The following is a 72,089-nucleotide window of genomic DNA, read 5'->3' as shown; positions in this document are numbered from 1 at the left end:
TATCAATCCGCTTAACGTTGTTAGACTTTTATTGATGTCAATAAATTCAATATATCTAACAGAAACGCCAGTAACTGAAGCAGAAGTGGAATTAAAGGAAAACATAAAAAAGATATTGCTAGCGTTTTTCATTATAATGGTGTGGAAGTAACGGAAGAAATATATCTCGATTATGAAAAACCTTATAAATTACATAGTTTTGAAATAATTGAAGATGATGAAGAAGCATGGAATGAAGATAATTTAAATTCTCATCCTCATTGTTCAAATGATGATACAAATTTTGATAGTTCTTATAAAAGACGAGCTGTTGAGTATTGGCGACATCGAGACACTGATGAAAACAGACAAAATGACAAAAAAAGGAATCGTCCTCTAAAAGTAGTACAAAGTAAATTTAGAAGAGTTTCATCTGAACGTCAGTTAAGGTGATGGGGAGAACAAATACAATCAGGTGGAAGTCGTATAGAAAAATTATCTTACATCTCCAAATTTACACATGATAAATTTACTGCAGCTGTTGAATCAGGATTCATGGTTCATGATATTGATCTAAAAAGATGGGCTTTACAAGCTCAAGAAGAAATAGGAAATTTAAATCCTATATTTAAAGTATCTCATAGTTGGATAGCTAAATCAAAAAGTCTCACCGAATTGTTTCAAGAAAAGTTACGAAGTTTGTCACTAGAAGAACATTAGAAGATTCTGTTGATTTGCAAAAATCAGCTGATGATTTTCTGGAAATAGTAAAACCTCTTAATGAACAGTTTGGGTCTGAAAATATTTACAATTCAGATCAAAGTGGTTTCCAATTGGAAATTCATTCTGGAAGATCATTGTCTAGCCAGGGAGAAAAAAAAGTAGAACGTGTCGTGCAATCCATATCATCAACAACCCATTCATATACGATACAACCAATAATATCCTGAAATGGCAATTTGTTGTCACCTTTATTTATTGTATTAAAAGAAGCTAATGGTAAATTTGGACCAAGAGTAGAAGAAAATTTATTTAAACCAGAAAATGTTATTGTAAAAGTATCGAAATCTGGTAAAATGATATCAGGTATTTTCCTTATATAATTACTTTCTTTAACAAACTTATTTCATTTAACAATTTAATAAGAGTCATAAAAAACTATTAAATTAACATTTATATTTTATACAGATCATTTTAAAATGTGGTTAGAAGAAGCTTATTTTGCAAACATTGGTCCTAATAGCGTTCTTCTTATTGATTCATGGATTGGACATTGCCCCAATACTATTTCGGATTTAACACCTCCAGGAACACATATTACTACTATGATAATACCGAAAGGAACTACAGGGAAAATACAACCATTAGATGTTTATGGATTCAGAATTTGGAAAAATTTTTCTAAAAATTTTCAGATACGGTTTTACTGTTGGAAAGTAATATAAATTTACATGAACGAAATAATATAATAAAATTGCAATCTTTGATACATAATCAATTGTCATCCCCACGATATCAAAACTTATTTAAATATTCGTGGTTTAAAAGTGGTTATATGAATGAAAGGCCAGACGAATTTGAAAATCCAGTACACTTTAGTTTAGACGAAACGTCAACAAAATGTGAAATCGAAGGTTGCAATAATATAGCTGTAGTAAAATGTTCTTGGTGCAAGAAGTCATTATGCTTGAAACATTTTTTTTGTCGAATATCATTATTATAATGTATATAATGAGTGAATAATATAAAATGCAAATATATATTTTTTTAAATATAAATATACATAATACACAATTATAAATACATAGAAAACATAAATAAAAATTATACATAAACATTTTTTATATATCTTATTGTTCGACGGTAATTACTTACGCACATAGCACGGATGTGTATATACGGGAGCGTTTATAATTAATTTTCGAAAATGATATTTCGTAACATAACTTTATTACACATGGTTGAATTTGGAAAAAAATAAGCTTTAAATTAGGTAAAAAAATTTCTTAAATTTTGAAAAAAAAAATTAAGTGGTGGGGGTATTTAAAAAAAAATAAAAATAAAAAAATTTTGTTCATATAACTTTAAAGTACTCTTCAAGCCATTAAAATTTGTTGTACGTCTTTTTTTTCTACCTCTTATAGTTTACCAGATATTCGATCCTAAAGAAAAATACCGTTTTTCTTTAAAGGGGTGTTTCACCCCTTAAAACTCAATATCCGCACATATAAAAAAATACGTGTCTTTTAGATTTGTGTATTTAACAACATATTTGAAGAATCAAATCGGTTCCGGACAGTTGTGACATGTCCCTTGTTAGAGCAATTTTTGTCTTGCGAATGGTGTATACTTCGTGCAATTTCGATCTTATACAAGACTGACTACGTGTCATTTCAATATCATCATCCAAACACCGCGTATAATCGTCAAACGTTATCGTTCTTGCGACAACGTTACTCTTGACACCATTTACTTTTTTGGTATCTTTCTTGCCATCCACTCGCAAGGCATACATTTTTGCTCTAAGCCCTACAAATTCGGTCATTATCGCGCCGTTGTTTTCATCTTTCATTAGACCGGGTACCTTTTTATTCACGAGCGGTATACCGTACGCATTGTCCACAGCGTAATCGCTCGTATCAAATTTGCTCACGTCGCGCTTCATATTCTCATATACATCTTCGCATTCAATGTGATATATTAGGCTGTCTGTGTCGGTGTACATTACCCGGCATCTGTCATGATACAGCGGTGACATGTACTCGTGATGAAATTCGTATAAACACATTTTGGAGATGTCGAGTATGCACATGCCGACATAGATTGGTTTATAAAATTTTATCTCGAGTTTGCGTAATTCGACAGCGATTAGATTTTCAGAAAAGATGCTTCTACTGTGAAAATTTAGTTTCGCAATCATTGCCTCTGCACCGTATCGTTCATGCCAATGTGTGATGAGTTTTACATCGACACGATTACGCACATTTTCTATCGTCTTGCCAAATACCGCATTATTCATTAATTTGTATAAATTTTTTTCAAAATCATTTTTCGCGTGTGTTCGAAATTTTGTATTAAGTTCGATATAATTTCGGAGCCATGGAGATTGAGTGAATTTTAATACGCGATGTATTTTTGTAACTTGAAGGCCTGTCGCATACATTGCTGCAGGTTGCGGTAGTGTATGACATAACGCTTCTTATCATATAGCGTTGCGAGAACCTTATCTTCCCGCTTCCCGGGCGGTTTGTCACGTGTCGGGCAAAACGGTAGGTCAGTGTGTGTGTCGTGAAGATGTTGTGGATACTCTAAATCTACTTCGAGGATATAGCCTGTATGCGAATCGAGCGCTATTGACAAGATGTTGAAATTAGATATGTCGTCGACCCATCGAAAATCGGCATATGGCAATGGTTGGCACATTACCCATCCGTATAAATTATTTACATCAAAATACATGAGATATGATGATGGTTTCGATGGATCGTACGACTGCATGTACTTGTTATTAGCATGAGCGTATCTGTTGGAACATTGACTTAGACCGCCGCGTATACCACGTTCGATAAACATAACCATGTCGATATCGGTAAGCAATTCGAACGTAATATTTGTATGTTTTAACATGGCGTCCCATGTATACCCGGGAAGAGTATAATAATACGCGGGGTCGAGTCCATAGCTTTTGATACAACTATCGAAAATTTTCAAAAATATCTGCTAATAACAAGACATCAATTTTTAAATACAGATCGCTATATTCGCCTAGCGTTCGAAGGGAGAATCGGTTCCAGACGTTCTCGGCGTGCGCGTAATCGCTCTCTGATACTGTGTCACCGGTCAAGGAACTGTAGAATGATTCGCGCGGCGGTAAACATGTATCTTGCAACTTGTCGACACAGTCTATATATTCGTACGGAAAGACACCCTTCCGTGTTAATAGATTGAAATTTTCGGTCGGTAAAAATTTTAATTTCCGAATGTAAAATTTTGAGTTTTTCTTTATTCAAAAAAGATGCCAATTTATCGAGACTTGTCGTGAGAAATTTATACGAGTCGATGAAACGTAATTTAATATGATTTTTCGAATTGTCTTGTTCGAGTTTTACAGTTTTTGTAAATGATATATATTTTTCCTTTGTTATCGGAAGTAATTCGATGCTCCCTTCAAACGCTGTAGCTATATCCTCGATAATGAAATGTACGTCATAACCTGATAAATTGTGAAAAACTATCGGAATGCAGAATGATTATTTATAATTTAGATTGCAATTTGAGTGCGCGGGACCTCTGTACCGCCCGGTCAGATGGCAATGATCGCGTACGCGTGTATCATCTTCTGCAAACGGTTTTTCGCATATATGACAATGCGTCGCGCTGTGAAATTTTTCACACTCATCCGATGTTAAATTTACCATGGGAACATTTGTGATTAAAATGGTCTTTACGCGTTGTGCTAAATTTTTTAGTTGTTCGGCGAACCATGAAACGCAATCTACACTACGACGTGAATAATACTCGGATAATGAATTATCGTACGAGCATTGTACATAATATGCTATACTAAATACTTGGTGATGTTGAAAGTTTTTTTCTTCTTCCGTCTTTGCTAGCACACATTCGAGGTCGGCGTATACGATAAAAGGAAGCCGTTCTTTTCTGTTGTAGTTGGTGAATGTGAGCCACTTGTCCTTATCACTCGGTAACCGGATAGCGCAGTCATTCATCTCTCCGCAGTCTACCATATGTGTCTGCAACTTGTCCTCAGATCCAAAGTAATGCAAACATCTGTAAATTATAATTTTATAATTATTTTATGATTATTTAATATCTAATTTTATTGCAATAAATATACGTACCGATCGCAGATATGTTTCTTGTGACCATCTTTGCTTAATTGTGTGTTCACGAGGCGGGAGAGATTCTTGATGCATGTGAAATGTCCAACGCTGTTGCCATCTTCCACGTACAACAAGTTGAGTGACGTGTCTGTCTTTCTTTTGCTCCGAGAGACGCATCGGGATGATGCCGTTCTCGATACAGTAAACGTTGATGGTGATGTTGTTAGCAAGTTCAAACTTTTTAATTTGATTGACAGTCACTGGAAACTCAATGTCCTGGAGATTGAGTGCTGTCGTATAATGAGGATATGAAGATTCCCGTTCCACTTTTCTTTCGGCGGGGTACAGAGCAGCGACCACCGCCCACGCAAAACATGCATTGTCTTTTGGTTGCACGTTCACCACCGCTCTTTTCATCATTATTTCTCGCGGTAATTTAATGTGGTATCCCGCACGCATTGCGTTGTATTTGTTTACATTTATAGTCAAATTGTTTATTCGCGACAATGCCCACCCACTATCGCGTTCTTGAAATTCTTCGAGAGATGCCAATGTGGGCTCAATAATGTGACGCTCGTACCATTCGCGCAAATCAGACGTGCGAAAGAGTTCACAGTTTTTCGTATTGATACTTTTGTTGGCGCGCTTATCACCCGACACAAACTCACCATTGAACACAGTGTTCACTTTTACATTAAAATATTTTTGCATAACTTGTCGCACATGTTCGATCACAATGTCTTTGGCATCCTCGAAAAATTGATGAGGTTCGATGTAATTACAGTTTATTACCGCACCAGTCAAGATGCGGCTCTCGAACGCTGTATCAATCTCTCGCCAAAATAATCTGTTTTTTTTTGCGTACTGCATCCGGCACCTGCGTGTACGAAACATCTGCGTACCGAATTTTTCAACCATTCTAGGCGAGCAATTTGGGCGACAAGTGATTGTCGAACTCCGATCGGTAATCGTGGGCGTTTGATTCGGCTGTGTTCTTGCAATGATTCGATGTATTCGTCACATCGCTGCTCCCACACAATGAATTCTTCCACCGATTTCACCCTTGCGGATTGCTCCAACAAACTTGCTTCCAATTGTGCCATATTTCTTTACTCGAGATGCACTTCTTGAACCTCTGACAAAGCTACTGACAGAGTATGCCTCCTTACCAGCACTTTTATTTGATCACTGACACTTGAAAACCTCGAATATGTTGCGATTTTGTCACATGCGATTCATTGGCTTTGAAATTGATACATTTTTGCGTCTAATATTTCATTGAGAATGATATCATAGCAGGCGTACGTTGGCGCTCGAAAATTGTGATTTTGCAAATCGGTGTGATTTTGTCACGTACATTTTGAAAACTTGGGGGTGACAGCAGCCGTGCATCGGTGCTTGAAATTTTGGATATGTTGTATTTTTTCGATGATTTCATTGAGGAGAGAGATGATGTCATAGCAGCCGTACATCGGCGCTTGAAATTGTGAATATGTTGCATTTTTTACATCTAATAGTTCATCTGAGGAGATGATGTCATAGCAGCCATACAGCGGAGCTTGAAATTTTAGATATGTTGCATTTTTACGATGATTTCATTGAGGATGATATCATAGCAGCTGTACATTGGCGCTTTGATACATTTTGCTAATCAGCTGATTTTGTCACGTAGGTTTTGAACACCTGGGGATGACAGCAGCCGTGCATCGGCGCTTTGATTGGTTGAAAATATTATCGCGTCAGCAATAATTGCAGTTGCAATGCAAAATTGTAATAATAATTATTTAGTATTGCGTTGATTACTTGAGTGAAAGGTTCTTTTAAGCAGCATGAATTATTACGTTCCAAGAATTCAGGAGAGCGATGTTTTGTGCAAGAAGAAATGTGACATGTAAGTTTTAATACTTTTTTTTGTTATATAATGATTTTTAAATAACCTCAAATTTATAGCGCTCATCGTGCGGTTCATATTCTTGGAAGAAGATATGCCCTAACATCAACATCGTACAAATATTTGGAAATTGGTATCAGCGTTGGAAATATATCTTCTGTGGAATTAGCTCTCGGAGATAATCGAAGCAATCAAATAGTATTGTCTATTGAAACGTGGAAATTGCTAATGCAGAAACGAGCAGACATTGAGCGGTTAACTGAAACTCCACTATGGATTCGAGATCTGACACTCGAAGTGGTTAATATGCATACTTCAAAAATTATAAAGATTATATTATCAGATAATACTTTGTACATGAAATCATCAACTTTATTACATTTATGCGATTTTGAAAAATGTGTTGATCATATGTATTTCTGGCTGTGTGAAAATACGCATATTGTTACTGAAAAGTTTAAACAATTTGTAAATGTTTTACAACGTGATAATATCTGCGATGCGAGCAATGCCGCAAAAGCGATACGTGAAAGTCGTATGTTTGACAACGAATCACTTATAGATTGTGAATTGATAACTTGTGCTGTAAATGTTATTCTTCACGATGCTTCTAACGAATAAATTATTTCATTGTTAATCTGCGTTTAATTATTTTTTCCCTGCCTGATAAGTGCATAGTTGACAAAACTTTTTCGCTCTCTAGAAAAGTGATGAGCTAGCTGAGACGTGATACTCCAGTTAGAACAAGAGAGATGTAGAATTAAAAATCAAGAGGGGAGCAACAGTATAATATGTGTCCCCATCGTCACGTTTCTGACAGTCTTGAATGTAAAATGGATAGAGAAGTAATTGTAATTGATGATAGTGATGAATACATGGATATAGATGTCGAAGAAGTAAATGATGAAGAAATTATAGAAGAAGAATCTGAAATTGAAATATCATCGACAGCAGATTCTGATTACGATAGTGAGTGTAGCGATGACTTTAATGACAAATGTGTACGAGTTTTAAAACAGGCCGATATAAATGATTTTAATGAACTGACAAAAATGTGCAATATTTTCTTTTATTATAAAATTAATGAACATGAAAAATTTTGTTCTACATGCTTCCTGCGAGTAGCAGACTTATACTCATATGTTCGTGCTGTGCGGTTGCATGAAACTGTAAGATATACTCTAATTGAAGGGAAAACGTGTTGCAACTGTAGATGCTCCCTAAATCAAATTTTATCGTGCAGTGTGTGTCCTATTTGCACACATTAAACTATTTAAAAATTAAAACACTTAAAGTGCTGTGAAAATGGCGAGTGATGTGAAGATGCTAACTCAGGACGAATACATTGCATCGCTGGAAAAAGATGTGTTGAAGAAAGCCGATTTCTTCGAAAAAGAAAATTTTGTAGTGCATCCAAATGAACGTAAAATGAGTTATAGTAAATGGGAGTTGGAGTGCGATGGATGTATCGATTTGCTGAAAGGACAATACCCACAACCATGGAGATTTTTTTGGAAATTTTATGAAATAAAAATAAATCCAAAATTATTGATCGGAGATTTGCACTCACGGACCGCTCGAATCGCGCGACTTGAAGAAATAAGAAGATCGCTACGCAGAAGTTACTTAAGCGTAGATACCAATGTTCCAGCACTATCGACAAACACTCCAGTAAATTCAATCGTGCAGGCAATACGCAGGCGCGAAATAGGTTTCAAAAAACGTCACACGAAAAACCTGTATGATTGCATTTTTACGCATAATTTGTATCATTCTCCACTCGACTTTTTTGAATAGCGAGTTCATAATTTCTATGTAACAGAATTCAATCCTGGTTGTATTGCAAACGAGTTTTCTTGGTAATCTGGGTAAGTTTTTTATTTTAGAATAAATTAAAAAATTAGGAAAATATTAATAAATTTTGTGTTATGCAGAAACCGCATCCACCTCGCCATGCCGCCGCCGTCGCACCATCACTCAACACCGCCCCACATCCCCTATTTATATTTCATATTTTATATTTATATTATATTATTATACTGTATATTTTATATATTGTATATTTTATATTTTAAATTTACACACACACATTTGTACAGTACACACATATGTGTATACATATATATATTAATTAAAAAATTATTATTATTAAATAAATATATTTATTTAAAATTCCTCTCCTTTCCACCTATTAAAATCTTATTATTATTAAGAAAGAAAAAATCTCTCTTGCGTACGCCTCTCTCATTCGCTCTCCTTCGCCGCGTTACCTCACCTCGCGTCATCTTGTCGCTGTCTCTTTCTCTCTTGCGCTCGCATGCGCCTCGCGTTACCTCTCTCTCCTTCGCGAACGCCTCGCGTCATCTTGTCGCTGCGTTATCTCTCTCTTCGCGCTACTTCTCTTTTGCTATATCTCTCTCGCGTGCGCCTCGCATTCCCCTCCCCCGCGGACCCCTCGCCAACAAACCTCCACGCGGTCCACCACCTACCCGTGGCCCTCTCGCGGATCCAAACCTCGCGGACCATCTCGCAGACACCTCCCCCTCCCGCGGCCACTTCGCGGACGCTTCCCCCCCAATCCCGCGGACCCCTCGCGGTACATCGCGGACGCTTCCCCCTACCCGCGGACCCCTCGCGGACCCGTCACCAAAATCGCGGACGCTCCCCCCCCCCCCGCGGACCCCTCGCGGTACATCGCGGACGTTTCCCCCTCCCCGCGGCACCCCTCGCGAACGCTTCCCCCGCCCCGCGTGTCGTCATTCCCCCTCCCCGCATGACGTCATTCCCCAACGCCGTGGGTTCCCCTCGCCCTTCTCCTCCCCCTCATTGCCATGTAGTTAGAATCGGCATTATACCCCTACTTCCTTGGCAGAACGGACAAAAATGCAAAACATAGGGGAATTTTCTCTTTTCATCACAAGAATTTATACTTTCAGGTGAGGTGAGGTTAGATTTATTGTCAATTGCCGGCCATTGCTGTCACAATACGTGTGCAAGAAAAGGACAAAGATTCACCGATGTTTTGCCTCTCTCTATTCTGCCAAACCCAACTTATATAACCTAAGGAATGCTAGGTCTATTTTATATGTCTATGGTTGGAGCTAGTACAACGCCTAGCCTCTCCGAATCCTGACACGGAAACAAGATAGAGCGTACTTTATCTCTGCTTTACCTTCTCGGCATCTCGCTAGATCACTCACACAAATCTCTCTGCGATATAAACGGGGTAAAGCATGCTTTTTCTCCGCCGAGCTATCTCACCTATTCACATATTCGACCGCCCGCACTGCCGGCCGATTCATGGAGAGTTCTCGTCTCTGATGAACTCTCTCGTCTACTGGCACGTTTCCCGGTCATCCGAGATTCTATGCATACGCATCTTTTTGCATCCGCATATCGATGTATAAGCGTTTGCATACGCATATACGCATCCGCATGCATACTGTTTGTGTTACACAAGTTGTGTACACGCTTAAGAATACGTATCCATACATTTATACACGCGTCCGCGTACATCCGCACACATTTATATACGGGTCCACGCATACGCACACACGCATGCGTGTGCATTTGCACATATTTATGTATTTCTATATACGCATTGTTGCATACGCATACACGCATCCGCACACATTTATATAAACGTCGATGCATACGCACGCATGCATTCGAATGTATTCACATATATTTTTATCATTTATTTTGTTGCTCGGCGACTCGACGCAAAAGCCATCAAAGTCTGGAAACTCGAACAAGGACATTCAAACCATCTTCCAACTTTTGCGCAACTCGAGTTCTTCTTGGAAAGTCGCATTCGTGCTTTCGAGTCGATGCAATATCGCGCTAACTTCAAAATCCGCAACGTCGCAAAAAACAAACTTTAACAAGTCCAATTTTTCAATTTGCGTTCACACTGTTGTAAGTAATTCTGGATGTTTCTTCTGTAATGCCGTTAATTACATCGCATTATGTCCGGAATTTGCGTCAAAATCACTCAATTAGCGACATGATTTCGCTACTCAGAACCTCTGCTTCAATTGTCTTCATCACATGTCTTGATCAAATCGACTCAGCAAATGTCGTACTATAAAACAATGTTAAAAATGAAAAGGCCAGCATCACACATTGCTCCATTGAAAAGCTGCATCCACCTCCATTGCTGCGACCATAAGTCCGGAGATTGCTTCGACTGCTTCGATATCCAGTGCGCAGATCGGGAGCGTCAATCACGACTGTCTCACCATCTCGCAGCTGCTTAATTTAAATGTCCGCAGGTTTTACTTGCAACAGCTTGTGTGACGATTATCAAAAGTATGGTGACAACGTTCGTGCGTTGTTAAATCAAGAATCAAAGGACTCAAACCAGAAGTTGTTGGTGCAGTTGCTCCATCCTCAATGTATCTTCAATGTCGATCATCAGCGTCAGCGTTCACAACGTCTGCTCTACTCGAGGCGTCTTTTCTCTGCAACCAAGCCCACGTATCGATCGAATTCATTGTTTCTGTATTCGTCCTCCTAAGATCACTGGCCGCATTCATCCATCCAATAACGATTATATTCTGGACTTATCTTACCTGCCGTTAACCGATCCGAATTTCACGATTCCTGATCCAATCAACATCATATTAGAAGCAGACGTTTACGGATTCCTGTTAGTCGAATCCATCAAGCGAAGACCATCAAACGTGTCCATCGCTGAATGTCGACAACAAATGTCACTCTGAATAGTTTCTGGACCCATTCGCACTAACACTTTAAAGTTTCAGCAAACTGTGCTCATCTTCTATTCCGCTTTAAAAGACGTAAATTTCAACGAAGAGCTTGAGTGGTTTTGGCTGCAGAAAGAAGTTAAGTGACTCGTCAGTTACTCAATCCAGAAAAACAAGATCATTTTCTAACCATGCATTCTCGCAACAAGACCGGGCGATACATCGTTCATTTACTATTCCGGTCCGCTCACAAGCGTCGGGGGGACTCCCGTTCTTCGGATCTCCTACTTGAGCGAGTTCGCCAACAAATTCAGCGCGAAAGTCCTTCGGTCAACTTTACACCGAATTTATGACAGAATACAGTGCTTTGGATCACATGACGTCAGTAGCTGCTTTTCACAGACATGACAAGGTCTTTCTTCCACAGCACGAAGTCTTCCGAGAATCTAGCGCCACAACTAAGCTGAAAGTCTGCGTGTTTAATGACTCATCGCGTGCAACCAGTGGAGTCTCTCCAATGACTATCTTTATGCTGGACCTAAACTACAGCAAAACTTGAACACCGTCATTTTTATGTTGGCGAACGCATGCATTTGTCTTCGCAATCGACATCGAAAAGATGTATTGACAGATTCTGATACACTCTGAAGATCGAAAGTGGCATTCAATTGGACACATTGTTTATTGGTCAATTAAACATATGACTCTCTGATTGGTTAATCGTGTTAATGACTCTAGGCACTGATCAATATGAGTTTGCGTGTATAATCGCGTATATGCACAAATAAACTTTCCGAAGATCGATTCTTCTAAAATATATTAATGCACCCGGAGCTCCTCAGAAATATCAATTCTGCACGTATGGATTACATACGAATTGACTTGCACTCCGTACTTCGCTCTTTGAGTGATCCAGCTCAAAACCGATGAGGAGAGGAATTTTCCGCAAGCAGCCGAAATCTTAAGGACATAAACCTATATGGACGACATTCTTTCTGGCACTAGCACTCCGCAACTCGAGACAAGGCAATGCAGCTAATTCAGATCCTTAAAATAGTCGACTTTCAACTGCAGAAATTAGCGAATGACGATGACATATTCCAGGGCATTGCATATTCTATTTGGATAAACTACTTCCGCGCTCTCATCCAATGTTGAATCTGGCGTCATTCATCGACTCGAGAGGAGTTTTTCGCGTAGACAGACATCTCAAAAACTATTTGCTGGATCCGGACAGCAAGCATCCAATTGTCCTATTCCGTGATTCCTTTTTTTCTCGTCTTTTAATTACAGATGCTCATCAACAAACGTTTCATAGAGTGCAGATGGTTCTCACAACCTTGCGTCAACAGTACTGGATCATCAGCGAACGCTCTCTTATCAGCGCGTTATATATTCAGTGCGTTCAACACCGCACAGTCCAAAGAAATGAAGAATTCACTTTCTGCCTCACTTTGATGCGCTCTTTTTTACATTCTGACACGCTTCTCAAACATACAAGGGATACTTAGTCATTTTGGTGTTCCCATTCAGCAATCCATCTCGAGTTAGCCACGGATTACAAGGAATCTTTGTGGCCAATCGATGATTTATCGGTGAGATCGATGCTTCATTCTCACCAGTGATTGTGAGACAAATCTCGTCGGCACTAACGCCGAACTTCGCCCATTCTAGTTCACACCCAAGAGAAACACGGAAATGGCTCATCTTCTCGCCACTAATAAAACTGCTTAGAAATTTAATCCTTCTTTTACCTCACACTTCAAAGGTAAGTGAATAGCGGTGAAATCAACGAAATTTCATCTTTGATGCATTCTTGGTGACATCGTGTTTACTTATGAGAAGTTCAGCACACTCCTCAAGTAGAAACGATCTTAAATTCGTGTCCGCTCTGCGCTCTTTCCGACGATTCTGCCGACTTACACCTGCTCATTTCTTCATCAACATGTCTTTGATTGTCATTCCAGAACTTTCGCTAACCGACGTTTCAACATTGTCACGCTGGCAACTCCTCCGTTACATGCTCGATCGCTTCTAGAATTACTGGTCCATCGAATTATTTATAACGCCAGCAGACCAGAAATAAATGGCAACCACTCTGTCCACTCACATCAGATCTTTTGTGCTAATACTCAACGAACGATTTTACTTATGAAATAGCACATCATTGCCGTTCATCCCAGATCCGATAGTAGAATACGCGCGCGTCATTATCGTGCGAATTGTCGCTTCGAAATTTAAACGGCCAATCGTTAAACTTTCAAACTTTGCCCACTTCTGATCGCAATTTAATTTGACGCAATTCACAAAAAATGTAAAATTATCATTGTCATTCATTCACTCATTCATTTATTTCGCTGGTTGTCTCATCATTTATATCATTATTTCGCGTTCTACAAATTTTATTAGTTTCAGCGACGTTAAGGCTCCTGCATACTCACTGCAGTCATCTTGAATTGATGACGACGTCAGAAGCGAGAAAATATACCATGAAAATTCTTGCGACTTACGCTAAAATAAAAATGTTTTTCAATAAAATAGGGTTTGTAACCGATAGAACCGACTTGTAAAATATACCGAAAACTTTTCTTTTGTTTGGGTAAGCAATAAATAACATTGTATATCTCGAATTGAATTGAGCCTAATCAAGGATGAAAACCCGCTGTTTGACAAGTATCGAAATGAAATAAATATTTGCTTTTACATATTAAATTATAACGAAATGAGAGTCTTCGGTATATTTTAACACTATAACAAATATTTTAAAAAGAGAAACACTGCACTAAAATGATAAATGACGCTGTAAGTCGCAAGAATAATTTATGTCATTTTCACGCTTTATAGTTTATAGTTTTGCCAAATGTGGCGCTGTCGTACAAATTTTACGGACTTGGCAATCGAGTATGCAGGAGCCTTAAGGGAATCCCTCAGCGAACGGCGAACTTCGCCGAAATAGTAGTGCCCCCATTTTGGAATTAAAAATATCGATAATGACCGACTGACTCTTAGAGTAATTACTGACATTTTGAATTCCATATTATCAATCATCGCAGATCAAATATGTATTAGAAATCTATGTATATATTGCACACATTAAATCACTTTTTGCTACCTTCAATACTATTATAAGTTTGAATGCAAATATGTACTGCTGTTTTTCGCTCTACTATATCTACAACGCACGCTCACATACGCATGAACCGTAATACGAACTATATTGTTATATTAGATTTCTAATCTAGATTTAGAGAATAACAGTGTTTTCTCGTGTACTTCAATCTCAGGAAACTTATTTTAGATTCATACAAAGTGTACACTTTTTATAGAAAGCAGTTTTTATATAATATTATGATAAGTTGACAGCTCATCTGCAATTTGAGACGCCATATTGAGATAAAAATAGATAAAGAAAATTATATAATTTTGTACTTATTTCTCATTTTCCATATGAAACTGGAGTTTCCTGAGATCATTGATATATTGCAATCGTGGAAGAGCATTTTTAATTCTGTCAAATTAATGCGACGAAAGACGAGAAATATAAAAATAACAATTTTGTCAATAATACAGACAGTTGAGAGATTCCCTTAATTACGTCCCTAAGAATGTCGGTAATATCAAGATATTTTAATTATTCGCATAATTGCTGAGTGAAATCGGTATCATTTTAATATGCTTTATTTGTTTCGATCTATAAATCAATCTATAAATAAAGTTCTCATCAACTCCAGTGCAACGTCGCGGTATATCGATCGCTAGTGTTTACGCTTTTATTGGCATATTCGCTCGTCTCATCACGTGTAGAGCGCTCGGCTCGGCTGATCGAAGCGCTCATCGTTGATCGTCTATTCTAACGGATTCGACATTATTATCTTTAAACATCTTTTTTTAAAGTCAATCGGTTTTCGACTATTTATATGATCACATCGTTCGTTAGTTTATTCAAGCCAAATCTTATCACAAATTAAGATTTATCCAAGTATATAAGTAACAAATAAAGTATAAAACTTCTAACGAAAAGTGAGTTTTTGTTCATTAATTAATTCTTCGAAAAGTGGAGTTTTTTTCATTATCTGTGCTCTTTATCTCAAATCTGAATTATTTTGGAAAGCACAAAAGGATTAACATTAACATATAAATAAAATTAGGCTATAAAAGCTAAAAATTTAGTTAAAGTTTATGTTAAAACAAATTCTATAATTTTCTTCAAAATCTAATATTATTGCGATTACAAATAAAATTGTAACTAAATGTAAACTCATTTCAAAATATATTATTAAAATTGCAATATCAATCAAACATTACACACTTACTCTAATTCTAATTACTTAATATAACTAAATGCATATATATGAATATTCAAAATGTCGACAAAATGGTCCAAGTTATTTCATTTGGTAACCCTGGCTATATAGGAAACATTTTTCGTGATCAACTTTTTTCTTTCTACACTATCGAGATAACTTTCCTTACTCTTACTTTATGAATACTTATATCTTTTTTCTCTTCTGCCATCTTTTACTGAATTATCTGATAATTTCCTTTTATTATTTATTGAATTATTAATCAATAATTTATATAGACTAGTTATGATATATTAACAAAAAAACCAATCCTTTTCTTGGAAATACATATTTATCATAGTATTTTTTGGCACAATTTAATTTAAAATTTTTCTGGAATATTAAAATATTAATGTGCGTCAATGTAAATTAATATAAGTGCGTTTTAAGCCCCTCGCACAATGCCAGAGGCAACAGGCAATAGGAACAGGAAATAAAAAATATCCACCAATAAGAGCAGGGAATAGATATTATTCCCTGCTTTTATTGGTGGATATTTCCTATTTCCTGTTCCTATTGCCTGTTGCCTGGCATTGTGCGAGGGGCTTAACCTGTTATATTGTTAAATGCAGATCTTGATTCCAGAGTTACACCAGCTAGATATAGTTTATATCTTATCGTAGCTTAATTTTGTAAAGAAATATATAAAAAATCCGGCAAAATATACAAAAATAAAACAATAAGATAAAGATATAGAAGAAATTATGATATGTTGTTCTTGTTTTGCACAAAATTTAGTAAAAATTATTACAATAAATACATTAATTTTGTATAAAAATCAGAGGAAAGTACAGAATATATATTTCTTTTTACATTTTTGTAATTGTACAATTTTCTGATTGGATTTTTTCTTTTCATGAAAAATTATTTTAAATATAAAAGCTAATATATCTGAAGAACAGATTAACTGTATGTTCGAGCTCTATCGGCTCGTCTTGTAGGTCTTGAAGAGATCTTAATTTTGGCGAAAAATTTTTCAATTTTGATTGCAAAAATTAAGGTCTACAAAATTTTCTGTAAGCGCGTCTCTTCAAGACCTTATATAACGCAAAAATATTTTTAAATTGTTTTACCGTTTTATTGCAGATTTCTTCAATTTAAATTAAAAATGCATCGTCAAGAAAGACAGAATAATGACTTGACAGAAATACTTACAAAAATAATAACTTCGCATAAAATGAATATTGTTTATATCGATGAATATGGCATTAAGAAAATTCGAACAAGACATGCCCAAATTTGGCAAATTATTGCAAATGAGATGCAACCTTATATTAAGTATGCTCCACTATCGCTGTATACCATGGTGATGAACAATCGAAAGGGTTTGCGGGACGCGTTAAACGTCCCTAAGAAATCCGAGATTAAAAAGGTGAGATAGAATTTTCGATTTTTTATTTTGCGAGCTTCGAGACAACCAATCAGCATCGCGGAAAAGCGACAACAATGTCAATAACATGCCTTTTTTAGAAAGGGGATTTGTTTAGACTATATAGATTTGTAACTTTAAGGAAATACATCACTGTAAAATTTTCGAAAATTCAAATTTTTAGTTATTACTTATTTTGAAATATACACATTTCAAAAATATTCTCTCAAAAGTTTCAGAAAGAAATCTGTAAAATTGGCTAAGGTATATCTTTTCCCGTGAAGTTGTGTCTATAGCATTTGACGTGAAGTTGACTGCGCTAAGCAGCAGGATTATCCATAGCAACGAAAACTTAATGTAACCTTTCTGACACTTTCTTTTAATTCATTTTTAATATATATTTCGATTGGTAAACCTGTTTGTATATAATTGAGATCGTATACAGAGGGACGCGCGAAGTATACTTACGTTTCGCATCATATTAATAATAATTATTCGAGTTTCTTTTATTTTTGTTTTTTGTGTTGTATTATTATGAATTGAAGAAATGAAAGTCACGTAGTCAGAAAAAAGGGTTGATAGAAAACGACGCAGGCCAAATCCGGTTAATCGATATCAAATAGGAAAAGAAAATCTAAATCTAAATATTAGCATTTCTTTTCAAAAAAGCAGAACAGCATCAACATTATATAAAATTAGACCAAACAATTAGCTATACAATTTTAAATTTCTAAACAGTTTTCGTAGCAATAAGTCAATTTGTCAAGTGTAAGGCGTGCGGAAGTGACGTGCAATTTTATGAAACTAATCGACGAGGACTTAGATTTAAAATTGTGTTAAAATGCAACTCGTGCAAGCTAAAAAAAATTCTCTCGTGCCCAACAATCAAAAATGTATATGAAATTAATCGTCGATTTATTTTTGCAATGCGATTATTGAGAATATCATTAGCTGGAGCAGAAAAGTTTTCTGCATGCATGGACTTACTGCGCCCAATTTTTCAATTATTTGGCGATGATATAGTAAAGCAAATTTGCCAAGCTACAGAATGTATTAAAAATTTATCATTAATAAAAACTGGCAAAGAAGATGTTAAAACATTTTCCATTTAATTATGAATTCGATGTAAAACCCGATTAGTCTGTTCTATTGTCTGCGTTTCTGTTATTGTCTGTCTTTCGAGATTATCGATTTCTCGAGAAAGCCATGCATCGGCTCAGTTTCTCGACGTCTCGAAAACTCTGTTTACCTTTTTTCGCGTCTCGCCAGGCCTCGAAGCTGTCGAATCAGCTGTTATAATAACAGTTTCGCGACGAGTCCTTGACACACATATATTCGGTAAAATAAGTCAGTTCGCTACAGACCGTTCAAGCTTACACGCCTGTCGCTTTCTCGAGTATAATTACTCTCTCTATTCATCGCGAGCGATCTAATTGTTATCGCTTCCTTTTTGTGGTTTACTTTAAAATAAAATACGATTTGTTTCAACGAGTCTCATTAATTCAAACACGCGCTTCCTCTTACTATCCGTTTAATCACGCGTTTCGAAATTCTCTAAACAGAAGAAAAAAAATTAATTACAAAAAAATGTGGAAAAAATAATCAAGTAATCCGTTTCCGACGATGGCTCGTGGCGTAAACGCGTTTTTAGCTCTTTACATGGTGTAGTAAGTATTATTGGCTACTACTCCAAAAAAAATCCTGGATATTTATGTTAAATCAGCATACTGCAAGACATGTACACTGTGGGGAAAAAAGTTGGTACAGAAGAATATGAAACTTGGAAGGAGGATCACGCTGATAAATGCGACTCAAATCACAGCGGCACCGCAGGTAAAATGGAACTTGATGCCATCGTCGAAATGTTTAAGAGAGCTGAAAACTTACATAAAGCAAAATATACATAGTAAATTACATAGGCGATGGTGATTCCAAAACTTATGTCAAAATTGTACAGTTTATTTCGCATAATGTTGAAAAAAAGAATGTGTAAATCTCGTACAAAAGCGCATGGGTTCTAGATTGCGTAGCTGCAAAAAAAGAAAAAAGGGCCTCGGCAGAAAAGGAAAATCAACTGGTAAACTAATTGAAGAATTGACTACATATTATGGCCTTGCAATACATCGCAATAGTAACTCTATACAAGATATGAAAAAGGCTATTTGGGCAACGTTCTTTCATAAGCTTCTTTTTTCAACATTCCATATAGATGTCTCAACAATCTCAGAACGATTTGGTTGTTTACTTAAGGGAACAAATACAAAATTGACATATACGGGATTTAATAAATTAAATCGGTTCATCAAAGTACGTGAAAAGACACGTTACATAGATATTTCCATAAAAATGTCATGTACAAAATATCGTGTACCGATTGTGACGCATCCCCCCTTTGTTGGACAAACTAAAAGATTTTTAAAAACCAGATTAAGTGAGCACCGAAATCATAAACACAAATACACATACGGTACAGCAATCAGTAATTACCGATTACAGATTATTTAATCAAGATTTTGACTGGAATATTGTTGAGATATTGGATAAGGAACCTAATTTATAAAAAAGACTGTTGTCAGAAATATTTTATATTAAACGACAAAAAAACAGTATTAATTTACATAATAAGTAACAATGTAGGCTCCCTGCATTGATAAATTACAAATTCAAAAGGAGGCTATATGGAGCCACGCGTAGGGTGTAGGTACGCAAATATTAAAAACAAACTTGTTGGAACAACAAATTTATTGAATCTAAACGTTTCGGTCCTTTCTTTGGACTTTCTTCAGTAAATTTAATACAATAAATTATAATGGGGAATCTACATACTACCGCACGTAGCGCAAAAGCCGTGAGCCCCCCCTATCGATATCCCATTAAATAGACAAAGTGACATAATATGTCATGAGGTACTCAAAAGTGGACTCTAATGACGAGTATAGTGAGGAATTTCCGAAAGGGGGCTCACTCTTACTCACACACTCATCCATCGCACGTTCACACGACCGTACGCGGACGCGCCCGACGCACGAATGAAGAAGATATTCGTTTTGATGCTATTTATAAGGCGCCCTACCACGGCTCATAGCCTGTTATCGAAGTCAGTGTGAAACAATGTGTGGAATTTATTTCTCTCCTTCTCTCTCTCTCTCTCTCCCTATCCCTCTCCCTCTCCACTCTCTCTCTCCCTCTCTCCCCCCTCTCTCCCTTTCCCCCCTCCGTCTCACACCCTCTATCCCTGTCACCCCTTCCTCTCGCTTACCCCCCCCCTTCTCTATCTCCCTCTCTCAAACATACAATGTATGGAGATTAATGTTACAAATGATTTATGGCTCTCTAAAGGAATTCGATAACAACTAAACGAAGACCGTCTTTCAAGAAATTGGAGGCATATTTGTCACAACAGATATATATGCTTGACTTAGACACTCTGTGTCTTCTTGTCGGTTTAGGCCATTTATCTGGCGCCTGATAAACAGCATCTCTGAAACAAGTCTCTTCCTTAGAAACGGTTCCTCATCCAAGATCTCAACGTTATCCCAATCAAATTCGTGGTTATTCAGCCTGTGATCCGTTTATAATTTATAATAATATAATTTATTGTATTAAATGTACTGAAGAAGGTCCAAAGAAAGGACCGAAACGTTTAGATTCAATAAATTTGTTGTTCCAACAAGTTTGTTTTTAATATTTGCGTACCTACACCCTACGCGTGGCTCCATATAGCCTCCTTTTGAATTTGTAATTAATTTACATAGTGACACACGGAATGTCTAGACCATATTTATGTCCCTATTATCGAAAGTTTACCAAAAATATAATAACGTTCGGTCACAAGGTCCCCCCCAATGTTTATTTAACGACAAACATCTAACTTCTTATTAAATGTCAAAGTAATATTTTGAATTACTCGCGATGGTTATTTTGACAAGTGCGGATCGGTCGCGTGCTCCCTCGTATGCCTTCGCGGTCTCTCGGTGAATAGTACCTCTTGAGAATTAAGTTTACTCTTTTGTCTATCTCATAATCTCTCAGCTTTAGCTTTTTAACACTTGTTTTTATAGTGATTTATGATGCACATACGACACACATCCGTTCTCCATCCGTTCTCTAGTAACCGATCAGAAGCGCCTCGCGGAGAGAATGGTGTTTGGCGTTAAGTGGGAATCGCGTATTTCGGTCGCACGATTGGCACTTGCTTATTATTGTATCTATCTGTTTCATGTAGTCACTGAGGATGACTCGAAGAGAGACCGAAACGTTTGGTTTTTAAATTAATAAAATCTTTCTTGTATTTAAGACGAATGTTTATTGTTCGCGCTTTGACCCGTGCCCTCTCTCTCTCTCTCTCTCTCTCTCTCTCTCTCTCTTTTTTTCTGAGAGAAGACGTGTCAAACATCGCTCTGCAAAAGTGATAACTTTTAAGTGATTATATAGTGAGGGAGAGTGGCGAAAAAGTATTGAAGTAATAGTTGCATAGACCGGGAATAGACATGAGTGTTATCTAACAGGAATATGCTGATTTGTGAGCGTGAGAGTTATATTTCTTGTATGAGGCATCGAGATTTCACGCGACAGGTAGACATTAAAGGTGGACACAAAGCGCTGACGTGTGAATTTGGACAAAGGTAATTGACCGCCTATGCTGGTATTAACAGCTTCGGCCGGTAATTATCGATATGAACGATGAATATGACGAGTATCGATGCTCGGCATGTAAGAAGGCAATAAAAAATCAGGTTGTTGCATGCAAATCTTGTATTAAACTGTTTTACCATCCAGGATGTGCAAGTAAACATAAAATTTATGATAGAAATCGCGAACTGGTGTCGTGTCCTGGCCCATTTGAGAAATTTACAATTGAAAGTGAAGCAGATATGAAGAAGGCACCGACAGCAGCGGGGAGCAGCAGGGAAAGACAAGGATCTACAGGATCTACGGGTTCGTTTACGACATCAAGCAGTGGAAATAGAATATCAGGAGCGAGTGGATCATCGAGTATTGACGTAAAAATAGATTGGCTAGTAAAAACTGTGAAAGAAATAAAAGACGAAACAGCATGTAAGAAGGAAATTAAAATGATGGTTAAGGAAATAGTTCGAGAAGAATTTGGAAGTATTAAACAAGAACTGGAAGACTTGAGAAGAATTATACAAGGAGGAGCGGGTGGACTGGCAGGAGGAGCTCAAAGATGTTATAGTGAAGCAGTTAAAGAGAAGAAAAAAGAAAATATTATAATTGTCAAACCCAAGGTGCAACAGGAGAGTGAAGCAACTAAAAAACTGATAAAAGAAAAGGTAGATATCAAGAATATGGCTATGGGAATAACGAAGTTAAAAAAAGGAAGTAAGGGAACAGTGATTCTCGGCTGTGAGACTGGAGAAGAAATGGAAAAGCTAAAGGCGACAGTACAAGCCAAGCTGGGCGAGAATTTTAACGTTACTGAGTCACCGCGGATGAAACCTAAGATAAAAATTGTCAATATTGGCGAGTAAGAAATGGAGTTGAATGATGATGATTTAATAGGTACAATTAAGAAGCAGAACAAAATTGACGTGAAAAATGAAGGAATTCATATGCGAATAGTGAAGAGAATAGTTAAAGAGAAAATAAATGAGAAAGATCAGTCCGGAAGAAGAGGAAAAGATGGTATCGTAATAATTGAAACAGATGAAGAGACTCATGAAGTAATGTTGAGAAAAGGGAAACTGAATGTAGGATGGAGAAAGTGTCCTGTATTCAATCACATTAACATTAAAAGATGTTTTAAATGCTGGGGTTATTATCATATTGCAAAGAATTGTACGCGTAATGAAACATGTCACAAATGTGCAGGAAATCACAAGGTGAGTGAATGTACAGCGACAAAGAAAAGATGTATAAATTGTATGTTTAAGATTCAAACATACAATTTGAAAATAAATGATGAGCATGGCGCACTTGATCCGGAATGTCCGACTTTCAAGAGGGCGATACAGGAGGAGAAGAGGAGGGCCGGATGGGAGGAAGATAAATAACAACTACAGAAGGAAACGGAATTAATACTATATACAAATGCGCAAAGTTTGATGGCGCATAAAGACGAGATACAGCATCAGATTATGAAGAAAATGAATCCTGCGTTCATAGCGTTATCAGAAACCAGAGTGACTGCTGAAATTGAAGACTGTGAAGTGAACGTACCGGGGTATAGTATGATTAGATGTGATGCTGAAAACAGAAATACAGGAGGGGTTCTTTTATATGTAAGGGACGATATTAAATATGAGATAGTATTAGTAAAAAAGTTAGAAGCGAATTGTTGGTGTGCTGCGATTGAGGTGAAAGATAAATTGTATAAAGGAGTGATAACAGTAATATATCATTCACCGAGTTCATCGCATGGTGAGTTCGTGAGATTTCTGGAGGATATAATAGAAGAATTAATAATACGGGGAGAATGTATAGTAATAGGAGACTTTAATATAGATATTATGTTGGACTCGTTTTATACAAAGAAGTTACAAACGACAATGTTGAGCTTAGGCATGAAACAATATGTAAATAAACCGACGAGAATTACGAAAGATAGTAAGACAATTATAGATTTAATTTACTCTAATAATAAAATAGAAGTGCAAGTAATTCATGAACCTAAAATAACGGACCATGCGTGGTTAAAAGTTGATCTTAATGCGAATAAAATTGATAATAAATACAGAGAATTTAATGCTAGGAATTTTAAAGAGTTTAATGTAGATGAATTTATTAAATTAGTGGAAAATAAATTAGGAAAAACCCAAGATATGAATGTCAGTGTGAGAGCGAAGAAACTTGTCGATAATATAGTAGATGCGTTGGATGCTACAGCACCTAGAAAAAAATTTAGAATTCCGAAAATATGGGAAGGGAAAAAGTGGTTTTCGGATGAAATAAGGGAAGCAGCAGCTAAAAGGGATGAGGCGTACAGTAAAGCGTTGTATGATGACACGGATGAAAATTGGTCACAGTTTAAAATCGAAAGAAATGCAGTGGTTAAACTAATCAGGACAAAGAAAAAAGAATACTATGAAAATATGATAGATCATAACAAGGGAAATCCGACATCTATGTGGAAAACCTTAAAAGAAATAATAAGGGGCGAACCAACGGGTACAAAAAAAATAGAGAATATAGATTTTGAAATATTAGATAATACTGAAGGGTGCAATATAGCTAATAAATTTAATTTATATTATATACAGAGTATTGAGAACATAGTAAAATCTATAAGTAGAGATAAGTTAGGAAGTCCAGGTAAAAGAATTATTTTTGTTATTGAAAGCGAGGGAATAATGGAAAATTTTGAGATGATTAGAATAGAGCATTTACAAAAAATTGTTATGGAACTACCAAAAAAGAAAGGCACGGAGGAGGGATTAACTAGTGATATACTTAAAGCAGTATTTTATGTAATAAAAGAGGAATTTATTGATATAATAAATAACTCTTTGAGGGAAGGTTGCTGTCCAGAAGGTTGGAAAACGTCTACGATAATACCGATTCCAAAAATAGAAAAAACCAGAAAAGCAAGTGAATTTAGGCCTATTAATATGTTACCAATATTCGAGAAAGTATTTAGAAGATAACTGTATTATAACAGAACATCAGTCAAGTTTTAGAAAACAGTATTCGTGTGAAATAGCGATTCAAACAGTCATTGACGAATGGAAACTGGTAGTTAGTGAGGCAAAAAAGGTGGGGGTAATTTTCATGGATCTCAAGCGAGCATTTGAAACGATAGATAGAGAAAGACTGTTAGAGAAATTATATCAATACGGAATTAGAGGAACAGCTTTAGAATGGTTAAGATCATATTTAAAGAATAGAACACAGCAGGTACGATTTAACAATGAATGGTCTACATTATTGGCCACAGAATATGGAGTACCACAGGGATCTGTATTAGGACCTTTGTTATTTATAATATATATAAACGATATAATTAAAGTCTGTCCGGAGGGATGTAGTATAAAAATGTTTGCAGACGATACGCTAGTGTATGTGACTGGAGGGAGTAGTGCGGAATTAGAAAGAAAAATGAATATGGCATTTGTTACAGTGGAAAGATGGATGAATACAAATAAGTTAAAAATGAACGCAGGGAAAACGAAATATATGATAGTTCGAAGTGTACGAAAAGAACTGAGAGGTAACATTACACTGAAATGTTTGGATGGAACGGAGATAGAGCGTGTGGAAAGAATGAAATATCTAGGCATAATTATTGACGATAGGTTAAGATTTAAGGACCACTGTGATTATATGCTAAAGAAAATAGGGAAAAAAGTGAGTTTTTTAAATAGAATAGGTAACTACATATCGGCATACACTAGATGTATTATATATAAGTCAATCATAGCGCCTCACTTTGAGTATTGTGCGACGCTATTAATTGATATGGGAGAAACACAACTGAATGAATTGCAAAAAGCGCAAAACCGGACCATGAGGGTCATATTGCAATGTGATAGATATACCAAAGTGGAGAGTATGCTGCAAGCGCTGCAGTTTATGTCCATAAGACAGAGGCTGAATTATAATGTGTGTATATTTATCTTTAAGATTTTAAAGAATATGTTACCGGATCAATTAAGAAATAAATTAACAATAGTGGGAAAAGAGAATGAAAGACAGACACGGCAAGCTGGGGACATTGTGGTACAATTTCGTAGGACAACGAGTGCACAGAAGAGTATGTTTTTTGAGGGAGTGAAAATGTACAATGCCTTACCAGCTGAAATAAGACGAATCGAAGAACTAGAAGCGTTTAAGCGAGAGTTAAAGGAGTATATTGTGATTAATGTAAATTAGACTTGTATTTTACAAATAGCTGAGAAAGCTAATAAATATCAATCAATCAAAATCAATCTCTCTCTCTCTCTCTCTCTCTCTCTCTCTCTCTCTCTCTCTCTCTCTCTCTCTCTCTCTCTCTCTCTCTCTCTCTCTCTCTCTCTCTCCCTCTCCCTCTCCCTCTCCCTCTCCCTCTCCCTCTCCCTCTCCCTCTCCCTCTCCCTCTCCCTCTCCCTCTCCCTCTCCCTCTCCCTCTCCCTCTCCCTCTCCCTCTCCCTCTCCCTCTCCCTCTCCCTCTCCCTCTCCCTCTCCCTCTCCCTCTCCCTCTCCCTCTCCCTCTCCCTCTCCCTCTCCCTCTCCCTCTCCCTCTCCCTCTCTCTCTCTCTCTCTATTACACACACACACACACACACAATTATGTTATCATCATAGCATCATTATATTATTTACTATAGCAAAGTTTTCTTCATTTATTACGATTATGTGTTTACCCTATCTATATATATATATATACTCTAATAGCCGGTTGGATATAAATTGTATCCAGGAAACCATGCCTGAATGCCATCGCATTGTCAATATTTCTTTTATAAAATAAAATCTACAGAATATTTAATAATTATGCGCGAGGAATAGAGAGCAATTTAAAGATTGAAAACTCATAAAATCTCATCAGCTTGAGTTAATGACTCAAGTCTTCAAATTCCAAATGTGTAATTATGAAGCCAACATCTAATCAGAACCTACAGAGCCGAAAACATTAAATACATATTAATACGGCTGTTGTAGCAGGAACTATTATAGTTGGAATTAGTTTTATCCTTCTGGAAGAGAGCTATGTGCAGTCATGAATATTCCATGCATGTCCGATAAAACTTATGTATATTAAATATCAAGAACCCCCCGATGGGTTCCCACCCTGACGAAGGGGATCAGTCTCTCGACTGATGGGGGGGGGTCCGAGGTGGAAGGATATCACCCGCTCAGGGGTGTGACCGACCGCAGCCTCGGGCCCCCCTCGCTCGTCCAGTCGTAGGGACGGGTGGAGGGGCTTGAGGGGGCACGCGGGGGCCGCTCGCTCAGGAGATGGCAACAGTGTGCACCGGACAAAGAGGAACCCCCCAAGCAAAGGTGTGTGCAACCGTGCCGAGGGCTGCGTGGCGTAAGGGGAGTTACGTTGCTAACGGTGCCTCTCGGATACCGGGTGACCTCCGAGAGTATCGAGCCAAGCCCTGGGCATCGCGGCTCTGTCCGGGTGAAACCGCGCGACCGCACTACTCGTGGGAACAAAATGGACATGAATGATAACAAAACACACTTTTCGGAAGTCCTACAGGGCGTGGCCACCTTAGGTGACGAACGACCTGTAGGAGAATGCCCGGGCAGTTCGGGGGCGGAGCCAACTAAGGCCCAGCCACCAAACGTTCGGGTTCGGTATAGCGGAGCGGCAAGGCGACGCTATAAAAAACAAAAGCAGATGGAGGCGAAGGGGGAAGCTGCAAGGCCTACTCCAGAACCGACACCTGCTTTAACAGTTACTCCAAGGACGGGGGAGCGAGCTACTACTGGGGCGGTAAAACGACTCAGGTCAGAGCATAGCACACCCAGTCCTTCCAGTAACACTCAATTGGGCAAAAGGCCGAAAGTCGTAACTGACCAAAGGACTTTTGCCCAACTGACCTCTGGTCTCATCAGGGTTGCCTTGGTTCCCATGGCATACCCGGATAGAAGACTGGAAAAAGACGAGGGATCGCTTCTGAAAGAAATGGTGAGAAAGCGTATCCTTTGCCTAGCAAAGGGTACCAAAGCGCCTACTTTCAGAGGCACCTCGGATAGGGACGGGGCAGTTGTCCTCATGAAAATGTAATCAAACTCACGACCTATGCGAAGCAGAAGGGGCTGGAGATACTCCTGGGCTGCGATGCCAACTCACACCACCTGGTGTGGGGAAGCACCGATATAAATCCCAGGGGAGGAAGCCTATTCAACTTTGTGGTAGGTACAGAGTTACACATCCTCAACAGAGGATCAGAACCTACCTTCCTGGACTCTAGAAGACAGGAAGTGATAGACATAACCATATGCTCTGGTGGAGTACTGGATCTGGTGAGGGGATGGAGGGTCTCTGATAAGCCCTCAGGATCAGACCACAGACAGATCCGCTTCACCTTGGAGCGGACACAAAGCCAAGGGATATGGAAGAGAAATCCCAGGAAAACGAATTGGAGGGGATTCGAGGAAGATCTTAAGAGTCAAGGATATTCCCACCAAATTCCACACCAAAGAAAATTTGGAAATGGCGGCGGACTATCTGAATGATGCCATCAAATACTCATATGAGATGAACTGCCCATTAGAGGCGAAAGATCCTACAGCCAGAACACCATGGTGGAACAAGGAGCTAGCTAAGCTCAGGGCTGAGGGGAGAAGACTCTTTAACAGAGCTAAAAATGTAAATACACCGAGATCCTGGGAGGAGTACAGGAAATCTCAGAGAATTTACAAAAAAGCGATAGTAAAGGCTAAAAGGAAAGGATGGAGAAGTTTTTGCTCAAGTATCGAGAGTGCTTCTGAAGCATCTAGACTGAGCAAAATACTCTGTAAAGGAAACCAATCAGTGAAATACCTGGGGTTAATACTAGATCCCAAGCTTAGCTGGGGAAAACATCTAACAGAGCGAAGGAAAAAGTTCTACGCATCCATGTGGATGAGCAGAAGAGCAATGAGCAAGTCGTGGGGCATCAGCGCTAGTGCAGCAATGTGGCTGTATGGGGCGGTTCTGCTGCCGCGACTGCTCTATGCATCAGTCGTCTGGTTGACGAGAACAAGCAAGAGGGAGGCAGAGAAACTGCTGAGAAGCCTGCAAGGTAGCTACCTAAGGGCTGCAGTAGGGGCCATGAGAACCACACCCACAGAGGCGCTTGAAATAGCCCTCAATGTTACGCCACTAGACCTGGCCATGGTCAAAACAGCCAACACCACGGCATACCGCCTAAAATGTCAGGGCGAATGGAGAGATACTGGACTAGGACACACTAGGCTGAGTCTACTCCGAAAGAAACCTGTCGAGGGCAAACAAGACAGAATAACAAGAAAATACCAGCTGGTAAAACATTTTAAATTATGGATACCAGAAAGAAACGAATGGCTGAATCCGGGGGGAATCACGAACACAAATGTGGACCTGTGGTTCACGGACGGATCAGGCATAAACAACTGCTTCGGAGCGGGAATATATGGACCTAGGGAAAACTATAGGGAAAGCATTCCTATGGGAGGCGACTGCACGGTCTTTATGGCCGAGATGTTACATAAAAAACTTACCTTTTTAAAAAAAGGTAAAAAAAAACGCCAAGTTTACGTGCCATGTGAAAACGTGTGTGTTATAGAAAAAACTGTGTTTTAAAGTACTGTAAACTTGTGTGGTAAAATTAATATTTCTAAAAAAAAATAAATATCAAAAAGTTGCGCCAAATAAATAAAAATGTATACAAGAAAATAGAAAATTAAAAACTTATACGAAAATTAAAATTTAATACAAATTATAAAAAAATTAAAAAATTTTAGTTAAAAAACCTACCCTATGTGTCAAAACTAATAACCTAATGACATCATTCATGGAGCGACATCAACGCTGTCTTGCAATGAATGTTCGAACTGGACATTTTCTGGTACATGCGTATTGAGAAGGTCGATGACGACCAAAACTTAAATAAATTTTTTTTAAAAACAATCTTTACATTATAATATCTCCGTTTATAAAGCACATAGAGAAAAAATAAAGGCACTTTTATTATATAATTTGAACTCAAATCTATCGATTGAGCGTAGTAAGAACTCGATCGCTTAGGCCGTTATTACGTATCTGAAATATGATACTCTCAACTGTCCGACTCGCGTATAATACACACGGCATGCCTCGCGGCTCGCGGTCGCTACGCAAAGCTACACTTATTAAACTTGGCGCGAGACGCTACTGTGTCTCTTGATAATTGGTTACTGCACAAAAAAGATTCCTTCGTCGATGTCCGCAATAAATTTTGCACGATATGTGATGTAGTCTACAAAACTAAATCGAATCAAGAAACCATAAATGCTACAAAATTTTCGATCGTAACACAAGCTCCACAACATAAAGAGCGATACTATTATAAAAGACTTTAAAAATAGCCTGGAAATGCATGGAATGATTTAAAGAACTGCTATTGATAGTAATAGCAGCGTATATCAGACCATCGATGATAATAGAGACCATACCGCGACCAAATGGTGACCGTTCAAATATTGAATGTATCAATCACTTGTTTCGCAATCTATGCAAAAAGTTAAGAGCTGTAGCAGAAACAACTCAGCAAGAAATGCATAGAAAGCGTTATCCAGCTACGAAATGTTGTAAAAAACAATGTTTTGAAGATACAACAAGAAGTGATAAAAGCAATTCATTTACAAAGATAATAAAAGCAATCTGACCATTATAAGACTAGAGAAAAAATTACAAAAAGATATATTAAATATTCCTAATCATATATTTGATAAAGATAAACGATGTAAGAAACGCCGTCAAATATGTGACTATAATGAAACAAAAAAAATTATGTATTATTTCTCAAGTTGCCAAATATTTAGAAAAAGTATTATCGTATAATGCAAAAACAGTGCTATTGTATATTTAAGCACTTGTTCCGATAGCTTGTTGCTAAAATTCATGAACAATCAGAGTCAACTCGATGCATTGTGTAATAGAAAATAAACATTTTGAGTATGACATTGTCAGAACTTACACGTTTCGTAAATGTGCGCGTTGCGACATATCATATTAGTGCGTTGTATTAATGCTATAAGTTATGTGTGAACGTGTGAGTGAGGAAAAAAAATGACAGCTCTCAAAAATTCAATATCTGAATGCGTAATTTTAGCCGCGAATTTAGTGCTGACCATAAATGCTATTTCGTATTTATCACGGCTGACGGAAAAAGGTCGCTTAATAATTACATTTCTACGAAATTAGCGTGCTTGAGTCTCAATTTTTCATTCGGAATTTTATATAGATTGGGGCAATTCGGCGGTCTTGTTAAACTTCGCCGCTGAAATAATACTTATGCGTGAAAGTTTCCAACACGAGACAAAGATGTGGGTGGGTATATAGCCTACCTAATCGCAAATTATCGAGGGATACAGTTATTAGGTAATTATTTTATTCTATACTTTTGATTAGAAAAAAATATGAAACCGTGATTATATTATAAGATTATAAATTTTTAATCGTTATTAATTATTCATAGCGAATAACATTCCTGTAAAACTGGCTTTCCCCACCCAAAGACGACAAGCGGAAGAAGAATCCAAGACAGAATCTTCACGTTATTATCAAAAAATTGAATATCTAGACAAAGCATTAATTCATGCTGACATATAAACACAATCCTTTTCTAAAAAAGATATGTAAAGTCGATACTCGCATATGTCGAAGTTTATTATTGTCGCTTTTTTATTTAATTTTATTTTGAATAAACTGTTAAACTACTAACTCTCGCGATGACAGCCTCTCGATGCTATGAATATAACGCACAATGCAAATCGAAACAGTAAATCACCATCGCGGAAAAAATGCGACAATACTTGCGAGGGATAAATTTCCGAAAAGCCGATACCTCCGATTGTTTTGAAATTTCATATACTTATGTATTTTGACGCGCTGATTACGAATATGACAATGAAAATTGGCGACAAAGTCATCTTCAAGGTCAAAATGAAAGAAAAATGGCTTTTTTGTACATTTTTTTTCATTAGCTTAATAAATATTTATCCTAGTAGAAAAAGTTCCAAATAATAGTTGTACTTTTAAAAACGTAACTTTTATGTTTTATACACTATTAATGTAAAAGCAGTACTTTATGACAAAAACGCAAATTAACATTTCTTTTTATTTTAATAAAGTCATTAAACTTTAAGCTCATTTACTACGTTGGAGTACGTTGCTATTCTAATGTAATAACAGTTCTATGCACTTGCGCCTCGGTTTTACAATTACGTTCAGAATCCAAAATACTGAAAGATTCCATATAAATTTAATCTAGCATTTCAAGCAAACAACGCTGAGCACTTTAGCGCTGCGCCGCTGCTGTTAGACGCTATAGTGCGACACGGCCAGGTACTTTCCATTTCCAATCCAAATTCATCACGCAAAATACATATAGAGACTGGCCCTCATCTCTTTTATGCACTTTTTAGTACAACTATAAAAGAATATTTGCTAAAACATTTTGTTTGGTAAACGCTTTGCGTGGAAAGTTGCAAACTCATGTGGAACCTCGCTTCGCGTGGAAAATTGCAAACCCATGTGGAACCTCGCTTCGCGTGGAAAATTGCAAACCCATGTGGAACCTCGCTTCGCGTGGAAAGTGTATGCGTGGAAGCAGTAGGTTCCGCCCCCCCTGCGGGGGGCTCCACTACCAAAAAACTAGACAAATAGGTTTGCGTGGAAAGTTGCAAACCCATGTGGAACCTCGCTTCGCGTGGAAAGTGTATGCGTGGAAACAGTGGGTTCTGCCCTCCTGCGGGGGGTTCCACTACCAAAAAACTAGACAAATAGGTTTGCGTGGAACCTCGCTTCGCGTGGAAAGTTGCAAATCCATGTGGAACCTCGCTTGGCGTGAAAAGTTGCAAACCCATGTGGAACCTCGCTTCGCGTGGAAAGTGTATGCGTGGAAACAATGGGTTCCGCCCCCCTGCGGGAGGCTCCACTACCAAAAAACTAGACAAATAGGTTTGCGTGGAACCTCGCTTTGCGTGGAAAATTATATAAACCCATGTGAAATTGTAGAAATTAGTGCCCCAGTTGATACAACACCTAAAATGTTACAATGTTAATTTGCGTTTTTGTCGTAAAGTACTGCTTTTACATTAATAGTGTATAGAACATAAAAGTTGCGTTTTTAAAAGTACAACTTTTATTTGGAACTTTTTCTACTAGGATAAATATTTATTAAGGTTATGAAAGAAAATATACAAAAAAGCCATTTTTCTTTCATTTTGACCTTGAAGATGACCTTGTCGCTATTTTTCATTGTCATATTCGTAATCAGTGCGTCAAAATACATAAGTATACGATATTTCAAAACAATCGGAGGTATCGGCTTTTCGGAACTACACCCCTGGCGAGAATCGACTAAACATATGTTTTTAAAAAGGAATGTTATAATATTTTTAATTTGATTAATATTTTTGACAATTATCAGCTGATTTTTGTCAAAAAATATTAATCGCGAATAAAATATAACATATTATTTGAAACATATTATTATTTTAATATTTTCAACATATTTTATACACTCCCATTACCACTATAGAAATGTTATAAAATAAACAATTTCTCACTCACCGATACGTACAATAGCAGAGTTGTAGTACACAGTACATATTGATCTGAAAATAAAATATTCAAATTATATACATACATATGTGTGTGTCGAATATCTTATAAACAATGTAGTTTAGAAAAAATGTTTTTATATTTATTCGCGAATAGACGAGTGCGCGAAAGGGAGAGCCGCGAGGAACGTAAGAGAGACGGAGCGAGAGAAGTATAATCCAACAATTTAACACAGTCCGAGTTTAACTAACACAATAAATTTAATTAAAGCTCACAGTACATAAATCTTTCACAATTATTAAGAAATCCCGGAAATTGTCCTCTAATTTACGCGAGAATTATTCAGAAACGATATTTCCTTTCGCTCGAAATTTAATCGGAGATAGATCGATATAGATCCTTGAAGCGGAACGACTACGACAATAAGCGCTGACTCAAGATTTGCGCGAGAGTAAGGGCCTGAGCAGAATAGCTGACTTACAAGATTTGAGACAAAAGACAGTATTGTGCGTTACTTAAGACAAAGATTTAAAACAAAAAACATTGTCTCAAATCTTATAAGTCAGCTATTCTGCTCAGGCCCTAACGGGGAGCCGCAGGAGCGGAGCTGTTTTATATCGTTGCCCTTCTAGAAGGATCTCGTTATTTCGACAACATTCCACAGCTCGTTCGTTTTGACGATCCTTATTTATCGAAGGCTTTGAATCTTTCTAGGAGGGCAGACGAGATATTCGACTTATTTGTTTTGGTGAGCGATGTTTAATTCTATCGCTCAAGATTGCCGCGCCGGGTACCCGCTAAGCACGACAATAACACGCGCTCGAAGTTTTTCTACCGCGAATTTGAGTTGAATCTCGAACAATATTGCATATCTCATAATTGCTCCGCTGTCGCCCGATGCCTCCCCGGATCTCCTCCTCCTCTCTTGGTCGACTGTCATTGCTCCTTCGTAGCATTCACGATACTCGCGAAAACACGAATAATTACGATTGTCCGACACTTTACATGGCACTCCCGAGACACGAAACTTTACACGGCACTCCCGACGCGCGACACTTTACACGGCACTCCCGACACGACGCATGAATCGCAGTGTATCGCAATGCTACCTGTAACAAATAAAATACATACATATATTAGAATAATCTTATTATTACGCATTATAACATACAATATAAATATGTAAGCTAGAATATTTAATTAGCAAATTTTTGCTTTATTAATATTTTTTGACAGAAATCAGCTGATTAAAGCGTTAATTTGCTAATTAATTTTTAAAATAATAATATATTAAAATAATATAATATGGGATATAATAAGGGATGGATGACTGCTGAAACTTTTTTTGAATACATTTTAAATTATTTTCATCCATGGCTTATAAATAATATCGAATTCCCAGTTATTTTATATGTTGACATTCGTCTCATTTGACCATGCCAGTAGTCAATTTTTGTCGGAGTGTAAATATCGTATTGATTACATTATATCCAAATGCAACTCATGTATTGAACCTTTAGATGTTGCTGTATTACGTCTTCTCAAAAATTTTTAGAAACAAACAGTGAGCAAATGGAGATTAGAAAATGCAGGAGAACGCTTGAAAAAAGAAAACTTTGCTCCATTATTAAAAATAGCAATAGAATCTATAAATTTGACCGATACTATAAAACATGGATTCAGAGCATGTGGTCTGTTGCCTTTTTCTGCTGACGCAATAAATTATAATATTTTTAATAAAAATAAAAATGATACAACAGACAAACAAGAAATTAGGGATACAAATGCAACTTCGAATAATCAGAAGGAATATAAGAGACATTTGAAATTTTTCAAAAAAAATTTAAGCAAACAAATATTAGAAAGTTTTAAAACGAATTCAGTGGATTGTACAATGGTGACGTACAAAATGAAGGATTTTCCTTATATTGGATGAACGTAAAAAAGCAATGTGGTATATAATAAAAGAAGTTATTTTTTTAAAAAAATTTGATTAAGTATTTTTAGTTGATATTTAATCAAATTTATTCCTCAGAATGGTTGTAAATTTGTAAATCTTTCAAGTAATTTTATATTTTACTAATTAAAAAATTTAGCAGAAAATATATATTATTATTGAAGCTCATGATATAAATACAGAAGATACAGTATCTGATTCGGTCATTAATAACATAATCATAGATGAAGATATAATAAATATTAATAATATAGATATAGATATTAATTCTATGTTTCCAAATAAAATTTGTAAATAATGAAGAACCCAACTTGGTACAAATAGATAATCAGAGCAGTGGAAAAATGTTTCAACAGAATTCTACAAAGTTTGTGAATTAAGATTATAATACTTAATCTACTCTAATATAATAAATATTTATATGTATTTATATATTTTATTGATTTTATTATTCATATTATTTTATTTATATATATTTACAAAAATTCAAAATCAAGAAGTTATGAACGACCCATCGTTGAAAATGATATTGCATCAAATAATATGTTTCTAAAACTGATATTATTCAAGGTACACATATAAGAACTAAAAGTAATCAATATACTTATAATCAGTATTTTTTGTAAAACCAGTTTTTTTTACAGAAAATTTGGAAATTCAAAATAAATCTATTGTGCCAAGTAAGATTCCTTTGCTGTTTAAAAATAAATTGTTTTGGCCACAACCACTAAAAAAAGCGGAAAAAAGAGAAAAAATTCCAACGGTTGCAACGTCTGATAAATGTGTGGTTGCAATATCATTTAAAAAAAGAAGAGGGAAAACTTAAAAAGCAACAAGACATAGCAGATAGACGCAAGAAAAGAAAAAAAGGCACAAGAGCAGGAACTAAAAAAACCACCTCACTGTCGCAGCAGCCACCATCCCATATAGGATTTTACTAACGACCTGCTTCTGGCCCAAACCTGGTTGCCAGACTACCAATATTGGCGCGATAATGGCGCCCGTGTCTGGCCCAGTAATGGGATTTCTCTGGAATGATAATAAAAAAAAAAGACAGAAAATAAGAAAAAATCCAAAGAAAAACAAAATATTGACTAATTTAAATGTTATTTAATTAAATGTTTTTAATTGTATTTAAATAATTAAATGTTATTTAGTTGAGGCCTCCTCATTATTTTTCTTTTTATTCTTTCATAAATAAGTAAAGTTTTTATTTTTATTTTATGACTATAAAAGTATTTCTCCTGTTAGATCAAATTAAATTGTAAGTTAAAAAGTTATAAGTTATAAGTTAAATTGATAAAATTATAAATTAATTTAAAGGATATTTTAATTTAAAAATAATATAAATATTTTTCAACTTATTATGTTTAAACACTAGGACAGCATAATTCAATTATTGGAACGAATGTTTTTTCTTGTTCAAACATTGGGACATTTATATAGTTTAATATTTTAATTAATTTTTATGTTGAAGTATTCAATAAATAAAAATTTGTGCACTTTTTTAATAGTAGAGATTCCAATCTATCCGATAAATACTTTGAAAATACTTTAAAAAATAGTTTCAATATATTACAAATCTAAACAAATAAATCTATATCCTTAAACGTCCAATTACTGGGACATTTACCTTAATTGCTTTATTTTTATTAAAATTATTGAATTATATTTTTCAAACTCAAATTATTTTTTTATACTATTAATTTACTATTAATTAACTACACAAAATAATTTGCTGCTATGACTAAACTTGCTAACAAAAGAGTTTGTTCCATGAGCATACTGACACAATTGCTTTAATGCATATATGTATACATATACAGGATGTCCCATTTTAATCTATCACCCCTCGTAACTTTGCAGGAAGCGATCGTAGAGATCATGTGTTTTTTTACACCAATTGATTGGTCTTAATATTCTGTACATAAAAGTATTACAGTAAGATTACCGAAAAGTGAATGTTTCACAAGATATTTTATATTTTATGTCAAAATACTATAAACTTCAAGTCTCATAACTCGGAAAGTACTTAATAAAAAATAACTCATATATAGGGTTTTGAAAAACTCTCGAGATAAGCTACAAGAATATGCAATGAAAAATAGGGGGTTCCATTTAAGAAATTAAAGGTGACCTTTACGTGACCGTCAAACGACTATCCAAGGTCAAATCAATGACACCATCTTATGTCCCCCTCAAAGTAAAAAAACTTTTGTATGAAACATTTTTCTCTACGATCGCTTCCTGCAAAGTTACGAGGGGTAATAGATTAAAATGGGACATGTATATAATTGCTTTCTGTCGAACAAATATTATATATAACTTTCTGTCCAACAAATCTGCTTAATTACAAATATTAAATTTAACTCACAAATAGCTTTGTTGAATCAACAATTTAATTTTTATGTTAATCGATGATTTTCTGTATAGAGCATGTTCCCAAAGTAGAAAAATTAACAATTAATGACAAAAAAGCTGAAGATTTGAAGGATATAAGCTGGTACAAAAAATAATTTAAATAAAAATTTTACTTTAAAGAAAGATAATATAAAGTATCCAAAAAATAATAAACAAACATAATATATAACAATATGTAAGATGTGATTTGCCAGTCGAATTTTTAAAACAACGTTAAGATTTTATTGACCAACACTGACTAAGACTAATTCTTATATTATAAGAGGAATCGTTTCCCGATTCAGCGACTTTCGGATCTATATTTTTCTCGCCTATAATTCTATAGGGGGTTAGAGGGGATTCGGGAAATTAAATCTCGAATTGAGATTATTCCCAAATAAAGTCTTATAATATAAGAATTAGTCTTAGTCAGTGTTGGTCAATAAAATCTTAACGTTGTTTTAAACATAATATATATTTTTATCTAATAGTTTAATGAAAATTACATTGGCTATGCGAGCCAAACGTGGATGTCAGTACGTATACTTCCAATGAAATTAATTTTTTCGTTGGAATTTAATTCATTGTGCACGAGGCACGAATTTTTGCTTCGTACTTATGCCAAGACTTTATTTAAAGACTAATAGTTTAAAATAAATTTTTGATAATTTATTTTCTCTTCTTTTCAGGAACTTACTTGCAATTACTGCAATTATTGTACAGAGATATAATTTAAAAAGATATATGGAGACCATGAAAAAGACATGCAATGAAAAATAAGTAAAACTTAAAATATACAAGAAAGAATATTTTTTGTACAAAATATTGAAATACACACACATGATGTATTTAATTATTTATCTTTTTTAATATAAGGAACAATAATATCCTAAATAATTATCTCAAATAATATTTCTAAAACATATTCTTTGTCACTATCGTAGTCAACTTAAGAGGATATAAAATATATAACAAATTAATATTATAGCAATACAATTATGCTAATTGTTTAATAGCATAATATTATCTCTTTTTTTATCTTATTTCCTGATAAAGAATTTTATTACCTGAATGATATTTTAGAATTATTTTCTTCTCACTTGAGAATTCTTCAGAACATGCTAAAATTACACTGGTCAACACTAATTTTGTCACAAAAGGAATGACAGGTGATTTCGATAGGATTTTTCCTGTAGATTACGAATCTGGAATTCAAAATGTTCCATCACGTCACGTTTTTGAGAAAAACGGGGTCAAAGTGTCAAAAAACCTGTTTTTGGCACTTTTTGAATCTCTGTCACAAAGAAACGGGACGTGATAGAATACTTTCTATGGGCTCAAATTAAAGCTTGAACCTTAAACTTTAATGTTATGAAGCAAAAAAACATGTGACAATACTGTGAAATCGTGTAGCACAAGTTTTTTGACTGGCCGTGCGCCAATTTTGATCTCGTAAGTAAGTGGAGTCCTAATATGCTGGCTGACTATTGTTGGACACTTAAAAGATACTTTCCTGGAGCAAAATACTCCAGAAAATCATAAAATTATAGCCTCAAATTAGTTTGTTCATCAATAAATTTTTTTTATTTACTTAATAAAACACCTCGAGTAGTAAGAGGCGAGAGAAATCATTTTATGATAAGACCCATAATTTAATTACGGGGCTATAATTTTATGATTTGCTGGAGTATTTTGCTCCAGGAAAGTATCTTTTAAGTGTCCAACAGTAGTCAGCCAGCATATTAGGACTCCACTTACTTACGAGATCAAAATTGGCGCACGGCCAGTCAAAAAACTTGTGCTACACGATTTCACAGTATTGTCACATGTTTTTTTGCTTCATAACATAAAGTTTAAGGTTCAAGCTTTAATTTCCCATAGAAAGTATTCTATCACGTCCCGTTTCTTTGTGACAGAGATTCAAAAAGTGCCAAAAACAGGTTTTTTGACACTTTGACCCCGTTTTTCTCAAAAACGTGACGTGATGAAACATTTTGAATTTCAGATTCGTAATCTACGGGAGAAATCCTATCGAAATCACTTGTCATTCCTTTTGTGACATAAAAAAAGTCGAAAAATGTTGACCAGTGTTATTAACTATATATTATCTCTCTACACCAAAATTCTATTAATATTAACATAAAATAACTTGATATTCTGACAAATAATATTTATCGAATACTGACAGTACGAAAGTGGTTTGAAAAGTCCGTGCAAAGTCAGAGAGATGGCACCACTGGTGCGTATCGGGGTTATTTTTAGTTAGTAGCATCTCTTGGAAGAACACACACCAAGTTTCAGCCAGATCGGTCTATTTCTTTGTGTTTGGCGTTCGTTTGAATCGAGAAAGTCGAGTGATTTCCAAAAAATGGATGAAAGAGAATTTCGTGTGTTGATAAAACATTACTTTATGAAAGGCAAATCGCCTCAGAAGACTAAGGAGAAGCTTGATAAACATTATGGTGAAACTGCACCTTCGATTAGAACAGTTTATAAGTGGTTTCAAAATTTTCGGAGTGGCCATATGAGCACAAGTGACGCTGAACGTTCTGGACGCCCTATTGAGGTCACTACTCCAGAAATCATTGATAAAATCCATGATATGATGATGGATGATAGAAGAGTGAAGGTGCGCGAGATTGCTAGTGCTGTGGGCATCTCGAGTGAACGGGTACATAATATTTTGCATCAACATTTGGGCATGAAAAAACTATCCGCAAGATGGGTGCCGCGATTGCTCACAGTTGACCAAAAACGAAATCGTGTGAGGTGTTCCAAGGACGGTTTGCAGCTGTTTCAGCGGAATCCACAGGACTTTAAGCGTCGTTTCGTCACTGTGGACGAAACATGGATACACCACTACACGCCTGAGACCAAGGAACAGTCCAAACAATGGATTGCCAGCGGGGAGTCTGCACCAAAGAAGGCGAAGACCGTTCTTTCGGCCGGGAAAGTTATGGCGACTGTCTTTTGGGATTCGCAAGGAATAATCCTCATCGACTATTTGGAAAAGGGTAAAACTATTACAGGTGCATATTATTCATCGTTATTGGACCGTTTGAAAACCGAGCTGCAAGAAAAACGTCACGATTGGCCCACAAAAAAGTCCTTTTCCATCACGACAACGCACCAGCTCACTCATCTGTAGTTGTAGCCGCAAAATTGATGGAATTAAGGTTCCAACTCGTTCCGCATCCCCCCTATTCTCCAGATTTGGCTCCCTTGGACTACTACTTGTTCCCCAATATGAAGAAATGGCTGGGGGAAAGAGATTTTATTCAAACGAGGAGGTGATTGCGGAAACGAATGCCTATTTTGCAGAGTTGGACCAATCTTATTATTTGGAAGGGATCAACAAACTGGAGCAGCGTTGGACGAAGTGTATAAGCCTAAAAGGAGACTACGTTGAAAAATAAAAAAAGTTTATCCCGAAAAATTAAGTAGTTTTCATTTTTGCACGGACTTTTCAAACCACCCTCGTAAATACATAAAAATTACCAAAATCGTACAGAAATCATGAACATCATTCAGTATAATTTTTTAATATATTTGATTCTGCGATTAAGTTTTTAACTAATTTTATTGCACTGTGATTTTCTAGCTGCAAATAATTTAATTTTACTTCCCGCAAGTTCTATCAATAATCTTTGCGCCTAGAGTGAGTAAAACAATTTTTTTTATAAACATAATTTGATAGTTTGTATATAAATTTTATTGTAATTTATTGGTTACTCTTAAAAAAACTTGAGTTTATTATTAATTGAAGTGTTTTAAAAATGAATATTTAAAATGTTCAGTAATGTTCCGAAAATGCCCAAAGTTAACCGAAAATATCGCGACGCAAAGTTGAAACCGATTTTATATATGATAAAGTATACAGTTTACAATTTTTAAAATTTTGTGTATCTCTTCATAAATAATATGAACGCAAAAAAATTGGTGGTTTAAAACAATTGAAAGAATGTCGTTCTTGTTTTGTTCCATTCTGCAAAAAAAATTCATAAAAATATACATGAAAAAATGTTCGTGTATGTCCCTTAAGACGAAAAAAAACGATAACAATGGTTTCAACTTGTACGACATGAATATAAGCTAACAAAATCAAACTTATAATGTTGTCAAGATCATTTGAATGTAAATGTAAATGGAATAAAAGATATAACCTTTGAATACGATGCACCACTATAGTGGCTTCTTTCTAAACAATGTTTTGGGACAAGACGTCACTATAGTGACGTCCCTCTAAACGATTGTTTGGGACGAAACGTCACTATAGTGACTTCTTTTTATATTTTATATATAATATCGCTAAATATCTTATTATTGGAATATTTACGAAAATTTTTGTTGTTATTATTATTATTTAATATGCAAGATGAAAAATTTCTCTATCAACATCTTTTTCCATTTTTTTCATTTGTATTGCTTATAGTTTTTTTTTTTTTTTTTATTATATTTTGTCACCATAGAAATATTTTCATGTTTTATTTGTCTGAATTTGTTTTATCAAAAAAAATAATCAACGGCAGTATTAAGCATGACCACCAAGAGTTTACATCACAATTAAGATATACTTCCATTTCTTAATAGCATATTGATAAAATCTTTAAAAAAATTATTATTTGTTTGTCGACGTATCATTATCAGATATTATTGCTTTTGAGTTTGTAGTTGTATTAGTAGTATTATTTTTAATTATTTTATTTCTTTTAATTTTGTAGACTTGTTTGTCCTAATATGATTATATTAAGTATAATAAAAGAAAAATTATAAGCGATACAGAATCAGATATGGTGGGAGATGTTGATAGAGAATGTTCGCATCTTGCATTAAATAATAGTACAAATTTACATAAAGTACGAAGACGAATTGAATTCATCGGAATCGGAAAACGAAGTCGATAATTTAGTTTAGAAGAAGTAGAATGTGAGGAAATTAATAGGTCACATAAAAATTTGGAACTAAAAATATTCAAATTTGATACAAATAGTTCTGGCATAAAATCTTTATTGGTTTTCCACTGCGTTGGATTATTTTCAATTATTTTTTCTGAAGAATTAGTCGCATTTATTGCAGTAAAAGCAAATATTTATAGTCACTATGCAATGAATAATAACAAACGTTTTTTCTCAAATAATTATGAAAAAGAAACTACAGTAAATGAAATTTTCTGTTTTTTAGCCATTAGATTACTGATGTCGCGAGTAAAAAAATTACATTATACAGAATTCTGGTCAAAAGATAGATATTTGCGTACAGATATTTTTAATCAGATTATGTTTCGAGACAGATATGTTTTTTTATTAAAAATGTTACACTTTAATGACATTACAACAGTTAGTTCTGATCGATTGATAAAAATACATGAAGTTGTTAATAAACTCCGCGCATCTTTTAAAAATGATTTGTTTCCATTTCGTAATAGATGAAAGTTTATTGTTATTTAAAGAAAGATTAAGTAGTATATTCCGTCTAAACGGAACATATTCGGCATAAAACCTTTCGTTTTGTGCGATTGTAAAAGTGGACATATCCAAGCTTTTATTATTCATATAGGCTATAATACTAATGTAATTCTAATGTAATTTTAATGTATCAAATCAAAAAGCATTTGGAATGTCAGGCGAAAATGTACTTACATTATTAGAGCCATATTTAGGCAAAGGGCATATGTTATCTGTTGATAATTGGTATATTATTCCGACATTGTTTAGTTTGCTTCATAAAAATAATACAAATGCTTGAGGTACAGTGAAACGACGACAAAAATATATGCCAAAATGAAAGAAAAATTAAGAAAGGGTGAATATATATTTCCGCTTTACAAACAAGTTATTTGCAATCAAATGGCAAAATAAGCGAGAAGAATACATGTTATCTACTTATCATTCAGCAGAGTTTGTACATATAACAAAAAGAGATTATCACACAGGAGACATAATTCAGAAACTTTCTTGCGTAGTTAATTATAGTTTCTCTATGAGAGTGCTGTAGATAAAACTGACATGGTAATAAATAATATTGAATTCACAGAAAAAGGTACCAAAAATCTTTCTTTTATTTGTTGGATATATCCATTTAGAATGCGTATTATTTATATAAATCCAATAGCAAAAAAGATATTTCAATGCAAAAGTTTCATTTGCAATTAATTAAAGAAATACTGCGTAAATATTATACAACAAATAATAATTGCAATAAAGGAAAAAAATCTACTGTCGATCATCTTCTTCGACTTTATGAAAGACATTTTCCCCCTATTTGTGAATAGTAAAGCAATGAAAGCATTACGCGATTGTGTAGTATGTGCTAAAAATGATAAAAGACGGAGATCAAGATATTAATGTGATATGATGAATACGATGTGGGATTATGCGTAAATCCTTGTTTCAAAGTTTACCACACGCAATTATATTATTAAATATTAAATATTAAAGTAAAATATTAAAAAATATTAAATTATTAAATATTAAAGAGTTTTATATGTTGTAAGAGTTTTATAAGAGTATTAATGTTATATTATAGTGTATTTCTTTCTAGTTTATTGCATATAAATAAATTAAAATGTTATACTTTATTAGCTATTATTTTATATTACACAATTTTGATGAATTGCATAGTATAAAGAAACAATCATACTAACATAATTAATTATTACTTGTAATACACTAAATAAATATGAATATAAATATAAATATAAATAAGTTATTTAGCGCAAAGCAACATACATCAATCGCGCATTGCGAGTATCAATAACGAGCGTTCGGTGGCAGGGTTGTATATAAAGTGACAGAGACCCTGCATCTAGCTCACAACAGTCGTAGCAAAAGGGTTAAACTTAATATTTCATTCTCCTACTTGATGAGAAATATTTACTTTTAAAAATTAAATACTTGATGAGAAATATTTACTTTAAAAAATTTTTTAAATACATAAATATTTATATATCGTTTCTCGTTACATGTACAATACTTGGACATTACGTTTGTAAATGCAAAATCAATTCGTTCAAGCTATCAAACAAATCTCAATATTAAATAAATGTTGTTTGAGATCCGAGCCATTACTCCAACGTCCTTTGCATGCAACTTTATATTCGACGTTAGATATTTTTGCATGAAGGTACTCACCGTTGGCAGCTATGTTCCTCCAATTTTCGATGATCTCGTAACAGCACTATTATCACCACTACTGTCATTACCATTTTCATATCTGAAGGATTTCATATCTGTAATGGATAGGCATACTCCAGTTCTTTCTGAATTTGCATCATCTAGTTCGTATTTTACAGATTAACGTTGTTAATGTCGATTTGTCCTTTTCTAAAAGTAGGTTCAATTTTAGATACCAACGGTTTTTCTTCTTTCTTAAACTCTCCTACAATTTTGTAAAATAAGTATATTTTATTATTTACAGTACATATACATATAAACAGGGTGTCCCTAAACTAGCGATAAAGATTTTAATTATAAATTCTTTGTAATATTTTTAAGACAAAATTTCTAATACGAAAATGTCGAGGATATAGTATTTTTCAAATAAGAAAAGTTTAAAGATTATGAATTCTACAATAATTTCACTATTGTCAGTTTCGGTCCCATGAATCGGATGCTTTTGATAATAGTGAAATTATTGTAAAAATATTCAAGGTTTCATTAAAAATGTTTTTCTGTTTAGAGACACTCTGTATACATATATATATATATATATATATATATATAATGTTAAAAACAATTTTTTTAAATAAAAGAAACATGTGAAAAAAAAGAAAGACAGTTAACGACGCTTTGTTGGAAATGTAAACACAGAGACAGTAATAGTGAGTGTGTTTTGCATGTATATGTTCAAAGTATAAAATAAGTAGATACGTAACTACAGAATGAAAGATTTTGTAATTCCAGAAGAAACCAATATACCTATGTATACTTGTATACATGCAATACTTGCTTCTATAATTGTGATTTAAATATAGTAAAATGTTTTATATATATGTATACAGAGTTCGACAACAGATAGGACAACATTTAAGAAGTATTTTACACAATAAAATAAGACGAAAATCAAGAATAACAAAACATTAAAGTAGAGGCTTCCATATTTAGTTACAAATGTTTGCAAATTCGCATTTGTATGGGAAGGTGCCTGAAGCACGGCAATCCGCCGATCTCTGGTATGCATAAACTACGTCAGAAGAATATATTTATAGTACATTAACATTTTATTTATAGTATATTAATAGTATTTATAGTGTATTTTAACGGCCACTCTACTTTATCAAGCCTTCATCATTTTATTATTTTTAATTTGCGTCTCTTGTTTTATCATGTAGAATTATGTATCACCTATTGTCGAACCCTGTATATACATATAGATAATTTTTGTCTCCTTACGTTAACTTTTGCCTCCTGCTCTTGTTGAGAATATTTTGTTCTTTAACTATAAAAGTTCTATCAATCATTATATCATTTCCGACGTCATCACTTTTTTATACTATAACTTCACAAATGTTAGTGCAATTATTTATTCGAACAGGAATATTTAGAATATTTCTAACATATAATTAGAGTTTATAATAAGAGTCGAATAATAATAATTGATATAAACAATTTAAATATTTTATTTTAATTGTCAAATTAAATCATTTTTCTGGATGATTAAAGTGATAGGAACAAAAATTTGTTTAGAAATTTAATTTTGTTAAATTTAATATGTATATTAAATTTAATTTCTAAACAAATTTTCGTTCTTTGCGCATTAATCATGGATAAAAATTCCAACCTAACAATTAAAATATTTAAATGATTAATATCAGTTATTATTATTTAATTATCATTATAATCTAGAAATCTTTAATTCCTTTTCGAATAAGTAATTGTAGTTACAAGAACAAGAGGCAAAAGTTAATGTTAATTTTATACATTTCATAAGTAAACTATTCGTATACCATATTTTCCATTAACAGGAAGTGCATTTATTCATCATAACATTGAATTTGTCCAACAGATGCTTTTCCATCTCTTCAAATTTTTTATTTACTTTTGTTAAATACTTGAGACTTAATACTTGCTCATTTAAATAATAATTTCTCACTAAACGCTTGTTCTTGAGAATGATGTATTCATATCTGAATTGATTGCACCATTTTGATTGATTCTTAGCTGTGTTGTTTCATTCTGTGCAAAAAATAATAATATAATTAAATATATCAATGTCATTGAATCTACAAGACAATCATTATATTAAATGTAACAGAAGTTTTATATAAGTACGTACAAATCATCATGATTCAATTGCCTACAAATCGAACTAGTCGCATTAGCCGCACTCTTTACGCCTTGCCTCGGACTTAAGTAAAGATTGGAGTTGCTATTGGGCCTGATGAGTTACTTTGTCGTATTTTTAGAGAAATCTGAATCTTCTTGTGTTCCCAACTCCATTCTAGGCGAGGTTACATGTCCTGTAGGAAAACCAATTTGAATCTGAACCTGAATAGGAGAAAAGAGTTTGTTTCACAGGACTCAGTGTTTGTATATTCAGTTTGATATTCGATGAATCTATGTTTGATATTGCGTGATATGATAATAAATAAATATATATTCAACGATATAATATTATATTTTTTATAAATCCCTCTCAAGCAAAATTAATATTGTATTTTTAATTATATTAAGTTCAATGATTATTATGAGTGTAACAGAAACTATATTCATATAAAATTTCGACGAAATTAAATAAAAATTTAATTTAAATTTAAGTAGATACGTTTCTTATTCCTCAAAAATTATCGAAGTCAGTTATATAAAAAAATACATTTTTATATAAAAAAAAATTTCTCTGTAATTAATTAACTTAAGTTAATTTAATCTTAACTCAACTTTTAACTGAGATTTGTTCATGCAACTTTTAATTAAATTAATGTTATAAGCCACTAAACTTAATTTTAAAAAATTAACTTACCCAATCCTAGTTATTCGGCACTGTTACAGATGTAGTTGGATTTAGATTACTGATATAAGTGGAAATATCTGAGTCTGCGTTTGAACTGTCAATATATCCAATTCTTAAATAAATTTTGTAGATATGTATATATTTGGTGCAACTGTTGAAACCAGACCCACATTGAATTTTGATTCGGCCTAATATGGGAAAAATATAATTTATTAAATACATGAATTTCTATAAAAATTTTATAATTGAATGATCTTTTATACTTTAATATAAATGTTCTTTATTCTCTCGCGTGATATTTCATGCCTAATATTTTGCAATATTCCAAAATACTTATTTTGAGATATCCGCAATGCATTTAATCTGTCTTTTCCAAAAATATTTATATATACTAGTTTACATGTACTTATTTGGAGATAAATTAATATAAATCGACGATATAATATTATGTTTTTTTAAAAATGCCTTTCAAGCAAAATTAATATTGTACCTTAAATTATATTAAGTTCAATAATTATTAGTATAGTAACAGAAACTATATTCATAGAAAATTTTGACGAAATTAAATAAAAATTTTAATTTTAATTTAATTAAACACGTTTCTCATTCCTCGAAAATTATCGAAGTCAGCAAAATCGACAAATTCTACGCACAATATATTTCTATATATATTCTATTGTATATCAAATTCATCGTTTCACGTTTGTGATCTCATGTTTATAACATGTGAATTACATTAGTAGGACGAAAAGATATCGGGCAAAAACACACAGGGCCGTGGGATTTACCAATATTTTTAGGAATAAATATCACTTACCACTACAAATTATATTAGGAGCGAATCATCGCATGACACATGACAGACAATAGAGAAAAGTATTAAATATGATAATAATTAATATAAATACGAAAGTTAATAATCTTAAAATAAAAGTTAATTACAAAATTTTGATTTGAATTTGTGTAATTAATAAATTTTCTCATCATATTTGTTATATTAATTTATATTATTATATTATTATATTATTATATATTATAAATATTATATAATATTTGTTATATAATTTTTCATATTACTTACAGTTTGAATATCGTTGATCGCACACGTCTGTTCGTCGTGAAATCCCAAATGGAAAAGAGGGAGAAATAGCGAATGCCACATGGCGATGATAAAAAGAAGCATTAAACGTGCGATAAATAGATAGCAAGGTGTGTAATATTCGGAAATCTTAAGGCGATTCTTATATGTAAATATTAGCTCTCTACGAACGTCCTAATTTGTTGACATTCGCAACGCGCGACGCGCTTTGCTTGTCCAGGAATTATCGCGCGTGCCAAAACAGAACAGGATTATAGATACATATATAGGGCATGTTCCGATATACACTGTCGGTACGACAAAACTATAGATTTTCAGTATTGGCTTTATATCGGAACGTATCCATATATTCATGTATAATATGTACGCAAGCATCGATAAATTGTAATCAAATGAAAAAGCATTTCAGGTTTATTTTTATTGAAAAAAGTAACTTAACTGATTAATAAATTTCAAATGGAATTATAAATGTTATTAATTTAAAGCAAATTTCTCCACAACATATTTATTAATAACAATTATCATTAAAAATTAAAAATTAAATTTATTATCATAAGATGTAATTTTGTATAATACAGCATAGTATTATACAAAGTACAGCATCTGAAGTTAATCATTATTACGAAATCGTGTTTGAATCACATTTACAGACTATATAATTATAAAGCTCAAATTGTAATTAATAATAAAGCACTCTATTTAACAAATATTATATGTTGCTGAAAATTTGAATTCGATACATTTTTATATACATTATGTATATAAATTCGACATACAAATACTATTCAAATGCAAAAATTCTTGCCAATTCCTTAATTTTTACTCTTATATTTAAGATTCATACTTAAACTATCACACATTATCGATTACAGAAATAAAATACAACATAAAGCAAATTTGTGTAATTGTATTTTGATGTAAAATTAAATAAGTTAAGTGGACTCGAATATACTATATATGTATATATTGTATATACATAATATTTGCTTTAAATACAGGCTAAAATATTTAAATCATTTAAATTTAAATTATTATGCACTATTCTACTCAATGTAATAGCAAATGTATATGCAACATAAATATATGTAAATAATTGAAAAGAAATAGTCATAATTAAATTTATTCTCGTTTTTTTACCTCGTTGATCTAATTTCCGAAGATGGATAGTTAATATAAAAGTTAGCACTCTGGTTAGCTGCTAGCTGCTAATAACTAATAACTATATACATATAGTGTAGCAATATCTTGAGCATATTTATTAGAACTGTGAAAATTGCTTAATCCACTCAATAATCTGCACAAAATAGAAAATAAAAATGGCTGAATTAACCATTATTATAAAGTCTTCCTTGAGAATGTGCAAAATATACAATTATTAAATACACACTTGTTATTATATATTAATATTAATAAATACTTTTTTAATACAAACATTTGTCCCTGGAAACTTGAATTTAATATATTTTCGTAAATTCGACATGCAAATATTATTTATTTTAAATACAAAAAATTGTGCTAATTGTTTAATTTTTACATCTATTCATACTTGTATTGTCAAATTGCCGTTTACAGGTGTATGTAATATAATACAACATAGCTTTATTTGATCGTATTTTGTTATACTATTATTAACTAAGATGACTAGAATATATGTAATATTTATGGTAAACACAGGCTAAATATCTAAATCATTTAAATTTAATTTATTGTACATTTAAATCATTCTATTCAATGCAGTACCTATTTAAATGCAACAAAAATATTGTATGTAAATAACTGAAAAAATTTGAAATAGTAATATTGAATTTATTCGTTCTTTTATCCTGGTTTGATCTCCGAAGATGGATAGTTGACATTATAAGAATTAGAACTGGTTGGTATATTGTTTTTGTATATACCAGATTCGGCGAACCATACTTTGCGCTATACATTAAAGTTGTCTTTGAACCATAACAGTATATATGCCCATTACTGTCAGGCAAAATTTTACGACATACAGAAAAACAATATTTTATTTTATATGATATATCTTATCATTATATAAAAGTCTCTTCATTTTTAAATATGTAGAAAAGAAAAAAGTATATACGAGGCGCATTTTTAAAGTAAGGTCCGTTTTGAAATAAGAAAGGATCTTAACATATAAATATAATTTATTATGGCCAAAAAACTTCTACAAGCTTACTTTATTTTTCCACATAATCACCATTGACTTCCATCACGCATTTTTTATATCGTTTCAACAGCTTCCTAATTCCATTGTCGTAAAAGTCCGTCGCCTGTGTCTTGAACCAGTTATTAATGCCGTTCTTTAGTACGCTTTTCTTTTCGTTCTTTAGTTTGCTTTAGGAAATTAAATAAACAATTCTGAAACCGTAAGCCGCTAATTTTCAATAATTTTTTCACTTCTTCCATTAAACCTTCTATCATCATTGTTGGGCAACCGCTACGCTCTTAATCATGAACATTTGTTCGTCCTTCTCTAAACAAACGACACCATTTCCTAACTTTACTGTCACTCATAACATCTGATCCAAAAACCTCACAAAGTTGTCTATTCAATTTCCTAACGGCGAACTAAAGAATGGCTATTTACTAGTTCAAGACACAGGCGGCAGACTCTTAAAACAATGGAATTAGGAAGCTGTTGAAACGATATCAAAAATGGGTGGAAGTCAATAATGATTATGTGGAAAAATAAAGTATAAACTTGTAGAAGTTTTTTGGCCATAATAAATTATTTTGATATATGTTAAGATCCTTTTTTTATTTCAAAACGGACCTTACTTTAAAAATGCGTCTCGTATAAATGTCTTGTAAGACAACATTATCAGCACATTTAGTCCATCCTCTCGCAACGCAAAATAATATCCTATAATACAAAAGTAGATTGATTTAAAACTTATAGTCACACAAGTTTGATATAATACAAACGTAAGTAATTTATTGAAACTTTAATTACCAGCTCGCATTATGGAGACCGTCACAACAAATTTTGACACTACTTCATGGCCGACCAACTTTGGAGTGGTACATTCCGAAATTGTTAGTTTACAAGAATATCATACTGTCATCGATCAATCTCAACGTCAAACGACATTGCATTCCGATATCGAATTAAATATAAACCTCTGTAATCATACGACTGCGAATTGCGGTAATGACGGCGAACTCCAATTTTATTAACCGCTACCGTTAAAATTACTTCTAATTTTCTTTTCTTTTATTATTTTCAATGCGCTGAAGATGGCCCAAAAAAAGGGATCGAAACGTACGCTTTTGTAAGAGAAAAAACATTTTATAAAAAAATGTTTTAAATTAATATATACTAACATAATTAAATGTGTCTTAGTTTTTATTGAGCGCCCTAACGACCGCGCATAGGCTTGTATTGCCAATATTACCCCATCTTAGTATTTTAAAAAGTGAGCCATGAATAGATTATTGAACTTTTATCATTATTTACATACTCGATAATTTATGAACAGGTCATGAATGCTATGTCATAATTTATTCTCGGATAAATTATACGTCGGATCAACAATGTCATTGGATAAAATTTGTTACGGGTTGACATTGTATCTCCCATAAGGCATAATCTGTATGCGCAAAGCGGATGCTCCGTAGTATGTCGAAGGAGGAGTTTAACGTGATATATGCGATGACCACGAAGCGATCGAGGTCAGTCGGCAAAATAAAGTCGTACAAGCGTTACGTACGTCGCTGTCCCGGGACCCGGCATATATACCGTCGCGCTACATGAAATTGTTCGCGAGTCGCACACCTATAACAACCGTTGATGTAATTAAATCTCGGAGAGTGTCGGGAAAGGTATCGGGCTCGGGCATCTCGTTATCCGTTTTAGTCGCTGTGCGCGTAAGCCTGGTCGGCTCGAGCAATTGTACTGACGCGCGTAATTCGCTCGAATAGTGAAGCCAGTTATTTGTAAGGCTGGTGCGTTTGCTCTGTTACTATCGAGCCACCGCGTATTGCCGCCGCGCTAAAATTATTAACATTCACTTCGTCATTGCGACGCATACATTACACACGCGCGTTATCGAAATTCCTTAGTGAAAGGAAAAACTTGTTTGTTACGACGAGACGTCGCGTAGCATTGTCCGCGAAGGGTCAATGTCACCCGAACACCAATATAAACACATACTCGGTACCAAATGTATTCGAAATGCTCTATTCAGCAAATATAATTGAATAAATTATTATTTGATTGGAATTCGGTGTGTTGGAGTGTTTGTGATTTTCGGGAATCCTCTTATTATCGCTCAGTCCTTTACTTTCGCTATCCCAACACATTCGTCGTGGCAGGAAGCGTTATATCCGGGAAAGGAACAGTGGAGGATTGAAAGGGGCGCCTGCAACGTGGCGGCAACAGGATTCTTCCTAGCAGAACTAGTGCAGAGCGTTGTCCGTTCAGAGAAACAAGCAATTCTGGCATATTGTCTTCCGGTCAATACCTTGGAGTTTGGAGGTCAAAACTACCTGGCGACCGTGAAGAACCTAAAGATAAATACTAAAGGTGAGTCAAGTACTCGGAACTAATACTCTCTAAGCCATCGTGGCATAATTCGGCATATTGTTACGCTGCGTCACAAGTGACCGGTCACAATGTCACTTCTTCGATTTATAAACGTACCGATTTAAAACCATGGTGACATGGGCAGAAATTACCAATGCTTTCGGAATTCCATTAATTACCAGTAGGTTTTTATAAAAATTATAATCATTAAAAAAACGAAAGTTTTTAATTTCACTACAATGTGTCACTATGTTCAGCTCAGAACAGTGATAATGTTATTTTCTAGCAGCAAATAAGGTTTTTCATTGTGTTGATCATTATTGATATATGTACGTTTTATTTACAGCTGTAATTGTTGCAAAGCACTAGAAAAATATGAAGGAGACTTTCATGAAAAACTTGGCGAAAATCGAAGAATGCAAGAACAAGAGCAGTGGAAATGATGCTGATGGATTCCAGTCTACTTGGTATTCATACTTTATAAATGCCTATTGTTTTTGATTAAGATTTACGCTTAGGCAGAATCTGAATCAAATTTACCTAGTCTGCTATTTGTAGCGATACTAATTTAACTTTCATTTACTACGATGAAAATACTCGGGTGAGTACAGGTACAGTTTACCAATTTATCTTCATTTTAGATGTGCAGCTTCCAAAATATAATTTTTTTAAATTCTTATTCGTTAGAAATTTATGAAAGTGCCCGAAGATACTTCAAATGCCATTAACTCTAATGAGAGTCTTGGCAGTTTGTGATATTTCGGCTGATATACCTCTAGTGGTATCACCTGACCCAAACTCTGATTCTGCTGAGATCATAATATTATCATCAACCGTTTCGACACCACCACCCAGACCAGCCTCAGCACCCATCAATATAAAAACAACAACAAAACGTCCATGTCAGGAAGATCATTTTTTTAATGAAAGAGGCTCTGGTAAGAAGACGTCAACGGCGCCTCCTTGAAGGCGCTGTGAAAGCTATGGAAAAAATTGCACCTCAACCAGTACCATCTTTCAATTCAGAAGTAGATGCTCCTGATGTTTTTTGTTCATTTGTTGCTACCAGACTCTGCAGTATGAAAGAGGAGACTCGTAAAGAGTGTAAAAACGAGATACTTAAAATTTTAACAAAATACTAATTGTAGCTACTCTATCAAAAACCAAATATAAAATGACAACTTTTTTAACTTTAAAAGATTGACATTTTTTAAAATTTGAAGTTTTGCTCTTAGAAGTCACTCTCAAATATTACTAAGATTTCTAAGTTGTGAATTCTAGTTTTATTTCATTTCTTTTAATTATTTGCGTTTAGTTTACATACAGATAATATTTGTTTTTGTATTACTAAGTTTCTAAAGGTTTTGACAAAATACGCATTAAAGCAACTCTATCTCTAACAAAATATGAAAGTTATAAAATATAAAATATTTATTATATATTTATATGTTATTATTATATATTTATATGTTATTATTATATCAACAGGGTAGTTGTAAATTAATCGTCCAAACTAGCCAATAAATTTTGTTTATTTAATACAAATTACGACGTTTCGACCATATGGTTGTGGTCCTTTTCAAGTATGAACTGAAATAATAATTAAATTTAATTTAAACGGTTTGAGTTCAAAAAACGGTAATACAATGGATTTGCTGTAACACTTTGAGTACATACGTTCTTGTTGAAAAACACTTTACATGTTTTAGTTACGAGCTAATTAACATCTTGTCAAATTTTTTAATAAAAGAGAGAAACATTGTATCAGTATAAGACTTTGTCAATAACAGAATATTAAATTAGGAACACAGCTAAACGACCTTTATTATTTTGTCATAGATTTTATTTAAACTATCCGTGTCCTTTTGTAGGTTGATTGTATTATTGAATTTTTTAATATATAACATTTCCGCAATTTCTCTCTTTCTCACATATTTCTCGTTATGTAATATATTAGGTTTTGTCCAATCAAATTCATGTCCAAATTCCAACTTATGTTTACTTATAACGGAATGATTAGTTTCATGCAATTTTATATTGTTAAAATGCTCTTTCACTCGAGTACGTAAATGCCTTTTTGTTTGGCCAATATATGACGCATTACAATTTTTGCAATCTAATTTATATACAATGTTAGTTCTGTGATCTTTATGTAAACAATCTTTATCACGTTTAATATATTTAGTTTTTTTGTTATTTTATAGACAACGTTAAAGCCTATACACGCAAAACACGGCATAAATCATAGCTCACATCTTTCGTATAAGGTAATGAAATAAAAGACGTCCTGTCAAGTTGTCTACGATTCACATCACTATCAGCATTGTGGTTACGATTTTTTAGTACATTAATTCTTTTTTGTATATGTCGTTTGATGATGTGTTCATACTTGAAAAGGACCACAACCATATGGTCGAAACGTCGTAATTTGTACTAAATAAACAAAATTTATTGGCTAGTTTGGTCGATTAATTTACAACTACCCTGTTGATTAATGTACTAGCGATATAAAAATAACTCATAAAAAAAAATTATTATATATATTATACATTTATTATATATTTATTATATTATATGTTTTTATGTATATGAAAGTTAATATATCTATGAAAAAATAAATATGAAATTTCTTAACTAGCAAATATTAGTATTATTTTATTTTATTATTGGTTTTGTCATCATCATTAAGAAAGTTTGAGGATGTCATTTAAATTATTATTTGAACTGTTGCAAAGATAGTTTAGGCTTTTATCTACGGGATGCATGGAATTTTATATCAAAGCTAAATAGTGTCAAAATAGTATTTGAATAGGACTGTGATATTTAGTAGGTCTTATTACTTAAGTTCTAAGAAATATTTTTAGTTGGTGTATCAATATTGAAATTACTAAAGTTATGATAAAAAGATAAATCTCTTGAAAAATATATGACTTCTAAATTCTATTGCCTTATCACAATATTAACTCAATTATATATGAAGTTTGTTTAACAGTAATTGTTCCGTTAATTTCTCATGTAATTGTGTTTAGCTTGATATCTTATGTATATCTCATTGTTCAATCAGTCAACTTTTTTTTGTGTTCTCCCTTTTTCATGAAACTTATTGAGAACATCTAAGGATTCACATTTAGAATCATGTGATTTACACGTGTTGTCTCGACTTGTCCGTGGCACGTGTCTCACACCTGATTCAGGACCCCCCTTTTTTCTCGCTATCGATCAATGTCACGTTTGGTCGATCGTGTTGGCAATTCGCGTTTGGCAGGGAGAAAATTCCGCCTTCCAAGCAAATGCGAGAGCGCTCGCCGCAGAATCGAGCAGCATTCCTTTTGATAGAGCGATCGAAAGACAGTCTCTCCGCTCAATAAAAGTATACATATATTCGCGTACGATAAACCAACTGCTTCTGTATTAAGTGACTCGCGGACATCCGATTGTCAAGCTCAGCGTGATTCAATAAACTTTTATAGTAAAATCTAGTGCAAGTGATTATTGATCTCCTTCCAAAACGCCGTCTCCCCGTCGAGAGAGAATCAGCAGTCAATAACCAAACAGTAATTAATAACATCAATATCTTTCTTAGTACACATTATTTTATATATTTCCAAAAAATAATACATATTACTTAATACATATAATAATACATACATAATATAAACATATATAATAATACATACATAATATAAACATATATTATATACATAGGGGAAACCCGTCTATAATGGTCCCCCGGTGTAAAATGGTACCCTGTATTTATTTCTCCGATTAGTATTGTTATCTGCGTGTATAGAATTTTATGTTACTTCTATCTTTGTCCTGCCATCATGTGAACGTTTGTTGAAGCGATTGGATATGTTTAACAATAAGATAAAAAAATTCAATTTCTTAGAGATCTGATATAAGGTAAACTTCCTGTTTTGTTTCATTGTCCTGTGATTAAGTGAGATTCTATATAAAGTTATTATACTAGTAAGATAGTAAGATACAATTTCATGCTATATATTTTAATGAGTTTAAAAAGTCTACAAGATGGCAGTCTCTTTCCGTAGCCCTTTTTTAATAAAAATAGAACAATCGGGGTAAAACAGTCCTTGTTTCTTTTTAAGAAATCACTCTGTCCCAAAAATTTTTAAATGCATTACTCTGCGTTTTTGTTGTAAATATAGTACAAAAATGCCTAGAAATCATTCTCGCATAAAATCACAATAAAGTTGAAGCCCAATTAAAATTTCAGTGCTATATTTTGTTAATTTTTTTTGCAACATTAAGTTAATATGCACTATTAGATAAAAATGCTTAAAATACATTTTTGTTACATAAATTCGAATTATAAATATAATTATTTAATCGAAATTATTACCTGTATCAAAAATATTTTTGGGGAAGCATTTTACTCCAGGGACTGGGGTAAATGGTCACTATGAAGGCATATAGAAAATTTTTAACTGCAGAAAAATTTGAACTAATAAATAATTTGTAATTATTCCACTAAAAAAGGTAAGAAAATGTCTTTTCAATTTTGCAAAGTTTGAGAGAGAAAACAAAATTAATATAGAAATTGCACCATTTTTTCCTTAAGGTGACAATTTTACCCCAGTCTCCCCTACATAATATAAACATATATATAGTACATCTTTATACATATGAACATATTGTAATACTATATCTTCAGAGGTAGAAAATCTAAATTAATGACAAATAATAATCAGTTTCTATTTCAAGAACTAATCATTCGGTCCTGCCAAGATACTGCTCCTACACCATTCGTCTCTTAAAGTTAATGCGTCATTGGTATGACGATTTCCTCCAAGATTACCAAAAAATAAAAATCCTTCAGAAACAGGTTCTTGACGCCACTTTCCAGGTCTAATCCGTCTAGTAATCTCATCTTCATGGTCTATCATGTTAGAAGGAGTGTACAGTGCACGTCCAATAGTGTCACTGCGTAACAAGTTATGTAAGCACAAAATAGCCATGCTTATGTTATGTGCGTTATCTGGATCGTAGCGCATTAAAAAACGAAAAATTTGAAACCTGTTTGCCATAACTCCAAAGGCATGTCTTGCTCGAGACAACCTGAAAGTAAAGGCAAAATTATTATATAGTTCCATTGAATTCATTCACATTACAGAGTTCTGAATTCTGACACCAAGCTTACCTATAGTTAAATATTCGACGATTTTTCTTGTTTCGGAGTTGTTTTTTGGGATTAATATTTTGTTGGTTAACATAAACCCCTCGTCTCCCACAATAATAAATGGAAATAATTTTTGTATGCCAAGAAGAGGTGCTGTGTGGTGGGGGAAAATTTATTATATTTTCTTCTAAATGCCGCTTCAGTGAGCATTTGTTCCACATACTTTTATCTGATATGCGCCCATTAGTGCCCATATCTGCATAGATGATGCGTAGTTGAGGATCCATAACAGTAAGAAGGACAATGTTAAAAGAAACCTTATAATTGTAATATAAAGAGTCTGATTATATATAATGGTAGGGAAATTACAACAGTTTGCCACCCATTGCGCTTATATAGTTGTTGAAGTTTCATCTATCACCATATTCAGCAGCCACAGTTATCCATTCCTTTTTTGCAGATGGGAACCTGAGATACGTGTCCTTTACGATAGTGTACAAAGCTTTACATGTCTCTTTAATAATTCCTAAAATGGTACTTTGACCTATTCGAAAGAGTTAACAATAAGATAATGTACTGTAAGTCTGAAATTAAATATTATATAATATTAAATATATATATATTTGCTTATATATAATTGTATAAAGCAAGTACTCAAGAATCCCTACTTCTTAAAAACTTGTAAGTATCTTTGGTATGCTATCCTCTCTAGTGATGAGATTAAGTATCTTACAAGTTCGAATTTTTTTGCATGCTTTCGATGGTTATTTGGAATCTTTTAAGTACTTACGAGAAATTTTACGTTGTATATTATACTACGTAGTATATTTATACTTAAATATATTATTTAAGTATATTAAATATACTTAAATATAGTAATTAAGTATATTAAATATACTTAGGTATATTAAGTATATTAAATGTACTTAAGTATACTACTAATAAATATACTACTTAAGTACTATACTTATATACTTAATATACTTAAGTATATTATTTAAGTATATTAAATGTATACTTAAGTACTGAAGTATATTTATACTTAATCTAAAATTCGAATAAAACTGTTCTAGATTCGATTATTTTGCAAATATATTTTATAAACAAATAATATTTTTCATAAGTATTATTCGAATCCTAGAAAATAAAACTTGACTGTTTGATTCGAACTTTTAAGTACATTGTAACGATGGCATCCCCCATCGTTCCCGATCATCCACTTATCAAAAGGCTGCGTCCGGCAACCACCGGACAGGGCAGCAGACGCGTAGCGCCTATTTTTTAAACAATTAACAGCCGTTAAAACGGCCTTAACGGCGGGGAGCGAGTTCGATACCGAGAATTTCCGACGCGCGTCAGAATTTCCTAAATATCGCCTCTCTCACTACAATACCGAATTTCGGTACTGATCTCCCGTATTTCGGATCCGAATAAAAAGCCGGGCCCCGGGACGGAGAGATCAAAATCCTTTTAACTCGGCAAGCAGCTCCGGCATCGCACAGTTAAAACCGTACCGGAATACCGAGTCCGAGGCAGAAGCGTATTCTACATCCGCTGAGATAATCTCAGCACTCCTTATTTTCGATTTTCCGATCCAGAACACATTTCCGATTTCGAGGTGGAAGAGTACTCCGCTTCTCCCGAGATATTCTCGGGAACCGGAATTCCGTCTTGCAACCACGCTCTCATATACGCATCAGCCAAAAGTGGATAGAGCTCCGCCGCCTGCGCCTAGTTTTTGCGGCAGCCAGTGCGTTCCTAAGACTCAAACTTTCTAACTGCGGACGGCCGTGGCACGCCGATCCACCCCGCGTTGCATTACATTCGCGTACGCGTGAATCATCGCCCGCTCCGTACAAGCGAATTATCGCGCGCCGCCCGCTTTCTCTTCGATATATCAAAGAGAGCGACCGCTCTCTCCCGTTGTTTCCTTTCTTTCATCTCAGAAGTGGGTTAGTCCTCAGTCCTCTCGATCTCAAATTAGCTTTTCCGTTGATGGTCAGGACCAGGAAGCAGATAGCCATGGACCGCAACGCTTTGAAGCAACTCGATCTTAAGCAGCTGCAAGAGGAGGCCGCTAGATTTAGACTTCCTGTAACAGGAGACAGAAACAAATTGATAGATACGATAATGGCTCATTTGGAGAGGAATGCTCCGATGGATCTATTGAGGAGCGATCAACAAAATCCACCATAAGCAGCGACCACAGCGGAACCGCGTGCTCCGTCTGCGAGCGAGGGAGACCAGCCGGTTACTGCAGAGAATGCTGACCTCGGTTACATCAAACATGATGCAGCTCCAGGAGGAGGCACAGCACCGACAGCAGCAGTTCATGCAGCAACAGCAGTTTATGTAGCTAATACAGCTGCTAACGCCTCAGGCAGGCAGTGTTCCGACGGCGTCAACGTCGAGGGAAGCAGCCTTGGCCGAAGGAAGAGGTGAGTCGTTTCCTAATCATGCGGGCTCGTCTCCGAGTTCGGCGTCGACTCCGCTAAGGTCGACCGAAGGCGCTCCATCCAAGAATGCAGTCTCGTGGCTGGCGTCACAGATTCCGGAATTTGGCGGCTCGGAGGACGAAAATGTGTCCGCTTGGATACAGAGGGTAACCAAGGTCGCGCAGGTCTACGGCGCCTCAGACGGGGTGACGTTATTAGCCGCTTCCAGCAAGTTAGTGAAAGCGGCACGCAGATAGTATGAAATCCAGATCGGTTCAGTGTTGAAATCCTGGGAAGGTCTTCGCCAGGAGCTGTCGAGGATCTTCGACCGGAGGATCCCCTTCTACAAAGCGATGCAGAAGATGGAAGCTAGACGATGGAACCAGCACAAAGAGACGTTCGACCAATATGTCATCGACAAGTTGGCACTCATACACCGCCTCGAACTGCCGGTCAAAGATGCCATCAATCTCCTGATCGGCGGCATTATGCAGGGCTCGCTTGGGGCCACCGCTTTGTTCGTATCTTCGGATACCTTAGATGGCTTCCTGGAAAAAATGAGGCATATAACTGAAGGTCTCACGGACTTGGACAAGAAGTCTTCCGCGCCGAGCGACGCACAAAAATCCAAGGATAGCGCGTACAAGAACTGTGGCAAAAAAGGTCATGCACACAAGGACTGCAGAACCGACCTTACCTGCTTCTACTGTAAAGAGAAGAGTCATCGCCAGTTTGACTGCCTATCCCTGAAAAAAAGGAGCGACGGCGATGGCGGCGATCTCAGCGGCTCCCGTAACGGACAAGGCACCGTCGTCGAGCACAGCCGCTACAGTCCAGGACGTAGAAACCAGGTTAGAAGTAGATCAGCCATTTGTCGAGGTTAGAGCATTAAGAGACGAAAAAAATTAATTATTAGCATTAATAGACACGGGGAATTCCGTTTCATTTATTAAGTACGAAATATACGCGAAGTTTATTGAACCTTTTGGCAATCCGATATTGCCTGCAATCAAAAATCTTAGAAATTTAAATAATCGGTCGTTGGATTTAATTGGTATCATTAAAACAGATTTGTCATTGTTACCGTTGAAAAATATAAATTTCAAAGTAGACTTGTATATATTAGACGGAAATTCGTTCGAAGGCGATTTGTATTAGGTCGCGACTTTTTAGAGAAACAAAAACTCACCTTGGTATATAAACCAGGATTGCAGAGCAAACAGGAGCAGATAAACTTGTTTACGTTCCTTCTATTATGTATCGAGGAAGAACGGCCTCTCGTTGAGCAAATAATTGATACCTACAAGATAGATTTCGAAACAAATATTAAGCAACGTTTCAAGGACTTAGTTATGAGCATACAACAAAGTAAATAAGATAATACCGGTAAACATAAGATTATGTTGTCCGCGTTAATTTAAAGAATGCTTTAACGTATGCCTACGCGCCCCGTCGATTCGCTTATACGGAGCGAATGCAAATTGGGGAGATTACCAATGATTTGTTGAGCCGCGGTATAATTCAGCCGAGCGTCTCTCCATACTGCGCGAGTCCCTGTTAAAAAAATGAATTGGCAAATGAAGCTCTGCGAGGACCTATGACCTCTTAATAGCAGAAAAGCAGAAATAGCCCTTCCCTTTAATAGAAAACTGCTTGTCGCGTTTAAATAAAAAAAATGGTTTTTACGCTCTTAACCTGAAAGATAGCTTCCATCAAATAAAAGTACATCGCGACGACACGAAGTATTTTCCTTTCGCGACGCCTGACGGGCAATACGAATACAAAACATTATCTTTCGGTTTTTTGAAGCTCCGGCCGAGTTCCAAAAAAGGATTGTACAAATCTTGAATCCGCTTATTCGCGAAGACAAGGTCGTCGCCTATATTGACGACGTGTTGATATCCTCGGAAACCGTAGATGAAAACCTTAAAGTATTAGGTGAAGTGTTGCTCACGCTGAAAAAATATACGAATTAAATTTTAAAGTGTCAGTTCCTGAAGAAGGAAATAGAATTTTTGGGATACATAGTATCAGCCAACGGTATCACTTTAAGCCCAAGGCATACGGAAGCGGTTCATAAATTTAAACAACCCCGTAACTCGCATGAAATGCAATGATTTCTAGGGCTAACAAATTACTTCCGAAAATTCATAGAAAATTACGCGATGAAAGCTAGACCGCTCCAAAATTTATTTTAAAAAACTGTAGATTTCAAGTTTAATAAGGCTTGCGAAGAAGCTTTTCAGTTATTAAAAGAAGAACTCCCTTCATCTACTGCACTTCGACTATACAATCCTTTGGAGGAAACAGAGCTTCACACCGACGCGTGCGCGCAGAAATAAGCAAGGAATTAGAATTCAAAGATAATGATAAATTCGCATTAATAGATGATATAGTTTATAGAAAAATAGAGAATCAATTAAAATTTGTCGTACCGGAATCGATAGTGGTCAATTTATTGCACGTCCACCACGACGATATGGCCCATTGCGCTGCTGAAAAGACATTGCAGAAGATTAAACAGAATTTTTGGTTTCCCAACATGCGGAAAAAATATATAATTACATAGAAAATTGTCTTACATGCGTAATGGCAAACCGTTCACCGCACCGCCTTGAGGGAGAGACACATTTATATCCATTGCCGAAGCTTCCCCTCGAAATAGTGCATGTCGATCATTTTGGTCCCTTACAAGAGACTAAAGATGGATATAAGCATATATTATTAATGATAGACGCGTACACGCGATTCACGTCGCTGTTCCCCACGAAATCCACTAGCACGAAAGAGGTGACAGTTAACTTACGTGAGGTATTTCACACTTTTGGTAAACCTATGGAAATAGTCACAGACCGTGGAACCGCGTTCACATCAAAGGAGTTTACAAACTTCACGGATAGATTTAGTATCAAACACAGGAAGGTAGCTGTCGCAGCCCCTTGGGTGAATGGCTTGACAGAGAGAGCCAATCGCTTCCTTAAGAGTTCGCTAACTAAAATTGTTAACTCTCCGTCAGATTGGAAAGATCAGTTAGATACAATACAGTATATAATAAATAATACCACCTACCTTCCTTGTATGAATTTCCTGCAATCGCCTTGCACAGCGGAACCAGAATCTTTCTCGATACTTCGGAAAAACCTATATCTTTCATCTTTTGGACCCCGCACATAATACATAGGATTTTGGCTCTCAGTGGAATTGGCTGAATTTTTGATATGTTGTAGTTTAAGACATTCTGATCAAAAGATGTAATACCCTCATGTATAGTTACTGAGTTACAACTATTCAAACAACTCGCAAAAACTTGCTTTCTTCGATACTACTAATACAAGAGTAATATCCACTCTATTCCGCAGAAAATATAAAGTATATATTTCATTACGTATATATGTATTTCAAGATTGTTGACTTTTATACATTACATTTTTTGTTCAGCAGATCATAAGCTACAATATATGAGAAAACCAGCTGATTTTACTAAGATTCAATTTTATATGATTAGTACGGGATTTTTGAACTTATATAAAATCCTAGATAAAATTGAATCCCAGTAAAATTAGCTGATTTTCTCACATGTTGTAACTTATGATTTACTAAACAAAAAATTGTAATAGACTCAAAGCTAAATAATAGATGGTTACTGATTTACAGCCAGTCAAACACGAAAAATTAGAACTTTGCGAGTTGTTTGACTGGTTGTAACTCCGTAACTATCCATTATTTAGCTTTGAGGTTATTACATCTTTGATCAGAATGTCTTAAACTACAACATATTAAAAATTCAGCCAATTCCACTGAGAGCCAAAATCCTATGTATTATATGCGGGGTCCTATAATAGAAATTCACATGAAATACTGCATTCTTCTTATAAAAATAAACCACCACCGGTTGATCCAGTATACGAGAGCACCTCTAAGGTCAAAGATACAACGAATTCAGATATAAAAGTCAACAATCTTGAAATACATATTATACGTAATGAAATATACACTTTATATTTTCTGCGGAATAAATATTACTCTTGTATTATTAGTAGTATCGAAGAAAGCATGTTTTTAGTAGTATAATCTATTTATAATATAATTTATATCTAATAATTAATCTATAATATAATCTATATCTAATAATTAATCGATTTTGTACTTAGAATGAAAGTCTCTTTTTCCAACTATATCTAACACGTGATGAGGTAGGAACAAACGCTTGGACCTCTTTCCGCTTTGTTTCCATCTTTTGCCTGGATCGCTTCCCTTAATTTATTCAGCATCTATCAGTTCTATCTCTTAACTAATATTGTCTCTGCTGATACACAATCATTGTTTTTCTACATGTGACTTGAGATAATAACTTTTGTACAACAATGTTCTTAGTCATTTATTGTTAGATCGTGCACAGTTATGTAATATGAATCTGTATTATAATTTAACTAAAATTTTTGAAAATATACATTGAAGCAAATTTTATTTATATGTTTTTGACACCCCGACAACTGATAGCGAACCAATCTTGACTATTAAGCGACTCAGATAAGCTAGCGATAAAAGCGTTACCGTTGACTTTAGAAAATCTCGAGCAAGTTCAAGGAAATTAGAGAGCGAATACTCGAACAAAAGCGAAGCCGAATTACCCGCGAATATCACCGTCAAACGCGAGTTTGATAGCTTTGACGAAAGTGTACTGAAGAGACAAACTGACGATAATAACGAAAGTAGGAAAGAAATTAAAATACGCGTAAGCCAAACCTCCAATAACGTATCGCAGAAAGATAAATATTCGTTAAATTATCGTACTTCGTACGATAGCAGCATTTCTTATCCTAACGAGGACAATATATCATTAATGCACACTTCACCGAACGGTATCGCTAACGTATCCGAGAGTGCCATCGATCGTGAAATCGTTCGCCTACGCAATACTGTAACACGTGGCAACGAGCGGTGCGTAGAAGTCGACGTACATAGGCCACCATAATATGGATACAGAAAATCCTCTGCTATGCGAAATAATACAAGGCATGCGGAAATTGCGAACAAAAATGCGTACGAAAATAAACGCAATGCGCGAACAAATCCGCGATTCAAACTCCCGCGAACGCACAGCGCGATCAGGATGTGGATGGGCGTTGTCACGTCCGAGTGACTTTCCCTCTCTCTCTATTCCTAGGCTAGGCGCTCTTTATTTTTTGTGGGGCAACCTGCATTTACCCTAGGGACGTCGAGAGCTAGGGATTCTGGCTAGGGATCCTTGGAATAGGCGTAAGGCACAGAAGTGGGGTTAATGGTTAGGGGGAGGAGCTTCGCTTCGCGAGTATTCTTCGATTTCCTCCAAAATGGAGATCATCTGATCTAAAGTTATGTCGCCTTTTAAATAATCATACATCAAACAAGAAATTAGTGAACTTATAATATAACTTTCTAATTCTAACTCTTGCAGGTGTTATTCATCTGAATTTTTCATCTGAATTTTTATTTAGTCAAATTTTCAGTTAGTAACTTATGGTGATTGATTAATTAAATCAGTTAATTAGGCCGTCTGCATTTGCTCTACCGTCAAGGATCGTAACGTCGTCTAAACAAACAAGAAATTGGTCTATATCAATATGTCCTGCCACAACGTCGGTCAATAGTCCGATAATTAAAGAGATTATTGAAAAAGTCTCGTCACTCGTTATTCCTTGTATGTTTTCGTCCGAGTATTCGGGTTGCATTTGAATTAAATTGACAAGATGATGGTAACGATAGATTTATTTATTTGTAAGAAAATGTACAACTATATTAGTGAGTCAAATAATTAGCGTATTCATCTATTAAATATAAATTTTCTGGAGTTTGGTTTTTTAATTGTGGAATAAGATCTTTAGAGGAAGATAATTCCTGAGGAGTGTTTTCCTTTTAATGAACGACAAATTGACATAACTCAGCAAACAATAATAATTCCGGAGAGTCTACTGGTGAATTGGAAGGGCTGTTTGTTGCAGAAACGATTGTTAGTTCGCGAGGGACACTGGTAGAATTTGTCTGTGTGGATGAAGTTTTCAACTTGCGCAGCGTTTCTGGAGACAGGCAAATCGTCTCACAGGATTTGACACGCGGCTTATTTCCTATTGCGTGTCGCTTAAGCCAGCGCAAAAAGAAGCGGCTCTATTAGCGCGTGTTTTCGCACCGGCTCTATGATTTCGTTTTTTCCGGCGTACTGTTTTATCTTTCGAATTTTTCATCTACAAAAGTTGTCATTTGAATAGTTAGTATTTATTATAATTCTGATGAGGGTTTTAATATGATTCATGGGGAAAATATTAATATCGAGTCAATATTTTTATATATCCTTAATTTCTAATACAAAGGGGAAGCTCAATTGGTAAAAGAAAAGTGTCTTTGGGCAATCCGAGAATGCTCGTTGACGAAGGAATTATTCAGGGTAACGATGGGGATTTGCCAAATCAAGAGCATTCCTAGAATGCTCGGGGGCGAAAGGATTTTAAGGGTACGGGTACAGAGTGTTGCCTGGGCGTGCCCTCGATAACAGGGTAAATGAGGATTGGACCACGTCAGAATAATATCAAGTTCTCTTGAAACAATACTTATTAAATACTTTGCCTCCTGTTATCGATTTTTTATGGATAGACAGGGCAAAAGAAAAGTGTCTTCGGGCAATCCGAGAATGCTCGTTGATGATGGGAATTTCACAGGGTGGTAAGAGGAGAGTTGCCTATCGGAGCATTTCTAGAATGCTCGGGGGCGAAAGGATCCTGAGGAAGCAGGTATAGAGAGTTGCAAAACTTACATAAAGTACGCTCTGCAACTATAGATAATTAAGGGTTTGGACCACATCCGAATAACAACAGGAGTTCTGATTGCTATGTTAATGTTATCAACGATTGATATTGATATTTATTTATAAGGGTAATGGAAAATTAGGTTAAAAGTTGACTTGTGTTAGCAGCGTGCTGTGCTTAATAGTGAATTTCTTTTCTTTATTTGGGAGAATGAATGATAAAATAAAAGGATCAATATTGAAATAATCGACCAAACTAGCACAAATTTTTTACTTTATTAAAAGTTACGACGTTTCGACCATATGGTTGTGGTCCTTTTCAAGTACACTAAAATAATACAATTGAAAATTAAACTTATAAATCTAAACGGCTTAAAGATAGTAATCTGCATAGAAAAAGAGTACATACGTTATAAATGTGAATAATAGATAAACATGTTCAAAAGATTCGCTCACAAATGTTGTCAATATTAAAGGCGAGAACGTTAAGTCAGTAAGAAACCTTGTCAATAACTAACAATATTAGAAAACTTATTACACGACCTTTATTATTTTATCATAAATATTATTTAAGCTCTCAGTGTCCTTTTGAAGATTAATTGTATTCTTAAATTTTTTGATGTAGAACATTTCAGCAATTTCTCTTTTACGCACATGTTTCTCATTATGTAATATATTGAGTTTAGTCCAATCAAATTCATGTCCATATTTTATTTTGTGTTTACTTATAACAGAGTGATTTGTTTCATGTAATTTAATATTTTTAAAATGTTCATTCGTACGAGTCCTTAAATGTCTTTTAGTTTAGTGTACTTGAAAAGGACCACAACCATATGGTCGAAACGTCGTAACTTTTAATAAAGTAAAAAATTTGTGCTAGTTTGGTCGATTATTTCAATATTGATCCTTTGATTAATTTACTAGCGATATTTAAAGAATTTATTGATAAAATAAAATTTAAAGAAGGATCACCAGTCTAGCGCAGTTTATGTAAAGTAGGGGATATGAGTTCGTCGGGGTAGTTTGGTACTTACTTCGCAATGACGATGAGCTCTTATCGGACGACCCACTGCTCGTTCGTTCTCGCTCCCACAATAGGACCTCGGTCACGGGATGCGAAACCAAGAGTACTCGGATACGTTGATCAAGAGTTCTTTATTCTATCTTCAATTCACTTTACAATTCTATGAGTGACTTGACAATTCTAAGAGTCAACGCGGTTGACGGCCAACGCGTGACTTTATAACGTAATAACGTCGAGATACGTAATGCTGTGTAATATTGAAGTGCCTTATGGCGATGCAGAAAATGTTGCAATGTCGTTTAGTATTAAAATGCCGCGCTGAGGTTCGAATTTTAGGGGTTTATATACCCGCCGAAACGCGGAGAATCTCCGTGTCGTGTGCAATTTCTTTTGGTGGGAGTTTCTTGAAAAATTCTTTCTCAGAACCTTTCATAATAAATTATTTAATATAAAGGGGTCACAGCTAGGAGGCCAATGAGATCGGATGTACTAGATATTTGACTAAATATGTCATTCAGTTGTGCGGAGATGGGAAAAGTGTATCTCTTCTATGGGAGGTCGTAAAATCTGGGAGTGTTCGCGGTTTTACGATTGTTAGTGTCACGTCTGGGTGACCTTTCTTCTCTCTCTATGCCTAGTGAGAAAAAGGGCGCTCTCTATTTTTGTAAGGCAATCTGCTATACCTCAGGGACGCCGAGAGCTAGGACAGAGGTTACGGATCTAGGGAATGTTGTAGGTCACAGGAGTGGGGGTATTAGTTATTAGTTGGGAGCATAGACATATTAATATAGACTGCTCATAAGGTGGTGGGAGGTGTCCTCCTGAGGGAAAAAGACAGCACGAACAGTCCTGGCTTGCTGTCTTCTTCTAATGGTATACTGCGCATACTGGTGCGCAGATTACGTCATAAGCCACGTCCACTAGAAGAAAACAGGAAGCCAGGACTGTTCGTGTCATCCTTTACTTCAGAGGAGGACGCCCCCAATCCCGATTCCACTGCCTCATGAGCAGTCCATATTAATATGTCTATGGTTGGGAGTGTCGAATCTTCCAGCGATATCTTCGATGTCGTTTAAAATAATAACTTGATCGAAAGTTAGCTTACCACTTAAAAACATTGACACCATTCAGAGAATAATATTAATTCTGGAGAGTATGAATCTAAACCTGAAGGTAAGTTTATTACAGGCGTTATTTCGTGCTCATTAGTTAAGCTTCTTGGGGTATTAATTTGAGAAGAGGAGGTTTTTAAGCGACGCAATGTATCTGGAGAAAATGATACTATCTCGCAAGATTTGATACGCGGCTTATTTTTATGTGCTTTACGCTTAAACCAGCGTAAAGTCGATACAACGCGTGTTTCGCGAGTTTTCAAGCCGGCTCGATGATTCCTCTTCTTCCGACGTGCTTTTCTGTTTCTCGGGTTGCTCATCTACAAGAGGTTACATGGTCAAAATGAAGGGCTTATAATGAGTTAGATAAGAACTATCGTGAGATAACATGAAGGGGAACTTGAGAGAGTGGGGTATCAATATCCGATACGTCTATTCATTTGATTTTAAATACGAATTCAAAAGGAAGGTCGAGGGGTACGAAGAATGTCTTCGGGCAATACGAAGAATGCCTCGTTGACGAGAGGAATTATTCAGAGCGTTGATGGGAACTTTGTCATCGGGCACTAGCGATGGATGCTCGACAACGACAGGAAGTTGGGGAAATGGCAGAGAGTTGCTTGTGCTTACGGTAAAAGTATGCGTTGCCACTATAGGTAAAATGAGGATTGGACCACGTCCAAAGTGAAATTAGTTCTGGAATTCTGTTTAAGAATTCTTATATGATATCTTGTCTCCTGTTATCGATTTCTATTAGGAGAGAGAAGGTAATGAGGAGTTGTCTTCGGGCAAATACGAAGGATGCCTCGTCGACGATGGAGATACGCAGGGTGTTGATGGGAGCTTTGTCATCGGGCACTAGCGATGGATGCTCGACAATGGGAAGTTGAGGAAATGGTAGAGAGTCGTGTGGACCTACGAAAGGTACGCCCAACGGTTAGAGGTAAAATGCGGATTGGACGACGTCCGAGTGATACCAAGAGTATTGTTTCTACGTTAATATTACTAATTTCTGATATTGATACCTTAAATAAAATATGGGAAGGTAATTGGACTCTGATTTAATAAATCTTGACTAACAACGGGAATTTGTTAGCTGCATGCGGTGCTTAACAGTGGATTTCGTTTATTTGTTTTAGGAGAAAATAATGATTGAAAGAGAATTGTCAGTCTAGTGCAACAAAGAATTAGAATTTGTGTGAAGCGGCGTGTTAAATAGTCTGGGTAATTATAAGTACTTACCTTGTGATAGACCGTGAACTTCAGGCAGTGGATCGTTATACGCTCGTTCGCCTTCTTCCCTTCTCTAGGACCTTGGTCGCGGGATGTTTTGGCAAAATCAACGTACTCGAGTTTTGATGCACAAGAGTTCTTTATTTAACTTTTACTTTATAATTCTATGCGCAACTAACAAATCGAGTCAACGCTGTTAACAGCAAACGCGTAACTTTACACAGAGTATCGTAGAGCTACAGAAATGATATGCTGTAGAGCTACGGTGAAATCCCGATAATGAGATGCCGTAGTGTTACGGTAAAATGCCGATGATGATATGCCGTAGTGAAGCTAAGAATTAAGGGTTTATATACCCATCAAATCAAGAAAAATCTTAGTGTCGTGTGCAGTTCCCTTTTGGTGAGGATTTTTAAGAAAAACGTTTTCTTGGAATATATCGCAATAAATTGTACTAAGGGGTCACGATGCGATGACCCGCAAGAGCGAGCGCTCTAGGTGTCAACTATCAATTTACGAGCATTAGGTAATCTGGACCGGATATCAAAATTCGGCAGTGCGCTTGAGATGAGAAGCGACGATTCCAAGAAGCGTCTAATTTATATAATTCTTTTGCTGTTTATGCGCTAGCATCCGATAGTGCAGGGGAGATAACGAATGGATGCGGATTGTCGTCTATGATCAAAGAGTGTTTTTCGGCTTTTAATTACTTGCTGTTTTCGTGAGCTGATTTTAGAGGGGTCCGCGCATAGATACATGTTAAAGTTTCTTACAGTTCGCTAAATATTTATTTATACGTTCATGGAATCATTTCTTATATAATTTAATGACAAGATTAAATTAAATTAAAAACAATCGTTATTTAGCTCTGCTAAGTTTTAATAAATAGTTAAATCTCAAATTGAGTTGGCTATGAGAGCCCGGGCGCAGTTAATCAAGCGCATGCTTATTAGATTGAATATATTTAATATAAAATTACATAGATGATGATAGCGATTACATAATTAATAATAGCGAACGTTTCGGCTCTTTCTTTGGGTCTTCTTCAGCGCATACAATAGATGAAGGTATGAAAATTAAACGGATAAATTAATTGGTGATGTTCAAGCCGCGAGGAACT

At 35.0% G+C, this 72,089-nt stretch overlaps 1 protein-coding gene, 2 long non-coding RNA genes and 3 pseudogenes across 4 annotated transcripts; 5 read left to right on the top strand and 1 right to left on the bottom strand.

Annotated features, from left to right (window-relative positions):
* LOC145939830 (uncharacterized) overlaps nucleotides 1–1,718 on the top strand; it is a 2,312-nt pseudogene extending 594 nt beyond the window's left edge.
* Nucleotides 1,719–17,066: 15,348 nt separating this feature from the next.
* Nucleotides 17,067–22,101, top strand: LOC145939828 (uncharacterized; annotated as a pseudogene).
* Nucleotides 22,102–33,400: 11,299 nt separating this feature from the next.
* Nucleotides 33,401–48,758, bottom strand: LOC145939502 (uncharacterized). 2 transcript variants are annotated; one of them, XR_014425835.1, is made up of 7 exons: nucleotides 48,699–48,758; nucleotides 47,627–47,805; nucleotides 46,943–47,154; nucleotides 46,614–46,842; nucleotides 44,800–45,046; nucleotides 36,168–36,298; nucleotides 33,401–34,421 (listed from the first exon to the last, which is right to left on the bottom strand). It is a non-coding gene; the product is annotated as an uncharacterized LOC145939502 (long non-coding RNA). The 2 variants fall into 2 exon arrangements; XR_014425834.1 differs by lacking the exon at nucleotides 36,168–36,298.
* On the top strand, nucleotides 40,000–41,139 carry LOC145939619 (histone-lysine N-methyltransferase SETMAR-like). Its single transcript, XM_083044072.1, has one exon. It carries the CDS (start codon nucleotides 40,038–40,040, stop codon nucleotides 40,815–40,817), a length of 780 nt encoding a protein of 259 aa, XP_082900198.1. The 5' UTR covers nucleotides 40,000–40,037; the 3' UTR covers nucleotides 40,818–41,139.
* Nucleotides 48,759–52,412: 3,654 nt separating the features above from the next.
* Nucleotides 52,413–55,758, top strand: LOC145939762 (uncharacterized). Its single transcript, XR_014425892.1, has 4 exons — nucleotides 52,413–53,250; nucleotides 53,597–53,717; nucleotides 53,809–53,851; nucleotides 53,938–55,758. It is a non-coding gene; the product is annotated as an uncharacterized LOC145939762 (long non-coding RNA).
* A 4,916-nt stretch (nucleotides 55,759–60,674) lies between these two features.
* On the top strand, nucleotides 60,675–69,631 carry LOC145939855 (uncharacterized; annotated as a pseudogene).
* The last annotated feature ends 2,458 nt before the right edge of the window (nucleotides 69,632–72,089 follow it).

The sequence above is a fragment of the Prenolepis imparis genome, unplaced genomic scaffold (assembly GCF_030444845.1).
Source record: "Prenolepis imparis isolate NDT839.2.m4 unplaced genomic scaffold, iyPreImpa1.0 SCAF_8, whole genome shotgun sequence".
Taxonomy (NCBI): Eukaryota; Metazoa; Arthropoda; class Insecta; order Hymenoptera; family Formicidae; genus Prenolepis; species Prenolepis imparis.
This window is presented reverse-complemented; position numbering and strand designations above follow the sequence as displayed.

Coding starts and splice junctions, on each gene's coding strand:
- LOC145939619 (XM_083044072.1), top strand. CDS start 40,038: ATGGATGAAAGAGAATTTCGTGTGTTGATAAAACATTACTTTATGAAA.